Here is a 70,605-nt window from a genome sequence, read left to right on the forward strand (position 1 = left end):
AAAGGTGGCTCAACTCATTGATGAACTCACTCACTCATGAAACAGGTATAGTTTACAGCAGTGGTGGCCACCAAACATTGTAAAATAGATACTTGCAATTTTGTTACCAATTTCAACACAACAAAAAAGATTTATTTGGTATTGGACGTCATTAGGGAAGTTTTCAGTTCGTTCATCGTACAGGCTGGCTCTGATGAACACCAATCAGTCTACCTCGCCCACTACAGTGTGGAAAAGATTGTGTAAAGTTCCAGTCCAAATGTGGGCCAGCTATTTTTTTTGGAAGGTAATCCATTAAAAACTGCCCACTACTTCTTTGTTGATACCTAGAGGATGTTCATGTTCTAATATATGCCTTCAGTGGGGAGTTGCAAACTTCCCTGGATCACATCTTTGTGCAATGCTCACTTGCAAAGACAATATGGGATGAGTATTGTTGCCAGTAATGACTACGAATGGGACATTAGTGGAGAAAGTCATACAACTAGTGACTTAATGGCATGCCAGGGTAGCTGCTGAGGTGACGATTGCTAACTTGGCAGCTTTATGGCTTATGTGGAAAGCTTATATAAGACAATTTGATTAGAATGTTATCCCTTCTCCCTCACAGGTAAAATTTCAAAATTGAAAAGGTCTTCAATTTTATAGCTAGGACCTAAGAAAGTGCAGGTACATAGTGCTAGAAGAAATTTGTTGATTAAATGGTGGCCTCAAAACCTTCATTCTTCAAGTTGAATGTTGATGGATCATTTTTTATAGAAAGAAGGGTAGCTGGATATCGAGGAATTGCAAGGGACCACTAGGGTCGTATGCTGTTCTATTTTGGTCATGGAACTAACGCTCAGAACATACTCATTGTTGAAGCTCTAGCGATGAGGCAAGCTTTTTTGTGGGCCATTGACTTTAAACTTCCTATGTTGAAGTGAGATTGATAACCATGCTCTCATTTGCATCCTGAAGAACCATCCAAATGAAGCACCTTGGAAGGTATTCCCAATCATAGCAAATATATTACAATTAACTGCTTCATTTGAATCTATCTCTTTCAAGCATTTACTCTGGGAGGTTAATATGGTTGTGGATGTCTTGGCGAAAGAAGGCTCTCTTACCCAAGATGTCTTCTTAACAAAATCCCCCCCCCCACTTATTTTTTCTGGTTTTTATTGTTTGATATTTTTGGTCTAGGTTGTAATCGGGGTTCTCCCTATAAATAAATAAAAGTCTATTTCCTAGAGCAGTTAAAACAAAGGTACGGGTAGAAAGAAAGTCGCAAATGGATGGGAGTTTGCCCATTTTCACTTGATAACATCACTTGAACACTTCCTCTATTTTAAAACACATAATAGCTAGTAGCCTCCTCTCTTCTTCTTCTTTTCTTTCTTTCTTTTCTTTCTTTTCTTTCTTTTCTTTCTTTTCTTTTCTTTTCTTTTCTTTTCTTTTCTTTTCTTTTTTTTTTTTTTTTTCAAATCTACTATGTGGGACCCATCTTTGATGAATTCCCACTAGAGGCTTATTTCACATGTTTCACGCATGGGAATGTCTCATACAATACTCAACCCTAGTCACCTTATTGACTTGTTAGAGTTCCACTTCCACCAAAAACCAGTAACAGTGGTTCTTTCTTTTTAATCTGAGGTGGGTGTGAGACAATGAGTTGCAATCATATCCTTTCCTCTAGTGACAGTAAGAATAATATTTTATAGAACTGAACCTTATGCAACAAACATGAATTCATACATTCCAAAAAAAAAAAAAAAAACAAAAATCCATATTTATTCTCTTCCACACAAATAATAAAGGCTGAACCACACATGAGACATGCAGTTGTTTGGTTCTCTTGATGAATGGGCTAGCTAGCAATGGACAGGATATTTGCGAATACAATCTTCCCAGGGATTGTTTGGAGAAGGTTTGACATGCCTAACAGCTTTCCAAACCATACTGTTACACTTGAACCCACTTCCAAACGCAATCTGCCAAACCCTACTGTCCTTTCTCATCTTTCCCTTGGCTTCTATGTAAGCCAACTCATACCATATAGAACTAGAAGAAGTGTTTCCAAATCGATGCAGTGTCATTCTAGATGCTTCTATATCCTCCGCCAGAAGCTGCAACTTCTCCTCCATCTCATCAATCACTCCTCTCCCTCCTGCATGAATACAGAAATGCTCAAATGCCAGTTTGAAGTTAGGAATGTATGGCTTCGCCTTCTCTTTGGAAAGTTTATTTGAAACCAGATTGAAGAAGAAGAGGAGTTGTTCGCTGATGGGAAGAACAAGTGGACCCAGAACACTGATGTTGGCTTTGAGTGCTTTTCCGGCGATGGATTTCAGATCTTTGTTCAGTGAAACTCCTTTCTTTCCCGCAGCGTCGTCCACCTGGTATGCACAGTGGTAAGCGTTGTCGTCGGCACCATAGTGGGTCCTCACCAGGTGAAGCAGCTTGTACTTTGGCGGCCGCCGTCCGTAGCCGGAGTTGTTGGATAACAAGACGGCGGAACAACCCATACGAAAGAGACAATTGGGAACCAGCATGGATTTATTGTTTCCCAAGTACCAGTTCTGGGTAACATTCTCGGTGCTGACAACCACGGCATAGGTGCTCCTGTGTAGAAAAAGCAGTATCACTTAGACTGGTTCAATTCACTTGTTTTTGGACGGGAAAAAAAAAATTTATTTGCAAAACAGAAGCCAAAATCAAAACAACAAACAATAATAATAATAAACCTTTAATTATTTTCTAATGTTATTTTCTACTCATAATCTAGGTTTCTTAGGGTTTATAGAGCCATGTATGATGTATCCCTTCCGTTCCCTTTTTTTTAGGTTAAAAAAATAGTTTTTTTTTTTTTTTTTTTTTTTTCTTTCTATACATTTTCATTGTCTCTCATTATTTTTGGGAGCTGAAATCTTATATGGTTACACAAGAAAAAAGACATTTATATAACAAAAAAAAATGATGAACAAATCAGGGAATACAAATTGAGTTTTTAAGGTTTCAAAATAAGAGGTTAGGGTGCCCATAAGCTGGCCCGGATTAACGTCTAATCCAAAAAAATTAGGAGGTTAGGTTTTGATTTAGATAGACAATATGCCATTACTTTTAATAAAAATATTTTCTTTAGTGAGGTGTTTCTTCATCTAGGGCTAAAAATTGTGCCATAGTGTCTATTCATTTAAAAAAAGGAGACAAGAAAAAAACCCTCAATCATTTTCCATGACTGCATAATGATAAGACCAGACCAGACCAAGGAGCAACTTTTAGTTATTTGCTTGAAATCTTTGACCTAGAAACATCAATTACGGAGTTTGATTCTTCAGTGATTCAATCACTAGGCTCATATCAAACCCAAACAGATCACTACAGGACTAGATCTATGCCAATAAGCTATGTGTATAGTAACGGTTCTAATTCCCTTAGGGCCTTTTTGGAGATTCAAATATCTAGAGATTTTAAATCTATTAAATTTCAAATCTATGGAGTCATAATTTATAAAATTAATTGTTCGGTTAACTTGAATTGTGGAGTGAAATTTGTGAGTTCATTTGTGGTTTTTGTGAATGCACAAATGTTTCGCACTTTAGTTACAGAGATTTCATTCCATACCCATAAATCTACATATTCACGATTTTTAATGCAAAAAAATGAATCTCTAGATTTCATGAATCCAAGAATTTTCACAATCAAACAGGTTTAAATATCGATTCATGAATCTAGAACCAAACAGGCCAGGTTTTACCCAAAAAATAATAAATTCCCATACCCATTTGGTTTGTTCTAGAAAACCGGTTTTGATTTCCCTGATAAAACCTTACCTGTGAATCTGTAGCAAGTCTCTGGCAACATCAAGAGCGATCACTTCAGCACTGCAACCCATGCCCCCAAGATTGAAGCTCTTAATATTACTCCTCAACCTGTACTTATTGACAACCATGGCAGAAAGCGATGGAGTAGGATTAAAAAGGCTACAATTCACAACAAGGATTCCAATGTCCATCGGATTGAAGCTGTTATTCTTGAAGAGAATATCAAGAGCACCAAATATAACCTCCTCAGCCTCTTCACGAGCAGCAGCCATGGTTGAGGCGTGGAGGAATATCATGCATTGCTTTAGGGAAATAAGTCTCTTCTCCCAACCCAGATCGTTCCAAGATCTTACGTTGGAATTCCAAGGAAGACTCGTCAAAGTAACCTGTAAGCTTTGAATGCTTCAAGAACTTGTGAAATGGAACTTTGAGTTCAGGTGGTGGAAGGTAACAGGCGAAGTCAATCAAATAAATGGGTCGTGGGCGAGTCATGAAGTGAAGGGTTACCAAGAAAACAAACAAGGCAGAGAAGGTTATCACACTCACCATGTTGCATTGAAGCTGTAGAAAGAGTTGATGAATGTCTTCATGGCTTAGCAATGAACCTTCCACCAGTGCCACAGCCATTATCAGAGAAATGAGGCTGAGGATGAAGGGAAGGGTCATCAGGTAATGGTAACCCAAGTTCAATATTTCATGGCTACTAAGCTTGATCAAAGAGAAATATATATAGCATAACGGAAGATTGGATCAAAGTTCTTGTGCGGAAATAGGGTCATAGTGAAATTTCAACAAATTGCAAAGGGGGATGAGAAATTTTTAAAATTGAAGGGGGAGACAAGTGTGATATTTCACACATAGAAAGAGACCTGACTAAAATTTTCAAAAAATTGAGAAGAAAAGAAAGAAATTTTCATAAAATTGGGGTCCTGGCCCTAGGGTAGCTTCTCCTTTGCATAAGCTCATCTCTTACACAGTCACGTGTTGAATTATAATCTCGAAAAAAGAAAAATATCTACTCGTACTTTTATTTTCATTAAAAAAAAAACTACATTTAAGCAACCACAATGTAGTTGAATTCTTTCCATTTACGGCACAACAATGTAGTTGAATTCTTGCAAGTAATCAATGATGATGGAAACAATATACCATCGCCACTTGCAAAGAAACTTTAGAATAGATAATTAAATGATACGAGAAGTATGAAATCAACCATGGTTACATCTAGCAAGAGGAGTACTTCGTCAAATTTTATGGAGATGTGATTGTTCATGGAAAAATATTTATTGATCTTGTTAGTGTTGAATAGTGTCTGTTGTGCATTTTTCATGCTTTGGTTACTATTATACCTAACGTGCATTTACTCTACCCATTACATGCTTGTAAATTAATGTTCAACTAACATTAGGACAATCAAGAAATCCAGAAACCATTTATTTAAAACTCACAATATTTGGTGGAGTCAATTATTCGATCATGAAAATATGGTTTTTCGCAAATATAGTTCTCATAAGCATTGAGGAGCAAGGTTTAAAATATCCCACGATACCGTACGATACTAGCCGATACGTATCTATATTTCACACAACCGATACGATACATGTCAACACGTCTCTCTATTGAATTGCACTAAAATACAGAACGATACAATACTCGATACAGAACGATACGTCTCTTAAAATCACATGACCGATACGATACTCGATACCAATACTTTAAACCTTGTTGAGGAGTATCATTCGTGTAATGTCTCTATTAGCATTGAGGAGTAAAATGTCATTTATTTATTTATTTTGGTACGAGGAAGGAATTTAGTTGAAAGCAAAATACTATATATCTTGCTTATTTATTGCAGAAGTTGGTAGGGATACTGAGCAACTAAAAACTACCCCCAACCGTCCAATAACTCAAATGGGGATCTGTCCATCAAGTAGCCACCCAATAAATCAACTAACTGGTTGATTTTGATAGTTCATAAATACGTACTATTTGGTCATTTTAATTTTTAGGTGCATGCATGAAATATAATGTTTCATTTTTGTCTTTTTCTTTCTCGCTTCTTGAAATATATAACCTTCTCTTCCAACCCAACCCAAAAAAAAAAAAAAAAGAGAGAAAGAGAGAGAAAGAAACTATAGCACGGTGAAGCGTACGGTCGAGATCGAAATCTCAACCATCCATCTCGGTGTCGAGATCGAAATTTCGGTCGAGATTTCGATCTCGGCCGTGCGCTGCACATGCTGCGCATTTAATGCGCAACATACAAGTCATAGCGATATAACCTTCCATGCATCGTGGCATTGATAAAACCAACAAAAATAAGAATACGTATTGAGATTGATGTGTAAGAAAATAGGATACATAATTCTGAAAAATAAAGGATATCATGCTTGGAGCACGATTGCGAGAATTAACCCCTCTTTTAAACCTTTCATTAAGAAAAGTTGGGAAGGGACGGCTATGTCAAATTATGTTGCATCTCACTTTTTACTTTCCAATTCCATTCATGATACTATAAAGAAGGGTCTTAGTATTTTCTTCTAAAGACAAAAAGAGGAGGAACATAAGGTCCATTGGATTTACTGGACAAGACTTTGCAGATCTAGGAAAGAGAGTGCTTGGATTTAGAGATCCCATTCTACAAAATCGGGCTCTCTTGGTGAAGGTGGCATGGAGACATTTTCAAGATCTTAACTCGAGGCTTCTTTCATGAAAGCTATTTAAAATCCCCTCTACTGATTTTCTTAAAGCAAGAAAATGTAACAAGCCATCTTGGGCATTGAGGAGTGCACTAGCAGGGAGAGAAGTATTGTATGATGGTCTTCTGTGGAAGATTGGCTCGAAAGAAGAGGTTATGATTTGAGATGACAATTGGGTGAGTCCGACTGGATATTTCGAGGTTTTAACGGAAAAACCAGTCAATTGCCTATCTTACCGGTGGCGGAATTGTTGAACCCCACCACAAGGGAGTGGAGAAATGATTTGCTAGATCATTATTTCATGGAGGAAGATAGGAGGAGAATCTAGAGCATCATACTTAATTTATTTCCATCACAAGATAGATTAGTTTGGGGGCCTCCAAAAATGGGATTTTCTCTTCCAAGTCATCATATCATCTCTTGAATAACAAGAGGAATCAGAGAATGAGCGTTCAACATACCTTCATCTTTTAGAGAGTACAAGGGGGAGCAAGTGCCTACTAGAATATGGAATCTCATATGGAAGAGTAAGGCCATGCCAAATGTGAAAAGTTTCCTTTGCAGGGCATGTGTGTAAGGTTTAGCTACTGATGAAGCAATGAGAACTAGACAGTCGAAGTCAAATAACTCATATAGAATGTGTGGAAGTATAATGGAGTCTATAGACCATGTGCTATTGGAGTGCCATTTCGCTAAAGTATTGTGGTTCGGCAGTACTTTCTCATATTCCCCCCCCCCCCAACAAATGAGAACTCTTAACTTAGCAAATAGTGGGATAAATGGAATGATATTAAATTCAGTAGCTAAAATGAGGGAAGAATGACTTTTGTCCATTGTAGCTTCATTTGATGGTATTTGTGGATTGCTAGGAATGAAGGGTGCTTTAACAAGAAGATTTGGCTCCCTAAAGAACAAAAGAAGTGATCGACATGGCACACAAGGCTGCGGTGGAGTTTTTAGAATCTATTGGTATGAAGCCATCTAGAAGGAATGGTGCTAGTATGGTGCAAGAATGTGTTGAAGTACAGGCTAGAGGGCAACAACTGTGTTTTAATCCAATGTGATGCTTCTAAAGTTCTTGGGAAATTTGAAGGGGGTGTGGGGTATGTCCTCTTCAATGAAAATGGAGATGTAACGAATGCAGTCTCAGAATCTATGATGGTTAAATAGATCCTTGTTGGAGAGACTCTAGCTTTAAGAGCGGCTATAGTGTTTGCTCTTCATATCATGTGACTCAAGTGCATCTCCAATTAGATTTTAAAGGAACTCATTCGGCTCGTCAAACAAACGAGATTCGCCAAGCAAGAAAAGAGATTGAATATAGAGCCGCCAACGGCTGTAATCATTTTTTGGGCGGAAGGACGAACTTCTTTGTTGCAAGGCCCCAATGACAAACCTATGGGTGGGGCATTTTCGGGTCATAGCTTGAAAGAGGCAAAAGCTATGATTCCATGGGCAGGCACTAGTTTCGAAACATAAATTCTCGTTTGAGCAAGTGAGTCAAGAAGTGATGGTGGTAGAAGGAATCTCCACTTCTTTTGTCTGCCTTAGGGAAGATCTGTTGACTTATCGACCAGAAAGCTTTTGCTATTATATAGTCCTCGGCTCTATTTCATAAGAAAAGTCTAGTCCACCCCATAAAGAGCTCCACTTTTTGTAGGAAGTCACTCATTTTTAAACGAGAAGGAGATTGATTTACCCTCTCTCTGTAGCCCTAGTGGTTGAAGATATCTTCCAACTCTCAAGCGACTTCTCTTCATGTTCTTTTTTTCTTTTTTTTTGGTAGTGAATTGATCATTCAAAAGAGCGAGAGAAGCTCAAGGATGCTGAACGGACCTCAGACATCCAGGGAAAGGAGGTAGTCCACCCAATCCTACTCGTATCGGTGAGTGCTCTTCGGGCTAGGGAGTCAACCATGCTGTTAAGCTCCCTAGGAATGTAGCCAAAGCTAACCGGGCCAACATAAGAGGAAAGGGTTACAATGTCTTTGATCATGCCCATGTTCTTTTGATGTATTTCTAGGCAGTTTAACGGGTATGCCCACTCCTTAGCTCAGAAGCCTCTCACTTTAGCAATAATGATTGAGTGGCTAGTTTCTACTATGGGCCTCTGTCCTTGTGGAGGCCCATCCTTGTCTTGCTATTTTGAATGAAATTTCCTTTTACCCAAAAAAGAAAAAAGTTGAGAAGGAAAGTATCAACTATGATCTTGTATGATCCTTGGACAAATTCAAATGGATTTTGCTATATTTTGTTTAAAAAGCACAGGAAACAATTTGGCACATGTTCCTAAGTAGTGAAGTTTCTAAATATGAAATCCCCCGAATTTCTAACCTTTTAACCCATGGTTAAAAGACCGCAAATCCAAACCTCGAGTCGACGACAACTGTAGGCCATTTGAGTTGAGTCCGAAGGTTCGAAAATGGACCCAATGATTGTGGATGACCCTTGTGATGACTCAACAATTCTCCTAGAATTTAAGAGAAGAGGGAGGTTTAGTCACGATGGTATAAAAATGGTGATTTTGGAACGTCTGTAGATCAACGATGGAGAATCCGATTGATGCGAATAACGTATCAAATCGAAGATCATCGAAAGACCTTTCCAGCAAGCCAAAAATCACTAAAATTGGACTTTGTTTGGCCCCTCAACCAGGGGCGGGTTGAACGGCCGGTCGACCGCCCCCCTGTGCAATTCGGGGCAGAATCGGGTTTTTCCTTTTTAAAACCCTATTTTGAGTTCCTATCCTCTCATACTCGCACAGAAGGCTAGTATGAAGCTGAGACTAAAGGAGGAGGAGAAACAAACGGAAGGAAGGGATTCTAACCATTCGGAAGCATGCTGGCACCCGAATTATAGCGAAATCGTTAGAAAAGGTAAGAATCCTCAAACCCTCTTCTTTGAGCTTGGTTTTATGAGGCGTTCTTCGCAATAAATGATGGATTTTGATAGTTGAATCATGATAGGTGTATTGAATGCTTGCAAATAGCCTTAATTATGTTTCTCTTTAGTTTGTGAGTGGTTTGTGCAAATCATTGCAAACGATTTTGCGTTTTGACTCTCTGAGACGCCCGCAGGCACTCGCGAGAGTCAAATTTGGGGCTTTTTGATCCAGAACGAATTGGATCAAATTAAAGGTACCCTTAGGACCCTATTGCTGTCAATTAGACATCCCCAAGGTTTCGTTTCGATTCAACTTCGAATCGATGGCAAAATATTGATTTTCGCCAAAACTAGATTGAGAACGGCGGGTTCGAACCTAGTTGGCAGATTAGGCTTTTGTTGGGTGAATTTGGGAACTCTATTAAAACCCAATTGACTTCTAATTTATGTCTATTGATCTTCTTATATTATTAGGTTTATTTTGATTATGATCACCAACTTGTGAGTGTGACTTTGTGGAACTTTGGAGAGCTTATACTAACTAAAAAGGTCAGGAATATACATAACATTATATTGCATGTTTAATTATGTTAATTAAATTTCATTATTGATATCTTGTCTTGCTTTAGTATTTATTATCTTGTGATTATGTGTGGGACTTTGCACAAATAAAAGGTAAGAAAGTATGTTTGCTTCCATTTTCATTACTCTTCGAATGATGAAATGAAAATGTGTGTGGAATTGGTTTTGAGACTTAGATTCCCTTATATCTATTTACCAATTAGGGTTGTGGGTTCACCCATTGCCCTAGTGATATTATGTGATTGCCTAGATTTTGATTGGGGAATGGAGAATGCCCTTTTGCCTTTTTGTCATTGGACACCAATGAATGTGGTATGAGACTCATTCCTATGATGCCCTTGGCGTTTTCTTTGATTTCTAATTGACATACCAAGGGCATGTCTAGAAACGTTTGGCTAGGTGACCTCATGAGTACTACTACCCTTCCGACAGGGGTATTGAAGCCGGTTAACCCATGATATTAATGGTTGGGTCATGAGTGTCAAGCAAGCCCATTATCATTATAGAGAGGTAGGGTTGCATATAATAGATAATGGCTCATGGGCGCTCAAGACCAGTAACCAACCCACGAGAGGACATGGAGAGAATCCTATCCATTATATGTGGATGACCGCTGGGTTAAGAAATGGGGTCCAACAGATGCCTCCTAGTGAAGATTTCATTCATAGGTGGGAAGGTATTGAACCAAAAGGGCACTAGGCATGAGGGGAGATATTCGGACCATATGTAGTACAAGACCGTATGACTTTGCACTGGGTTAGAATTATCCTTGACACACGCCAAATGTTGGAAATCATTATATGGGCAGCAAGTATAAGACTATAGAATACATGAAATAGAACTTATCTGATATCCTTGCTTTGTTGAAGTTGAAGAAGAAATCGGAACATCACATGCATCCGATGCACGGAATACAAACAAAACAACAAGAAGAACCGAACACGGTGAGTTGAGGCGACATATCGACTTTTCCTTAAGGTATTTGAACGCCCCTATAGTGCAGACGGGTTTGACCATGGCGTCCTCACCTCCAAGATACAACAACTCCTTAGTTCCAATGGCATGCACTCCAATGGAATCTACTTGCAAAGAACGTCCGAAGGTAATACCACAAACCGTAAAAACACTCACACCTGATAGAAAACCAAGAGACTAATATTGGCGTTAAAACCGTAGAGTTCCTAGGGATCAACTCCTCTCTTTATATAGAAGAGGAAGAGACACCTATAAAGGGTATCTCTAAAAGATACCTCCCAATCATGCCTTTTCCCTTAAGTCTTGTTTGTTAGCCATTCAAACAAGACTTTCCATAGACTACCCATTGGCTATTTAGGTATCTAACAGGGAATAACATTACCTCTAACCCTTCATTGTAAAACACAAAATATATTTTGAATCTTATAATTTAAACATAAATTTAAAATTCCAACAATCCCCCACGATCAAAATATTAACAAAACAAAACACCGAGTTCATGAGTAAATTTAGACTTAGCGGGACACGTCGTTGGAGGTGTCTTCGGACTTGAACCTACACTAGGTCTAATGAACTACGCACGAGACAGGTGAAGTCAAACTTCTTGAACCTTTCCTCTTCAGTGTAGCTGGCTAGCTCACTATCCATATCCCACTAGTCGACGTCCAGACATTCTGAATAATTACTTGGGACATTCTAGGCCCTATCCCCTATCTTGGTCTCATGAGTGTTTAAAGAGCTCGCCTTAAGACTCTTATCGAGGGCGGCCACACCCTCTACACTCACTTAGGTTAGCCCAATGTGCACCACGGTAACACACCCCCACATTTCGTAGGATTTGGCAATTAAGAGCCCCGCTCAACCTCTTTCATTGTGGTGATACTACTTTACCATCTAACCGGAATGAGCAACACAATAGTAGTACTAAACAGGTCCCCCCGTGACTTCGTTTTACCCTTTGAACCTAATTCAGGATTAAAACCTCTTCACATAGGTAGGGTTTCCATCACAAGACCTACAACACAGGCCTTATAAGCTCATTCCTTCAGAGGATATCACGATAGTGATCTAAGGCTTTACATAACCTTTAGTCAAATTATTTCTTTGACTAAACATTAATAGCCATACTTTGTGAACCTCTGGACATATGTATTTAAAACATAGTGTCCACTCCTTTGGAAGATATATGCATCCACGACATAACGTCTTTATGCTTCTACGATTATGTCATTTAACATCCATGTAAATGCTAATGCTAATTTAGATATGATCATATTATTATATATCCTTCATTACTTCCTTGCCATGTGGCTTTGGATTCGACTTTCTTATAAAGCCATACACTAAGTAAGGATTTACATAAACAATTCATAAGAATAATCTTACCAATACTTGTTTTGCATGTTACCTCTTCGGGATTTCCAAAGCTGAAGTGTATAATTCAGTCTTGAATTGAATTTTCCAAACCGATCAATGCCATACACTCTCTTTTTCAAGAGTGATACTTGAGTCATATGAAAGACTTGATATATAGCCATATAAGTTTTTAAAATGACTATGCATACCTTCATTGACCTAGTTATATTTGCATTTTGGAAAAATGCTTACATACTACTAATATGTTCGTCGTGGATAAGCCATAATAACCACACACACAAAGGTAACAAGCATATTACAAACCTCAAAGCATGTTAATGTAACATGTAAACCATTCATATTTTAATATTAAACTTATGCCAGGTTCTCATGTAAGTCATTCCAAACCAAGATCATTAATAATTATCAATCAAGATAAATGGGATAAACCCATCACATGTCTCAATTTAAACTATTGAACCAACTTGGAACCATTTCAATCAATCAGGATCAAACCCACAATTACTTTGGTTTTCAAAGAGTCAAAATACTATTTTAAACCAGATTTTGTATAACGAACATACATAATGACACAAGTCAAGCCTTATGACTAGTATGAACCTTAGATCATCTTCATTTGACTCATAGTTCTCGTTCCCATCTTGGGAGAGTACTGCTATATAGGGAAAAAGAGCCACGGAATCTTGTTCACTGAGAGTTCTCAAAGGATACTAATAATGTATTTTAGAATTATATCTCTTGATTCTGTTCTTTATGTAACCTGCATCTTATATCCTTATGTTATAAAGGAAACCTTCTATAAAACTGATTCATCCAAACACCATCTAGGACCAGCAATAAAGGCTTTTCTTTTCATCTAATAAAACTCAAGAGTATGGCTAATGAACACCATTTTCCTTTGAGAACATGGCATGGCTTTATACCGACTTTAAAAAGGCAGTGATTGATAAGATCACCAATCCCAACACAACCGTTGATCCATCAGTTTCTAGTAACAATCCAAGTTTCCGATATTATAAAAAAACCCAGCAATACCTCAACGCAAAAACGTTAACTCTGTCTTCTAATACTTCCAGAGTGAATACACGATTCCCATGAACAGGTTCAATCACGAATTACCAGGAGTCATACCCGAAGCCCACCTAAGAAGTAGGATGTAGGGCTAATAAACCTTGAATCGACTCCTCTTTCAATTGTGTATCTTTTATTCATTGGACATCCATAGAAACAATGCAGCAAACAATTGAAGTTTAATAGATTGAAAGGGGATCTACATTAGCGCATGCGCGTATTCCCCTAACAACGAACTATTCATGATTCAAGAGGTATAAACAATTATCCAAAAGTAATCAGATCAACTGAACAACGGAAAAGAACTCAAGAATAATCATCAAATCCATGAGAGTGATGTATCCTAATTAACTACCATATATCCACTGAAGGCAAACAGTGCCGTGTGACTGGTTGGGCATGATATGGAGCTTTTTTAGGATGTTCTACCTGTTGCATCTCGCGACTTAAAAAACCCATATCAGAAGAAAATAAGTAGCAGCATAAACATGGCACCTTCCCTATGTTCATCAATCAACTAGAAAAAATCAAAACCTCTACTGATCACTTGATCGCATCAGACAAGAATCATTAATTGATAGCCCCAAAAAACCTTTTCGCCAAGCATTACATCCACCCCAAAAGACTTGCTACAAACCCCAAAACAGTTGAAGTTCAACGACTCTATACCATTTTCTGTTACCTTTTACTTCAAACCCGGTGTGGGAAATGAATACAACGTTATCAGCAATAGAAACGGGAACGTCATGAAGTAAGCAACAATATCTTGGGCGTTGATTTATCTTGGTTTTTTAAGAATAAAATATTGTTTGTCAAGATGCAATTCTTTGAAATTTCCATGATTTGCAAAACACCGATTATTCTTATACCCGATAAACCAGTCTGTTGAAACCAATCATGATATGAGAATTTGGGAAAACCTACCAGAAACTCCTAAACAATCTACGATTCAACAAAGTTCTTAAACAAACTATCCGAAGAAATCATTGGATCATCTCAAATAATAACATAAAATTCAAGAAATTATCGAGTCCAACACACAGACGATATGCTTCAATTCGTTCGTCAGTCTTATACTATAATTCAAATACCTTAAGCTGTTGGAAATCATTATATGGGCAGCAAGTATAAGACTATAGAATACATGAAATAGAACTTATCTGATATCCTTGTCTTTGTTGAAGTTGAAGAAGAAATCAGGAACATCACTATGCATCCGTATGTCATCGAGAATACAATACAATAACAACAAGAAGAACTCGAACACGGTGAGTTGAGGCGTACATATCAGTACTTTTCCTTAAGGTATTTGAACGCCCCCTATAGTGCAGACTGGGTTTGACCATGGCGTCCTCACCTCCAAGATACAACAACTCCTTAGTTCCAATGGCATGCACTCCAATGGAATCTACTTGCAAAGAATGTCCGAAGGTAATACTCACAAACTCGTTAAAAAACACTCACACCTTGATAGAAAACCAAGAGACTAATATTGGCGTTAAAACTGTTAGAGTTCCTAGGGATCAACTCCTCTCTTTATATAGAAGAGGAAGAGACACCTATAAAGGGTATCTCTAAAAGATACCTCCCAATCATGCCTTTTCCCTTAAGTCTTGTTTGTTAGCCATTCAAACAAGACTTTCCATAGACTACCCATTGGCTATTTAGGTATCTAACAGGGAATAACATTACCTCTAACCCTTCATTGTAAAACACAAAATATATTTTGAATCTTATAATTTAAACATAAATTTAAAATTCTCAGGTTATGAAGACTCATTCCAAGTGGAGGATTCTTCGCCGACAGACTTTCTTGAAGGAGTAACTGAAGAAGATGTAGATCCGCATGGAGCTTCATGCTCGTACAAGTAATGTTCTTATGGTATTGGATTCCAGTAGGGAATCAATTTAATTTAAATTCCGCTGCAACATGCTATTCTTCCTTTAAACTCTGATGTCCATTTTGATTAATTTAGATAATGGATGATTGTAATCCTTTGATAATTCAGATTTGATAACTTTATAGTTGAACTTGATTTATTCTTGTCCTTTTAATTATGCTATATCATGTGTTGTATGGAATTGTCACTGAACCTAGGTCTTGCAGTGTACTACCCCCATAGGTATTCGGGTATGATCGAATCCGGCTGAGTGGGGTGTGACACTAAACATATCCTGGCTGTTGAAACCCAAGATCTGAGATACTAAGTGTTCCTTCTATGTTAGAGTAATAGAGTTATGCTTGAAAATCAGTTATCAGTTTAAATAGAACATAGAAAAGCTACATTCGATCCTTCAAGTTTTGAGTATTAATTTTTATTACATTTGAAAGGCCAAGAATGAATTTTATTTCTATGAGTCCTGATCCTCTACTTAGGGATTTATTCAATAAGAGGGTGCCAACGTATCCTCCCACAATTGAGTAAAGAGCTTCCAAAAATTTAGTTATAAATGATGTAGTATCAGTATTGGTCCACTATTATTGTACCATAACAAATTACCCATTTGGCTCACAAATTACAAAGCTTCCTAATTTTTTGTATGGGTTTTGAGTTTACTGATTGGAGCTTCATCTAGGTTAACTTACACATGTGATTACATCTTCAGGGTAGCTTTTATATATAGTTTACATATACGATAGGGTTTTGTCCCGAACTCCAAGGAGATTTGAACTCATACTATGAAGCATTATTTTTTTGCCAACTAAGCCACAACCCCTTGAAGTTGAAGCATTCTAATTCTTTTAAAGACAGCTTTGTTACTATATTAAAACTCAATGAGTGTTGGAATCTATACTTTCTTCTTTGTCAAAAGAAAACTAATAGAGCAAATTACATGGCACGCACTATATTTGGGGCAAAACTCTTGACCACCCACCATTGCCTCATAAATTACATGGCACCCGCATGTAAATTACTAGTTATCCATAGTTAACTTTGTTGTTGAAATGGATTATGGAATTATCCAAATGCCCTTATTTTTATTTAAATTTTAAATTACCGAAATACTCTTTGGGTAGGACAATGACGATACCCCCATTTTGATTCAACAAATGACACTAATACCCTCACCATAAATGACAAAAAACCCCATTTAACTCATTCAGAGGGTGACTCATCTTCTTCCTACACTTGCCGCCTTGCCAGAAATCACCGTCTCTCCCTTTCTCCTGAGAGGCATTTTGTTCCCTCAATATTTGAAATTTAAATATACTTAACGACAACTAATGTGTTTAGTCTGGTTAGGACCCACATATAATATATTACATTAAGGGGACCTCAACATTAGTTCGTGGTCCACTAAAGGGAACCAGACATAAAAAACTTTTTTTTTTTTTCTTTTCTAAAGGCAGGGGGAATTTGTAGCTTTATATTAGTGGGTGAGGGCCGTTACATACACTACAAAGAATCAACGATCATTGAATCCATTACCTTTTCGCTAAGAGGATCATTGAATCCGTTACCTTTTTGCTAAGAAATGCTGGTTATTAGCGACCGAGCAACCTTTCCAAAAAATCCTCCGACGTTCCTATAGAGACAAGGCCCAAGCCCAAGAAAGGAATCGGTACAGCACCGATTCCATGAGAGTAGAAGTGAATCGGTATCTTCTTTTTCTTTTCTTTTTTTGGTAAACAAATCGGTATCTTCTCACCGTTGGGAGCGGGAACTCTAGGAATGCCTAAAAGCCAAAATAATGCACAAACGATACAGATAAAGATAAATGATTGGAAGGCATAGCCAATTTTGCGACAAATATCTGAATGCAGAGATGAATCATGCAAATACTCATGGCTAGCAAGACTCACGCCATCGCCAAATATTTGATAAAAAGATTGGGTTCTGCTTCGATTCATACTTAAAGAATTCCAAACCAAAATCCCAAACTCTCTGGTTTCCTCCTGCAAAAACATGGCTTCTGCGGTAGTGGTGAAAAGAAAGGCAATTGAAGCAACTCCGGAGAGTTTCAAAGAATTTGGTCAAATCATTGAGGTTTCCCAGGATGGTGAGGAGTTTGGGCCTAAGGATGCTCAGTTAGACCTCAGTCGAGGCATTCCGAGGTATACTATTTTTCCTCTTTAACTTAATCATTTCTATCTTCTCTTCTGTTTGTTTGGGTTTTTGAATTTTCAGTAACTGTAGTTTCTGTCGCGTTACCCAGTTGTTGTTTGGAATTTTTAGGGTTTCAGATTGGTATCTCTCACACACTAACCTAGGGCTGAATTGTAAGGGGTTCATGGGATAGATATGCCAATGACCACTCTTCTTCTAACGACTCACTGACGAGTTAGTTGTCTAGTAAGTACAGTATATTCCTCAAAGGTGCTATGACTGCTATCTTTTAAAGATTCACCCATCTAATTAATGGAAACCTGATTATTGGTCTTCTATGGTGGGATTAACAGTGAGGGGAAGTGGGGACAATAGGAAGAAGAAGGGAAAAAATGGGGAGAAATCTCACGAGCTAATTCACAAATAACAGTCACCTTCTATATCAATTGCTCTAATAATGACTGGGTTATAAGCAATTAAGAGGACTCCTATCATGACTGCTCTAACTCTCTCTAACGTTGTAAACCAAAATATAATGCTGTAAGTAATTTAATTATTAGAGTCCAACCCTTGATGGACCAGAACCCGTTGGACCAATTCGCCTTGGGATTGGGCCTCCAAGCCTTGCATGTCGGTCAAAACAGATTTTGCATCACTAGTTGTCCAGTGGGAATGATGTATTACTTCATAGATGCTATGTTTTGGGACCGTAATAAGATGGAGCATGAAACTTCATATGCCATGATGTCCTCAAACCTCCCTGATGTGCTATAATAGTCTAAAGGATTAGTTGGCTGCTGTGGAAGTGCATCTGATCTGTTGCACTATTGTATAGTAGACATTCTTCTTCAAGGCAAATCACGACATGCGTTACACCCGTTCCCTTAGAAGTCCAGTCCAGTCAATCAAGTCAAGCAATAGAGCAGTAGCCTTCTTTTATAAGAATCAATCTGAATGACTTAAAAGAAACATTAAGATGACACTTTTGGTCTGTCAGAAGAAAGACCTAAATATAGTTCAAAAGTTCCCCTGCTTGGTTGGAGCATCCATCCCTCTCTGCTAGTGAAACTCCCTTTGCTCAAAGCTAGAATTGACATTATGAAGTTACTTTCTGTCAATCACCATCAGTAGAAAGCCTTGGCCTTGTTGGCCTCACTTGCTATCACAATTTAATGGAACAGACATATCTCCCCCCTTATTCTCTTGTTACAGGAATTGAAGAATAATAATAGCTCACTATTGTGTTTTTGCAGGTTCTATCTTATGCGTCTTGCTAGTCGGCCACTTAAGTTTCGCTCGATCACCCATCATTCAAATGTTACTCAATGCCTTGGTTCTGTTGGTGGCCATGTTTGGTATCTTGGTATCGCTAAAGGTTCTATTGTGGATCCGGAAAAAACTGGCCCCCATGCAGACCAGGAAGTTGTGCAGTCAGAATGTGGCCATTATTTTGTGCCCCCTCATCCTGATGATGTCCTTGTTTTCCGAATTACGGGTCCCAAATTTCTGAAGCTTAACATTGGAACGTGGCATGCGGGTCCTTTATTCAAATCAGAGACAATGGAATTCTACAACTTGGAGCTTAGCAATACTAATGTGAGTTCTTTCTTTCCCCATGTCAAGCACTGGTTTCCTTTCATACGTTGGGTACATTTGGGTGGCATCTTAAATTTTTGTTCCCTGCTTCTTCCTCCCTTCAACCCTTCGAGTTATAAACTGTCAGTTAGAGGATTTGTTTTGTTGATAACTTTGACTGGCTAGATTAGGATTGATCGGCTTATGAGCAAAGTTAGAGTTGAGAGCACTTGTGAGTCACGTCAAAGATTGCAAGAGGGAAGTTTAATTGTGACGGTTCAGATATGTTAAACAATTGAAGTGAGGAGGAAGGACACGAGTGAATCTGAGTTAACACTGCTATGGCTGGAGCAGGGTGGAATGGTGCAGCAGGTTCTTATGGCCAGCAGCAGTTGATTTGGATGACACTTACTTGAGTTCAACATGCTCTTTTGTTGATCAATTTGAAATTGAATCCTTCAAACTGCAAGTAACATGGGTTCCACTAGGTGAGCCAACTGAGAGATTATGCTTCAAGGAGATGATTAAAGGGTGCAAAGAATGTGAGTGGATGGTTGAAACCACCCCATATAAAACACTTCCCAGAAATGGATAAGTTGAACTGAAGACTGGATGATTGTATCTGTTCTTTTTCATTCCTTTGATGTGGATGAACTAAGCATCATTCAGCGTCAGTCCATGAGGATGTGTTGCCCTAGTTTTTTTTATAGCTAAATTATTTTAATTAGAAGATCTCCTTCTTGATTGGTCCCAAAAGATCGGTGGACCTAAGACATTTTGTAAGAAGAGGTTACACTAGCCATTTCTATAGCCTAAAATTTTCATTAGGAGAGCCCCTTCTTAGGTTTTTATCAATTGGTCCCAATCATGGTATTGTACTGGGAAGTGAAATTAGACATGGTTCAACACTTGGGAGTATGAAACTCATACAACCATAACAGAATGGCTCTGAGAAGAGAATGAGAGGAGAGAATGAGAAGCAATGGCTTTACACAACGTACTAAGCTTTCCGACAACTATGGTTCCCAAATTATCATTATGCATGCCTTATTCAGTTAGATAGGTACCGTAGATTTTCAGGTTTGGGAAAATAGATGTTTAGAGAAATTCTTCATTGTCTCTTGGGTTTCAGACTGACGAAAGAAACCAGTATAATGTCTAAAGAGTTTACTCATAAAGCTGTTCAAACGCAAGTTTATGCTATATCTACAGTGATATACATAGCATGGATGGTCTTATTGCAACCATCTAGATTGATCAATTTACATTGATTTTATTGGCCTTATATCTTGGTTGCTCCAATTCTGGGCAACAAATGCTCTTTGATCTGGTTCTTTTCTTGTAGATAACCCAAACCAAGATCATAGAAATTAGGGGAAATGTAGATCTACGAGATGAGCAAATTAACAACTTGTCAATTCCAATTCCAGTCGTTTCTAGTTTTTGTCTGCATGTGTATTAGTTTGACTCTTACTTTGATTGTCTTCCAGGGTACCTTTTTTCACATCTTCTCAACATCTCCTCCCCCCCCCCCTTTTCTTATGTCATGTACCCATTTCATTGCAAATCATATTCCTTGAGGGACTTTTGACAAGTAATTATTCCATTCATAACTAGAAGAAAAAGAACCATAATAGAACAGGGCAAAAAGATAGGAAAAATGCTGCATAAGCCTCACAACTATGCACCTTGGTACATGGCACCAAGCAACTTGTTATTTGGATTATATACCTGTTAATGTCAGATGTGTCTACTTCATTTTTGGCTCTATAGCTTCTGATCTCGGGAACTTTGGAACCTCAATTGGGTCACAGGATCCATGGTGGAACAACACAAAGAGAGCTGACTTCTTGTCCCTGCCCCCTTAGCATCGTTTGTTTATGGATTTTTGGTACTCACTGACAATTTTGTTTTGAAACCTTTTGGTGTTTTACGTGGAAGGGAATCACTCTGTTAAAGATAGTAGACTGAAACTTCTATTTTTTCTTCTAGATTAATCTAAGAAGTGAAGTTAGTTTGTATTTTTCAGAGGCCAAGAGCTGGGCTGACTCATACATCTTTCTGTAGTTTAGAGGCTGGAACTCTTGGTGATATTTTTGGGTTCAGTATGAGCTTCTCTCAAAGCGGCTTATGATTCTCTGAAACTTTCAATTGTTATGATTCTCATTTTGGCTCAAAAAAGGAAGTGAGGGTTCTTTTTGTAGTTCATATGCTCGGTTTCTCCTCTAGGTAGCAATAGATTTCTATTTCTCCTTTCAATTCAGAACTTGGTCTCTGATTTGGTGATCAGATTGGTCTCAGCATGTCCTGAGCCAGGTTGGTGAGCCTAATCCACTGGTTCTACTGGCTGATCTAGTCCCATTTCCATACTAAATTTGTTCACATTGGTTGATCCTAAACCTCATGAAATTTTGGCTTAATTTTTATGTACAATCACATGAGTATGGTTCGGCAGGTGGGGAGCGTAGGATTGACATGGATGAGAGAACCATGTTACAGTTAGCAGAATGAGTGTGGAGAAAACAATTTATCTTCATTTGGTGAGAAGATCTTACATAAAGATTTGGTAGCCCTCTTTGGGAGACTACTAAGAATTTATGTTTCAGCAAAATCACACAAAGATCAAAGCAGCATGGTGTGTTACTGATCCTTGTGGGGCAATTATGCACACAAACATAAAACATGCAGATGAAGGAAGTCAGTCATCCACAATTTTCTAACACCATCTCCTCTTCTGTGTAGGTGGTTGATCACACAAAGTATTACTTCAAGGACGGACTCACCTTTGAGATTGAGGACTAGTTGCAGGAGAATGAATGCTCTGTACTGTTTGGTCTCAATGTACGATCTATGTAATACAGAATCCCATTGCAGTTTGATGCTAATAATTGTAATAAGACAGAGCTAAAATGAAAGGGTCATTTACCTTCTGAGCCAACATATTTGCTAATTTTAAATCCTTTATTAGAGTACCTGAGGCCAATCTGTATGGGCACATCAACATGATGATAGAAAGTTTGAAACATTTGAGTGTTAAACGATAAAGACGAATCAAGATGGTTGAAAACAATCCCATTGAAGAACAGCCACGCTTAGATTTGAAAGTATGATATGAAGAGGTTTAGATATTGATTTTTCTTTACTGATTGTTTTATCATATTGTCATTAAAGGAATTGAAGAACAACCACCCTTAAGAATTGAGGTTGCTAAATGCAATTTTTTTTTTTTTTTGGGGAATTGAGGTTCATTCAAGTCAGCTTGGTCAGATTGCATGTACCTCGACTACGTCTTCAAGGAACATCCATCGATAAGAGTTAAACGCACAACCTCTTTACTAAAAGACGTGGGTCTTATCACTAGAGTAACTCTGCGTTGCCATTTGTTTAAAGCAAATTGATGTCACATGTAATTCTAAGTTAGGTTAAAAATTTATATTAAAATGTTAATTGAGATTGTCTATAGATATTTCTAAAAAATTTGAATGACTTCATGATCAATAATCAATGACAATTTTCATCTTTCAACTTGGGATCTTTGATTAACTTATATCATCTTTTGTACCAAACAGCTAAATAATTAAATTATAGTAAAAGACCAAAACCATTATAATCTTACTTAGAAATCAGAATACATCCGTAAGAGATTCTTGGTACCAAAGAACTTGTACAAACGTTACTCCTTACACCAAATCAATCGGCCATTGAAGAATTTTTGGACATATAAACTTAATATTAAGGGAGATTTAAGGGATTATTAATTAAATTCAATTAATCTATAAATATATATATATAAGGTAATTATATACATGATGTCCTTAAAAGAGAGAATTAATTAATATTAATTAATTTCAAGTCTATTAAATGATGAAATTATAATTTTGGATATAATTTAGTTACATCCATTCATTAAATTGATGAATAAAGGCTTTGAAGGAAGATAAATATAATGTACATAGGAAGGTAATTATGACATCTTTAAAAAGAGATGTAACTATTATTAATTAATTTCATATCTATTAAATGATAAATTTACAATTTTAGATATACTTTAGTCACATCTACTGAGTCATAAATAAAGGCTTTCATTGGGTCTTTTGACCCGTCTATGTACCAAAATAAATAAATAAAATAAAGGCTTTCAAGTTTTACCCCAAAAAAAACAGTATGTACTTGTTTAACCAAGATATTGTGACCCTCTAATAGTCCAGGTAGATATTGTGTGATGAAAAATGTAGGCTAGGCTAACCAAGAGATTCTGATTTCGAACCAACCCGATATTTGGTCTAACCGATACCATTATGTATCACCGATAACACCAATACGATACCAAGATTTGAAATTGTGCAACAAGAGAAGCATTGGGGGCTCAAACAAAAACTTAAGACCTGATTATTAAGAAAAGACCGATTTACCAAAAAAAAAAAAAAAAAAAAAAAAATGATTAAGAAAAGACCCACGAAACCCGAAACCTGAAATTTCCCATTCCCCACGCATATGGTTGTGGGACCGGAGACAAAGCTCCTCCTTCCAAGGAAGCATGCAAGCATTGATGGGATAACCACATGACATAGACTACTTTCTTCAGTTCCTGGTTCCTCTTTTTTCGATAATTAATTAATTAATATTACACATATTTAAAAAAAAAAACAAAAAAACAAAAGAAAGAAAGGTTTCTTTTTGGACAGAAATTTGAAATTCCTCAAAAGTGGAGCGTACTGGGTTGGGCCTTTGTCATCCGGGCTGACCCGTAAGGCTCATCATTATCCATCCTCTTGTTGTTCTTGTAAGCAGCATAAGCAATCACATAGACGATGACAAGAAGGATTAGAACCACTATGTTGATCACCGAAACCTTCCTCCAGCTCTTCTTCAGGCTCGCCAAAACCCCTGCTTTGCATGAATCGCAGTAGTAACAGAGCTGGGTCTGGTCGTTGCTCCATTTTAAACAATCCGGGTCGCTACTCACCAACCCGCCTCCCTGGTTCCACACCGTCTCGTTCACGTACACGTACCCACACTCCGTTGGAGGCTTGCAACAACCGGACTACAAAAAACCAACACATACACAAACGACAATTCAAAAAGACTCATAACCCCCTTTCTACTAACTTGTCATTCTGATAATCATTGAGGGCACTTTGTCATTTCAACAAGTTCATAGATAATTACAAAATAAAATGACTCTAATCTTGCCGTGCTTCCCTCATATTTTTCACCAATGGAAATCATCACATATCTAAATATCATGTCTCCATCAGAAAAGATATATGTATTCTCTGATACATCTTGGCACCTAGTTGATATCACTAACAAAATAAATCAGAGGTGAACTCGAACGTGTATCCATAGAGCCCAAATCTAATATATGGTGGAACGGTGTCACGCTAGCATTGACCTCTACGGTGACGAGCAGTGGATCGAAACTCATACAACTTCTCTGATTTATCTACTAATCTACTTAATTTACATGAAAGTAAGAGAAAGTTTAGATCGATGATTAACACGAAAACAGAAAGAAAAAGGCATTTAATCAAGAATTTAAATGATCTTAGCTCTTAATTCTTTTTAAACTACTTTAAAGTTAGATCGATTTTGAAAACGAAACTAAAAGTTGGAGGAGATGGAGGCGGTGGTGACTGGTTATGGCCATGGAAGTGGTGATTGAGAGAGAGAGAAGAAAAAAAAACGAGTTGTTAAAGCAACATGAGTGAGGTAATACTTACTTGGATGGAAGTGAGCTTTCTGTAATAGAACATATCAACAGTTTCAGGAACTCCATTAATCTCCACGCCCATGTTAGCACAGACATGGGAATCTCTAATACAGGAGCTGATCTTGTACCAGTAACTGTCTTGGGAGACACGATCTTTGAGCCAACCAGAGTAGTCGGAAAGGTAGTAGTCAAGATAAGATCGATTCATGACTGATCGGCCGGAACCTTTATCGGTGACGCCGTAGGCGAAGATGATGAAACCGATGAGAGCGGCAACGATGAAGAACATGGCGAAAAGGTAGAACTGCAGAAGGGCAGTATTACGGTAACAAGCGCCGGCGAAGCCAGCCAGAGACACCACCATGAGTGAGATGCCGATGATGATGAGAGGCCATTGAAGGAATCTCATGCAATCTGTGGTGTTGGCTTTGCTGCTCAGCCATATCCCTCCTCCAAGTATTGGAATCGACAGCACAAAGGTCAAGAAGTTTATCAGTCCGATCAAGCCATTGCTGAACCTCATCTCTCTCTTTTTCTTTGCTTCACTCTCTAGCTTTTCCCTCTCTCTCTCTTCTCTTTGAGATATTTGTTTTCTCCTTTCTTTTTTGGGGGTGGTGGAGGAGACTCTATAATTATTATATGACCTGAGCACATGATGGGTTCCATTTATTATCATTTTTTTGAATGTTTCGGTGGACTGAGTCATTGTTCAGTCTTAGTAACCGGTATCCGATACGATATCAAATGTCCATGCGTCATTTTGTACCCGATTTATCCTTAATTTCGTGATGTTCGTGCACAATGATATCGATCAACACGTTTTAAGTCAGTCCGAGTAGGGCCCGGTTCATTTTTGGCTAGCCCTAGTCTGGGTATCTCTGAGTGGACCATTGGGCTAACCAGCATACATATCCCTAATCAGTCATGAAGGCCCCGAACAAATTAAGCACAAGAACCTTCATTCATGCGTTGACAACCATGGCACCGATTGACAAGTTTGAGTCAGGAAATATGGATGTACACTAAGAAAATGCATACTTGTGTTGTTCTTCTTCATTCGTAGTTGTGCATCCATATACCAATAAATTTAACGACAGCACCACAAAAATTAATATAACATTAAATAGTGATATCAATGAAGTCGGAAACCGCTACATATCATCCGAGTTTATCGGTGGTTTTCTTTATTAATAATGGTGGGGAAAGGCCATGGGTGAAGTGTTTCGAGTTTACAAGTAAGAAATTACCAACGTATCTTTCTCCGAAAGCATGGAGCGCACGTGCTTCACTTTTTATTGGATGAATGTGGAAGGCATCTAATTTTGTATTATGACCGTTGGATCCGGATCTGTAGTGGAATAAAAGGCAAGAAAGAACATGCGAATCGGTGGCGTGTCGGGAAAACAGAGGACTGGCCCCACCAATCCCAGCCTCATGAGGTACAGAAAATTAAGGGTCAACAGGGATGAAGTAGTCTGATTTGTACACGTGGCTTATGGTTAGTGGTCCATAGCCTCTGACGTAGAGGAAAACCAAACCGGACCGGCGGTCTTCGATGCGTAACCGACCAAATGTCACGTGGGTCAGTGCATGCTGACCGTTAACGGCGGTCTCTGATACGTAACCGACCAAACGGTAACTTCTGGATATTTGTGAAACAGAAAAGAAAACAAAACCACCTGGAGAAAATGGGTAGGAGAGAATCGATAGATGAATATCATCTACTCTACCCATCGTTTTTCTAAGCTATAAGTAAGGGAGCGGGGGTGGAATTTAAATATACTATGCCACGTGTCCAACATTTATGAAACAGATAAGGACTGCCAAGTGTCAAATCACTACTGATAACCTCTTTGACTGGGTTACATATTTACCTGAGAAGTGAGAACATTTTAGTGGAAAACAACACGTACACGATCCCCGTGAAATCGGGAAATTCGCAACTGCTCTGATCGATTGAGGATAACAAGATATATTTGAGAGGTGGGACCCAGGTGCACTAGACATTCTTGATTCTTCATTATCTGCTCGTTCTTACTTTGGACTGTCGGTTGCAAAAGCTAATAGGAAAGCGAGCAGAAGAAGAATCAACACAAGGGAATGCAAGGAAATTCGAAAAAGAAAATTGGAAAGATTTGATGGATTCGTCTTTCTAAAAATGAATTTTAAAAGGTATCCAACTATTCATGGATCGGAGTGTTTCAAGATTTGGATTTGGATTGGTCTGAACTTCTAATTTGTTCTTATTGATTCTCACTGCACTTTTTAGGGGTGTAGAATATCCTGGTCCACGGGTTCCTGGTCTTGGGGAATCGACTGTTTTTTTTTCTCTCCCCTTCTAATGAAGGATAGAGGTTAGGCTTGTTTTACAATACATCTAGGAGGGAACCATCTCTATTCTCTAGTACTAGTAAAGAAAAATCTTTGTTTATACCAGTTATGTGCAAGGCATTGAGTCTGGGTCCAACTAGAAATCAAGCTGGCTAAAGCAAGCCAAATTGGGGGCTCAATCTTGAGAAGCATCATCTAAGACTTACGCCAAGGCTCTCGTCTAGACCATGGCTGGGGAAACCCAATGGTTCAACCTCGATCCATGCCCGTCAATGATGGAGGTTTGACCCTAGTCTCCAAAGAGAGCATAATAATTATCTGCACGAGGGGGCTCGACCCTTGGATTCGAGATAGGAGAAGGTTGGAAACATTTCATACCTCGAGGACTAACTTCCGTACCTGCTTGGAGATACTTTGACCATACCCACATCTATCTAGGACATTGTCCTTGTAGAATTGTTAGTGAATAGATCAATAGATGTAATGTTAGCCTCCACTGCCATTCCAATGCCAAGGGTGGACTTGCTAGAATGGTCATATCTCTACTAGCCACATATCAACTTTGGTGGAGATTAGTTTGCTACGAAGAGTTAAGTTCAACAATAAGTACACCTCACCTATTACTGTTTATGGTAATACTCAGTCACTCACACTCTAATCATTAAGCTTTTTGGCTCGAATATACTAAGCACTAAAGCACCTGACTTTGAGATAATATTGTTCACAAATCTAACTTGACTTTCAAGGACAGCTGATCAACCACAGAATCAAACCACCTTCACTTTTCCCTTGTGAATAGATAGCATAATCAATTTAGTAGGAATGTAGGATTGACAACGATTGTATCGAAGGAGTTAAATTTAGGCGCAACACCCTCTAAATATAGACTAGTAAGATTATTTTGGGAATATTAATTTGCAAATTGAAAATTTTGAAGAAAGAGTTGTCCCAATTGCAAGGTCTTAGCTCGTGAGCTTGAATGCCTTCTTAGTTGTGAGGAAACCCTTTGGAGTAGAGGTGTCAATTTGTAACTCGAACCGTTAAAATCGAACCGCACTGACCCGTTATAGCCTTAACTGGCCCAAACCGAACCTTAATGAGTTGTGTTTGGGCTAAGGGTGGTGGAGCCCTCACCAACCCCTCCGAAATCGAACCGTAACCCGTTATAGCCAGTTTTACAACCCGTTTTGTAATTTTACATTAAATAATATTTGAATATTATATTACCACTAAGTAGTTGATATAGACAATTAAAAAAATTATGCATGAATTCAAAGATCAAATAGACATTCAACTACTTAATATCTAGGTTCTTGATTTCTATAGGATGGGTGGATTATTTTAATAGAAATTGACGAATAGTGACTTTGCTTTTTATATAATTTTGACTTTTGTTGTAAGATGTTCAATTATTTCTTTTTCTTTTTTTATTGCACACCATAACCCGTTAGTCAACCCGAATCTAAACCGTTAGCTAGCCCGAACCAAAACCACACAAAATCGAAACTGGCCCGAAACCGTTATTTTGCTAATGGGCCGTGTTTGGGCTAGCTGTTTTTCAGCCTAAAACCGCCCCAAACCACACCGTTGACACCCCTACTTTGGAGACATGAATCTTGAGTTGACTGGCTTCAAGAGGGCGAGAGAAATACTTCATTCTTTCATGCTAACACGGTGGGTAGGAGAAGGCACAATAAGGTCTTTATAATCAAGAATGAAGAAGGTGGGTGGTGTTCTAAGGAGGGGGAGATTTATGACCTATTTGAAGCATACTACCAAACCTCATTCATTTTTAGAGAAAGTGGAGGATACAAATTTGAAGCTAGTGATTCAAGGAATTCAACAAAAAATTACAACAGAGCAAAATGCTATGCTCTTGGCTCCCCCATCTCTAGAAGAGGTTGAAGAAGCATTATTTTTCACGGCAACCACTAAAAAGCCCTGAAGTTGATGGTTCTTCCCCCCCCCCCCCCCCTCCCTCATAATTTTTTTCCAGAAGTTTTGGAGTCTAACCTAGGAGGAATTATTTCAATTTGTTTGCAAATTTTTCTCATCAGGTTTCCTCCCTAAAGGCACAAATGACAATCTAATTTGCCTAATCCTCAAAATGGATAGTCCATAACTAGTTGAAGATTTCAAACCAATCAATGACTCCATACATGGCTTCCTGACATTGTCCCTCCACCTCAATCGGCCTTTATGAAAGGTCCTCTTATTTCAAACAACATTTTTATGGCACATGAAGATTTACACTTTCAAGAGTAAGAAAGAAAAGAAATCATTTTTTTTTTTTGGAAAGGCAAGAAATCATTATTGACACTCAAACTTGACATAAAGAGGAATTATGGCAAAGTTGAATGGAGGTAAGACATTACCAAAAATAAAAAAATTTCATGTGGAGGGCATACGATAAATGTTTAGCCACATGAACTAACTTAAAAACTCAGAGAAGATTGTTATGGAAGCCCTATGTGGTGAGTATGGTCAGGAAGCGGAAACATTTCCACATGTGCTTCTCCATTGTCAGTTCACAAAAAGAGTTGGTTTGGATCCTCTTTATCAGGGAGAGTTTCTAATGACTGTTGCAACTCTTTGACGAAATGGATTACAATGTGGAAGGAATTTGGTAAATTGGGAATCCAAAGAAGTAGAAAATTTAAAATGCTTAAGTTCCTTTGTGGCGTGATGTTTATTGAAAGCCCGAAATGATTGGATTGTGGGAGAAGGAAGGTGGGAACCACTACAGGTTATTAATATGGTTGTTAGTGCTGCTGCAGAATTTTTGGAAAGTCAGAAGGTATGCAGATCGTCCTTATTGCTGACAAAGGGAAGAAATGAAGAAGTGCAGCAAGTCTAGGTACCCCCTTCCACACAAGTTTGTGAAGATTAACACAGATGCTTCATGGATTGCAAAAACCAAAAAGGGTGGCATTGTGATCATTATCAGAGATGCAAATAGTAATCCTTTGGGAGCTTCATTGTCACCTGGGCATTATAACTTAGTAGAAGAGGGCGAAATTTTGTCTTTCAAATCAAAATTATTAGAGGCGATTGTGAGTGGCTATGATTAAATCTATCCTCACTAAAACTGATTGTAGGTAATTAATCAAGTATGTAAAGGGGGAAATGCAACGTCAAGGAGTATAGAGCCACTGATCTAGAATTTCCTTTAATTATCTTTTTAATAATTTTTGGCTTTGCTTTCCTTCTTATATTCTTAGGAGTTCTAGTGTAATAACAAATCTCTTAGCCAGGAAGACCATTTTGGTTTCGAGCTAAAAGAATTATTGCTTTATTGTAAATCTATTTAAAATTTAATTAATATTATTTTATATTTTTATATAAATATATGTTTTAATCGTGTCTTTTATTCTATGGTTTTTATAACGGAAACTTTAGTCTTACATCGGGCTTAGAGGAGATGATTATCTTGTTTATATATAGTAATTACCTATGTAATATTACATTGGGGTTAAGGATCGAACCATGCGAACCAAGCCTATACCCTATTGTGACCCAGCCATGGTTATATTGATATATATATTAATATTAATAATTTTATATGACTTGGGACTTGGGTAATAGACCTTGATTCGGAAGACACATTTTGTCATGGGCCCTAATCCGAAAAGCCCACTAGGGTGAAAACATGGAGATACCATTAGAGAGTCACTTTCCTTTAAGAAGGTCAGTTGGATAGGTACCTTCTTATAAGGAGTTGAGCTGAATATGTACCCTCACAAAGAGAGGTGACCTTATCCTTTTAAGTGTTCGTGGAGAATCCTTAACAAGTTTTCAACAAGTGTTGGAAAATAATGATATCATGGGCAATCATATAAGGCAAATGAAGACATACAATTATAAGAATGAAAACTTATCTTATTTTGAATAGCATGAATAATCTTCTTGTTGAAAGCATCGTTGTATACATCCATCTAATGATGCACGAAAAGTAATGGAGTTGAAACATGCCAATAGTGATCGGCACTTTCTTTAAGGTATTTAAATGCCCTAAATAGAGCACACGGGTCAAGAATGCGTTTTCACCCCCAAGATCAGTCAACCCCATCATCACAAACGGTGCACTCTGTAATTGATGGACTAAGGGATCCGTAAAGCTATATTCACCAATTCGTTTTCTATGAAACAATTTATAGAAACCAATGCTTTTAAAAAGTTGTTCGCACCACCGAAAAACAAACCCCTCTCACCTTTATATAGGAGAGTAAGAGATACTATCAAAGGTTGTCTCTAAAGGATGCATCTCTTCCCTTAAAGCATTTCTCTTACCCATCAAAGTAGCTTTCCAAAAGAGACACCTATTGGTCATTTAAGTATCTTTTAAAAAAAAAACCCAAACTTTAAAAAATTACATTTTTTGAAATTTCCAATAAAATTATGAAAATTTTCAGTCCGTGGTTGGTAGAACTTTGTTCACCCTTTTTTTCACCTTCTCCTCCCGCTTGCTATGAATAGAAGTAATGAGGTTGTTGAGGATGTGGACATAGGTGGTGAAGTATATATAGAGAGAGAGAGAATTGGGACAACCAACAGTCATGATCAAAAGTGTTTATAATCCATTAAGCCCAAATTAACCCGACCGGGCATTTGGCGACATCTTTGCATGCCACTACTTCTATAAGAAGAATGGCATACACGTGTCGGCAACGTGGCATAAAGATTCTCAACAAGTGACATGTGTCCCTTACTTCGCTCAATTCCACTTAACCGTTTCTTCTAGTAAACTTCCTAACTATCCGTCGTTGAGGCCCATTTGCTTCACTCTCCTTCGCGTCGTCCTTGATCATCATCAACTGTCTCTAATTTCATCAGAAGAAGACGAAGAACGAAGAACGAAGGAAGAAAGAAGAAAGAAGAAAGAAGAAGAAAGAAGAAAGAATCGTATCTATCAAATCATTCGTAATGGGTTCAGAGACATTTCTTGAAGTGGTACTCGCCATTCTCCTTCCGCCTGTTGGGGTTTTCCTTCGATATGGTTGTGGGGTAAGTAATAAGTCAATCAAAATTCCAGTTTGATTTTCTTTCTTCTTTCTTTCTCTCTTTCAATTTGGATTTGAATTAGAATAAATGGTGGGGTTTTTCATGCATGGTTGTTGAAGATGAAGAAAAGAATTTGAAAGTGGAAAATTTGATTTGAGTTGCAGGTTGAATTCTGGATCGATTTGTTGCTGACGGTATTGGGTTACATCCCTGGAATTATATATGCCATCTACGTACTGGTTGGATAGGATTGGGTGGGTCTTCATGCATGCATGCATGTTAAGATCGATGGCCCAGAAATCCATTTTTCTTTAATTCATATCTCTCTCTCTGTTGCAGTTGTTCTCCCTATCTCTTAGAAGTTAATTATCACATGTTCTGTTTCTGTTTTTCAATAACTGGTTAGAAGAAGAAGAAGAAGAAGAAGAAGAAGAAAAGGAACTATTGGAATTGTGATAGATTTTTAAAGCATTTGCAGGAATTAACATGGATCAGCATTAGTCTGAACTAAAAATCGATCGATCGATCGATTTATTAGTCAAATCTGCTTGTTTATTATTTATTAAGGTGCGTGAATGGATCGACATTAATGGAAATCAAGGATTCCTGATTTTCCTTTGAATTTCATTTTGATTTATGGGATTATGTCCCTAGGGATCGAGAAATAGTGAATCGAAACAATTGAATTTCCAAACTCAAATTTGATTTGATTTGATTTATTTCTGATTCCTGATGAACATAACGGGCAAAGGTTTGTCACGGGAGTGTATATAATTGGATGGATGTGTGCATGGTTTGATTTCATAATAAAACCAAGTAAAGATCTTCGATCGGTCTCCATCCATTCGAAACTGACAAATCCCAAAGCAAGTGGGCTTCGGGGCTTAATTTCCACTGGAAGGCCCACCACACCAAGCAACTCATAAATGCAAATGTCTCCCATGTGCACAAGAGAGAGATAAACGAAACGAACAGCACTTGCACTCTTACTTGGATAACATCAATTATCTCCCCTTTAGTTAAATTCAGTTTCTTTAGGGGTATTTTGGGATTTTAATAATAAAATTAATTGAACTTGAATTTGATTTTAATTGAGGGTAATTTAGGGTTTAAACTAAGCATGTGTTTTGAGTTAAAACAAAGTGTAGCTGAGGGGATTTTAGAAAAATATTTAATGGTAAATGTTGAATTAATTAAAAAAATTAACAAAGGGAGGTGTTTGATACATTGTGAAGGGAGATACGTGTGCACGAGGGGATAAGTGCATGTCAAATAAGCGAGGGGTACAAATATTTTTTTCTAAAAAAGTAATGAAAATAAAAAGAATCCAAATGAAGAGTAAAAGAACCTAAGATTTAGGAGTGAAGAAAAAGAAAACAGAGAAACAATAAAGCATTGAAAGATAGGTAGTTTACTTTTCTATCAATTTGCATTTGAATCTCAAAAAGGATGCAATAGTGGCCCCCTTGGGCAGCTAGGGCTAGGCAATGTTTGGATTTTTGAGTTCGACTTATGCAAGCATTAATTTTGTGAACTATCAACACAAGCATTGATCCCATTAGCGTAGTCTCACTGGAGGCCTATTATAATCTATAGAAGTTGGTAGTGGCCCCATGCCCAAGTCGAACCGAGGCCTACTTAACCAGAAGGGAGTCCCATGCTTAGGTCGAAGAGCAAACTGTCCAATATGAGAAACAGAGCAGAAGAAATTCAAACCTGAGACATGTGGGCTACCAAACCACTTGGGAGTGAGCTTGTGATCACTAAATCACCGCCTTCGGTTGTGCATTTGAATTTTAAATGATTTGTGTAAAAATGCAAAGAATGAGTTGTATACCTAACATCCATAGTAGACAAAAGTCTATCATGGATTTTGACAGTTTTTCTCCTTTTAAAAATAAAATTATAATTTAAAATAGATACCAAACATATTTAAAAAATGAGAATGAAAATTGATGCCAAGAAAGCCTTGAGTAACCAAACAATTAACTTTAATCAATTATGACTCAACGGATTCTAGTTCCACGAATTTGAAATCAACGCAAGTACGGATAGCATTAAGTAATCAAACCCAGTATGAAGTTTTCTTGTCACGTAGGATTATATGAAATGACAAAGGATCCATCAAAATTCAACTGATAGATGATATGAACGAATTCAAAACTTTTATCTTTGATTCTCCTTCCACCATATTTGGAGAAGATTCACCTCTAAATGCTAACAAGATGAACTTCCTTTGGACATAAGATGTCAAGATTAGAAAAAACCAATCCTAGTAAAAACTAGCTCTTTTCTTTTCTTTCTCTTTTTTTTTTTCCCAATAAGAGATTTTCCCCCTACAAGTTAGTTATGGTTGGAATGGAAGGTTGGAGTATAGTGAATGGTAGCTCCAGTTGCAGAAGGTACATACATGTTAGTTGTCTTCAGTAGTTATGGTTGAGGATCTGGTCCCCATTGTATTGACATGATTCCCATGATATTTATTCATTCTCATAAGGAACTCCTCATAAGGAACTCCTCTGCAACAAGCATTTAATGCAGGAACAAACCCCACCTTATTCAAATCTCGATTCCTTGTTCTAAAATCCTGAATTCTGTATTGAATTTTCTTCAAAGTTTCTTACATGGGAGCAACTGAAGCATCACAACTCGGCCGATCCATAGATGCTCCAAAAAGAGGTGTTAGATCTTATCCGATTTTTAATTACGTGGAGAGTGGGAAACAACGGATCAAATATCGATGGCTTATTATTCTTCGACTGATTTCATCTCGACCGTTGGTTTGAAAATTTTCAATTTTTGAAGCCTTGAGATTGGACAAAACTAGTTTGAGACATTTCATTGGTTCTCTGACTCTGACTAGATAAAAACGACAAACTCATAAGTCACACACTCACGTTATAGAGTGGAGTCTTAGAGGAGTAGGAAACCACTTCGGGAACTGAACCAGACTAGGAGGAGCAGATGAAGAAGACGATGTGAAAGAAATGCTACTTTTGAATCGCATCAAATGCCATTGTTTGTATCCGAGAAATTAGGGTTTTAACTCTCATAAACAACGGGGAGGTGTTAGCTAGCTCCTTCTCCAACATCTCAGATCTCTTGCTGGTAATTCTTGGACTGTAGCATTGTAGTCATTGATGGTCCTTTTGATCTAATACTGTTTGAAGAAGTTGTCTTATATGGGTTCTTTCTGGTTTTTAGTGCTGCGTATGTTTTTTCATGGTTTCTTTGTTCTGAGTTGAATGCTGCTCTTTCCTTCATCTGTTACACTTTTCTCCCTCATTCTTCTTTCGTTTTTTGTTGTTCCTGGGTTCTGAGTTTAGTGCTTCTCTTTCCTTTTGGTTGTGTGGATAGTTTAGGGCCTTTATACTTTTTCCTTTTGAAAACATGGGTTTTGTACAGAAAGTTATCCATGATAATGTGGTGCTTTATTTGAGTCTGAACTTTGAGCTGCAGGTTTTGAAGCTCTACCATGGGATGATGAGAAGGGTTAAGTCTCTAGTTTCTTTTCTGAAGTTTCTCCCATTTGATGGGTGCCTCTGCTGTACCTCATACTTTGCTTTTCTTATTCTTCGAGCTGCTTTCTTGCCGCGCTTCTGCCCTCATTTTATTCTGTACATTCTCTGTTGTCTGCTGTTTTTTCGCTTGTGGATTATCCTCTGTTCTTCAGTCTCCCCCTTTTTTCAATCTTTCGTTGTCTTCATCTTTCTTTTACCATCCCCCCAAGTGGGTGGGTGATTGTGGTAAAAGCGCCTGAGCTTGCCTTCAAAGTTTTTCATCAGTGGGTAGGTAAGCCCTCATGTCACGGCGTAAGGGGTGGATTGCAGACATGTCTCCATTACTTTTTTCGTCCAACTAGTCTATTTACGGAGATGCCCCAGTTATCCTGTTTACATCATGGGCTTGCTTTGATTTCTATGGTTCCATTCATGATATTCTTTGAGGGCCAGAGGCCTTCTTGGTTAATAATTATGGAGTGCAGCAGAAGAACTCAGTGGGTCAGAAAGGGTAAATATATATATATTTTTTCCTTCTGTCATGAAAGACAAATCATTCGAACTGAAATTTTTAACCAATACAAATTTGTATACATTTTAATTTCTGTTTTGGGTGTTCTTTGGATTGTAATTTGGTAGAAGTGGAGATAGTTTTAATGGAGTTTGTTGTGGTCTTCACATCGTCTTACGGAGTTACGGTGTAGGGTCATTGTCCTTCACCATTTGTTTTATTTTTATTTTATTTTTATGTGCATTGCTCCGGTTGCCCATCCTTAGCTCGTGACATATCTGTACTATTTGCAGGAACTGGTGGGTCAGAGAGCTACTGGGGAATAAATTTTCACTTCTCCCTTTTTCTCTTTCGCCAGAACGAGTGGTAAAATATGCAGACACCAAAAGCAAGGTAATTCACAGCAGCTGCCTCTGGTTTTTTCATTGTGACATCCTTATTAAACCCTTTCTGATCATTGGGTCACTTACTTTGCATCGTATGAGAAGTTCTTTATTGGAGGTAATTGGTGATTTTGCATGATTTAATGTGGATAATCATCTAGATGTTCATTAATGCCACAGCCGTCTTCTACTAGCTTTGGATTCTTCATCATTATCATAACTTTCCTCCAACCATCCTGAGTATGGTTGGATTCTTCTTCTTCCTCTTGTAGTCCAGAGGTTGGAAACCGTTTGTTGAACTGTAACTTGTTTTAAAGGGTTGATTTCTTGTCTTTCTTTCTTTTTTATTTTATTTATTTTTCCTTTATCTATTTCATAGCCTTTTGGTCTTTTTTTTTTTTTGGAGGGGGGGGGGAATTCAAGCTACATTACAAACCTGCTGACAATCAATGGCTGGCACTCTCAGTTATTCTAAGGCAGATGTTTTTTTTTTTGCTTATGTTTATGTATTTGCTTTGTGCTGTCCATTTCCTCTTAGAATGCAATTCTAAGATTCTTTTATAAATTTAGAATCTATTGGTGCCAGAAAAATAGATTGAGCATGGCATTTTCTGTGTTTTTTTTTTTCTGGTATTTGAATAAAGGATGTGTCTGTTTGCTGGAGTAAAGCAGTTGCCCTTAACTTAGATGTGTAATCCACTGTATGTCAATATTTATAGTTTTATGCAAAGTGCTAGTGGCACAATATTGTTGCTCAGTCATCTATACCAGAAGAGCATGAAAAGAAACAGAAGAAAGGAGGGGGGGGGTTGAGGAGATGAAATAAGTCATTGCTAGTCCTTCTAGCTGTTGTCCCCATACATGTAGTCAAACAAGAAGCATGGATAGGCTTCTATTTTTTGGTAAACAAGGATGGTAGGTTTCATCAAAGAATCAAGCTGCTGTAAGTTTGTACGTATTCATCCAAGATATCTTGTCAGAGGAAGCAACCTTCTTCTATGATGGAGTAAATATTCCCATATATTTATTCATGGATGAATCTATGCTCAACCTCGATATTGCCATTGCTGAATCAACAACTGAATGTGTTACACTGTATTACAAAAAACCCTACAGAGTAAGAAAAGAAGAAAACAATAGATGCTTGTATTTGAAGATTGATGTAGACACATAAATCAGTGGTTGCATCATCATGTTTTTGTCCTGCTATGTGTTTTCTTTTCTTTTCTTTTCTTTTCTTGGTATCCTAACATAGTCTTTTGCTTTGCTGCTAATGTATTGTGTTACATCTTTGAATTCTGGATTCTTTTGCACCTTTTAATGGTTATGAAAATTTCCTGGACAATGGTTGCAGAAGTTCATCTTCAGAAGTGCCACAAAGAACATCTCCAGGGACACCACGAGCTGCTCGTCAGCTCAAAACACCTGGATCAGAATCTGACTCAACTTCTACAAATCCTGTGATTAGGACACCAAAGGATAAAAGCCCAAGAGTCATTGATCGCAGGTCACCTAGAAGTCCAATATCAGGAGAGGTATTTATACTAAAGCTACAAATCCACATCCTTGTGAACTTGTATCTGGAGGAGGGTGAAAACTTAACTCTTGGTGTTATTGGAAGTGTTTGATCTGGTTCATCTCTCCACACCCCAAATTCTTGTGCTAAATTGTTAAGCTATGGTGGTTTAGATTGGCTGGGTTCTTTGTTACATGTTCTGAGCTATCTATGTGCCTGGCTATTCAACTTATCAGTCATCCATTTTCAACTATTTGTTCTTGACAAATACCAGGAAGATCTGGAATCAAAATTAAGTTCCTTATAATTGTTGAAGATTACATAGTCAATCAAGGTCTCAGCTTCTTGCAATTGTCTTTTCCTGTCATTTTAGTTAGAGTTATCTGAACTCATTAGGTCTCACATTTAGAGTTTCATATCAATTTTCTAATTTGTGTCATGTTTAGGTTTGATTTGATTTTTCATGTCATATCCTCTAATTGGGCTGTTTTAACTAGTTTAGCTTTCGCACTTCAGAGTTTGGAATGCTGACATTCAAGAGCTGTTTTTTCTCTGAAATCTCCAGAAGAAGCGACCCAGCAGAATCTCTGAGTTGGAGTCTCAAGTTGCTCAACTTCAGGAGGATCTAAAGAAAACAAAAGAACAGTTAACGGCATCTGAGTCATGCAAGGGACTTGCACAGCAGGAGGCTGAAGAGGCTAAGAAGCAACTCTTATCTGAGTCTGCAAAGCTCGAAGAGTCCCAGAAGCAGCTAGTGGAGCTCTCTGCTTCTGAGGAAGTGCGGGTCCAAGAGCTCCGTAAGGTCTCTCAAGACCGGGATCGGGCATGGCAGTCCGAACTCGAGGCTGTCCAAAAGCAGCAGTCGATGGACTCAGCTGCTGTGCTGTCTTCCATGAATGAAATCCATAGGCTGAAGGTCCAGCTGGAAATGGTTGCAGAGTCTGAGGCTACAAAGAATAAACAAGCCGAAACTGCAGAATACGAGTTTCAGAGATTAAAAGCAGAACTGGACAAAACCCTTTCCATTGTTGAGAACATGAAAATTCAGCTCAAGGATTCCAAAGATTCTGAAGCTGAGGCAAAGGCAATGGTCAGTGAGACTCTACTGCAATTGGAAACTGCCAAGACAACCATGGAGATGCTCCGATCAGATGCCTTTAAAGCCAAGGAGGCGTACAACAATGTTGTTTTGGAGTTGGAACAATCTAAAGCTCAGGTGAATTCACTTGAAGGGCTTGTGAGCAGACTTCAGGCAGATTTGATTAAAGCTAGCAGCAACCACACTGGAGATTCGCCAGGTGGTGTCAATTCTGCAGGCGAAACTCTGGAGCTTTCTGACTCAAATCAGCTCAGGTTAGAGCTAGGTTCTCTGAATGTTGAGATGGAACAACTAAAGGCTGCACTAGAAACAGCTGAGGCCAAGTACCAGGAAGGACAAATTCAGTGGACAATGCAGATTCAAAGTGCCAATGAACTAGTGGCAGAAATTAAGTCTCAGTCATGCCATAGAGAAGCTGAATTGGAGGCAGAACTAAAGAAAATCAAGGGTGATGTTGAAGACTTAAAGGCAAACCTGATGGACAAGGAAACTGAGTTACAGAGTATATTAGAGGAAAATGAGGGGCTGAATATGAGGATAAAACAGACAAAGCCAAGTCAGAGGGAGGATGAACTGGAAATGGAGTTATGGAACTTGAAGGCAGGTGTTTCTGATTTAAGGGCGAATTTGATGGACAAGGAAACAGAATTTCAGAGTATCATGGAGGAGAATGAGTTGCTTAAGTTAGAAATCAACAGAAGGGAAACAGAGAGGAGCAAAGTGAATGATGAAATTGTTGCTGAGGTGGAGACGGCAAGGGCTGCTGAACGAGAAGCTCTAATGAAACTTGGCTACATAACAGAGGAAGCAGATAAGAGTAGCAGAAGGGCTTCACGTGTGACTGAACAGCTGGAGGCATCACAAGTAGCAAACTCAGAGATGGAAGCGGAGCTGAGGAAGTTGAAGGTGCAATCAGACCAGTGGAGGAAGGCAGCTGAGGCTGCAGCTGCTGTTCTTTCGACGGGAAACAACGGGAAATTTATGGAGAGATCAGGGTCATTGGATGGTTATGTTACTGGGGGCATTGGTTCTCCCTATGCAGAAGACCCAGATGATATCTCACCAAAAAGGAAGAGCAATATGCTGAAGAAGATTGGAGTGTTGTGGAAGAAAGGCCAGAAATAAGCATATCATGTGAGAACTGTTAAAATTTTCTTCTATTGCTCTGGTTTTTCAATCCTTTGTTTGATGGTGTCTCTGTTATTTGACAGGCATTGAGCTGATGGGGGCTAAAACCTGTTCAGGGAGGTGAGGGGGCGCTTGTTAGGAAATCTTGGGGAAAATCTTTTGGGTCTTTGTATAGGATACAAGGAAATAGGACTTCTATTTCTCTTTTCCTGCTTGCTGCTTTAGGCAGTTGGATGGATGGATGACGTAAATACTGGATTTCTTTCTGTATGTCTGTCTGCAATCACTTGGAACAATTTGTTAACAGTACTTTCAAGGTAATGCATTGTAAGAGGATAGTGAATGCAGAATTTGCCTGAAACTTGAGCTGATCACCTAATTAACAAGCAGGGGAAGAATTCAACAATTTTGAAATGTGTTTATATAGGCATGCTTCTCTCTAATGCTGCTTTCAAGGTCTTGTGGTAGTCTGGTGATTTTTGATGTACATGGCTGTATCCTAAATTGAATTCACCATATGTGACCTTTTGGTGAACTGGAACTGGATCTTCTATACATCAAGGTAGAAGTCTGTGTTCTTTTCACATTTTCCATCTTATAATAAGGTTAGAATTCACGTATGAGGGTTGACAAGAAGAAATTAGAGGTGGGATCCATAGTAGATCTTACAAGTTTCCTTGTGAACACTTGGTGGAGAAGTATGAAGGGAGTATAGACTTTATAACTTAAAGAAAGCAAACCTCTACCTGATAAAAGATCCAGGCCCCAACTCTTATCTGGATACCTTAGATGCATTCAGGAGCATCCATTCTTGTGAAGCACTAGTTTGGGCCCGTCTAGTTATGGTGTTAACTTGCCAACCCATATTAAAAAAAAAAGAAAAAAAAAAAAGGATAATTACTGTTGTCCCTCAATACTATAGCTTAATTATTACTTTATTTCTTACATTTTTTGAAATTACTAATCTAACTTTAAACTTTATATGTAATTTCTGTTAACCCCTTACCGTTAAACTTCGTTAGTTAAGTGATTTTTTTTTTCGGTAGATTTTTTTTTTCTTTTCCGATTAGAGGTTTGTTAAGTGATGACATTGCAATTTTATTTATCTAACAATTTCAAAATAACCCTAAAGTTTTATTATATTTATTTATATTTTATTTTAAGTTGTTCTTTATGGAATATAACAATGCCGAGCTCCAGCTTTGCTTGCCTTCTTCACCGGCGCTCCTGGGTCTGGAACACAGGGGGTTGCTCCGAGAAATCCTTTCTCTCTCGTCCACTCAGGGGGTGCGGACACACTTGTGCGGATTATAGGTGACGGTTACAAGAATGGCGGGGTGCTTGAAGGGCATAGGAGTAGACCCCAACTTGAAGATACCTATCATGTGCCTTGGTCCCTGAACCATTGGGCCCTTGATGTTGGGAGGAAGAAAGCCCATGAAACTCTGATGGAAAGGGAAGGCCTGTCAGGATGTAGTATGCCTATGGGTGCAGGATTCTTCGAAAAAGCGTAGGCTGATTCGAAGACCTAGGACCTTGGGGCAAAGGATGAAGCGCTTTGACTTTGTCCCCCGGGATCCACCACAGGTTGGGTTTGAGAGCCGTGTGATGGGTGACTATCCAGCACGGTTCGGAGAGCACTTTTAGTTTGCGCTAGTTATTACCTTAGTAATTAAAAAAAACTTAACTGTAATTTGATAGCTCTTTATTTTTTAATTTGGTGTTATTTTTTAATTTTTGTTATATACTTTTCAATTTGATGTAATTAATTTTAAAAAGTTCTTACTTCCATTAGGTTTTTATTTATTTACTATCTAATTTGGGTTATCAATTTTAGGAATTTCCTTTTCTTAGCGGAAAAAAACAATTTAGGTAATTTTTTTTAATTTAAAATAATAAAGATACAACTCTAAAATTGGTATTTGATATGATTTTTTTTAAATGATGACGGATGTGTTTTGACTTCTTAATTTTAGAAGGACAAAATAGACATTAAACATGCAACTGTAATTGCCTCTTAATATTATTAGAATTGAGGGAATTAATTATAATTATTCAAAAGAAAAAATAAAAATTGGGTGTGATGTGTCCAAAATCTACTCAGTCTATAGATCTCTGGGAATGACCTGCAAAACAATATTAGACATGGCCCGACCTTAGGGTCAGGAGGCCACCTTCGAAAGCTAAGTCAATTGTGGAACTGATCACAAATCTCTGGCTAGTTGTAGAGCAAAAATTGAATACAATAGTAAGGAAAACGATTCAGATATTTCGTCTAAGCATAGGCTATTTGTTTATATAGGTTTTACCTCTGATTCTCGATCGTTGGATGCATTCGTGATCCTTCTTGGTGGCCGTCCGATTGTAGAGTTTTGCCCCATTTTTTTCGGGGGTGGAAGTAGTTTCCATGTTTAATAAGATTATCCACTCTTTAGAGTAACGCAGTAACCGTTTATAATTCAATCACGTATCCCGAATTTCTTGGGGTCTTGCTTATCTTTGGAACCGCAAGGTTCCTTCCTCATCATGCTATAATGATTCGACCGGATGTCCGAACCCGACAGTGGGGTCGGATCATCTTTGACCGAGGTCAAAGACTAAATCGAAGGTAGACCCGGTTTGATAATATTTAATCCGCAACAGGGTGTCAACCAACTGGGTCCCATTCAAGCTAATTGCTCCAACCAATATTAAAGCTTGGCATCGTTTCTCATCCATCTACCCGTCTAAGCCCCATCAACGTTTGAGATATTGGTATCAGGATTGGAACGGCAGATAAAGATTTGAAAGATCGTCGACTTTTGGACCACATTTGACATTTTTACCCTTATTTTGCACTTTATGTTATATACGTTTTTACCCTTTTACCCCTAGTCCGTTTTTGGAATAGAATTTTGCAGTTGATACCTTATTACCGATCGAGCCGAAATCGATCAACTAAAATTGGTTCATGTGCATTTGAAACCGGTTCAGATTCATTCCACTTAAACTGAATTCATTAGACACGTGCTTAAAATCAACGATAAATTTGTTTAGGGTTTTCGTCCACCAGATTTGTTTGTGTGAGGTTTTTCTAGGCGGCTTGGCTTGTTCTTCTGCTTGCTCACGAAGCCTCTGTTTCAGTCGAAGAACCTCTCTACTTTCAGCAGCCATGGGGTAAGAACTCTTGGCTTCCATGAATATTCATCTGTTTTCTTACTTCAAACATTTAAATCATGTTGTTTCTGTTTGTTCTTGTCAATTTGAATGTGATGCCCATTGCTTTGACGAACAAATAGATTTTAACTGGGATATGGTATTTCGCCGGAGTTTGTTTTATTAAGATAGAGATTTAGAATCCATGTGTTATTTCTCCATCTGCGGTGTTATTTGCTTCTTCATGCTTTAGCTTCGAATCTCTTTTTAGTTGTTTTCATGATGGTGTATAGGAGTAGAGATTAATCTGAAAATTTATCTTATGATGGAAATATGAATAGAAAATGTGTCCTCCCTTTGGTTAGAATTCATTTGGATCTCCTTCCAGTTTCCAAAATTCATAGATTGGATTTTATTTCTTGTCATTCCGTTTTTTTCTTTTTCTTTTTTTTTTTTTTGGGGGGGGGTGTTGTGGTCCTTGTGGAAAGATAAAACCTAAGGCATCCATGAAAGACCAATGCTTAACCTGAGCTTACGGTTGTTGCTGCAAACCTTGACGCCATTTGAAAACCTATACCTTCTATTTGTTGTTGTTGATCTGCATCTCCTGATTGTTTGGGTTTCTTTTTTATTTATTTATTTATTTATTTTTGGTGGGAGGAGGATATTGAGTGTTAGGATATTAGGTTTGATTAAGTCCCAGTTAGTATTTTACAGTTTGGGTTGTATTAGGACCTTTTCCTCTATTTAGCTTGTTTCTCTTTTTCCCTTATACTGTTGGGAGATCCGGGTAAGGCATGATAATCTTGGGGGTTTACTGAAGACACTTGGAAGCACATTAACATCACTTTAGTCATGGGGTTTTTGTAACTACCGCTGTGATTCTTCCCTTGTACCTTTTGTCTTAGCAGCAAAGTATAGAGACTTGTTGATCACACAGTGTCACTAGTGATAGTGTTTCTTCCATCTAATTACATCCCAGGAGATCCTGCTATTGATAGCATAGATGTTCCTTTTATGTACATGGTAATGTTGTTGTAAAACATTCCACTGTCATTACAGCCATTCTTGCCCTTTGTAGTGATTTGTATAGGAGCATTGTAATTAGTGTAATATTTTTATAGGAACTGAGGAATTAGTGATAAAGTTGTTAGATGAAGGTCATGATAACTGATGTGTCAATGATCACTGGAAAGAAATTAGTTTTTGCATTTTTTGAGCGGTTTGCTGAATTAAGGAAAGAAATTGGCTTTTGGACTTATTGTGTTGTTACCTGAACTGATCCTTTATGCTGAGAATATTTCATATTCTTATAAAACTTATGCTTGTTATGAATGAATTTGGTTATGCTATGCCTTAAAATTTTCCATAACATTTGTATTGGTTGGTTGATGCAAATTTATTCTAGGAAGACACGTGGTATGGGAGCTGGTCGCAAATTGAAGTCCCACCGTAGAAGACAGAGGTGGGCAGACAAATCATATAAAAAATCTCATCTTGGTAATGAGTGGAAGAAGCCATTTGCTGGTTCTTCCCACGCCAAGGGCATTGTTCTTGAAAAGATGTAAGACACAGCAAAACACCCTTTTTTCATATTTACCATCATAAAACTTAAGACTTACGTGAGGTTTGCTTTCACAGTGGTATTGAGGCCAAACAACCTAACTCTGCCATCCGAAAATGTGCTCGGGTTCAATTGATTAAGAATGGAAAGAAGATAGCAGCTTTCGTGCCTAATGATGGTTGCTTAAACTACATTGAAGAAAATGTTAGTTATCTTAATGACTGGCAGGCCTAAAATCCTCTGCAGTAATTGCAAGCTTTTCACCTTATCTTGTTGAAATTGAATTATTTTAATGCTACTATTGCAGGATGAGGTGCTGATTGCAGGATTCGGACGTAAAGGCCATGCTGTCGGAGATATTCCTGGAGTCAGGTTCAAGGTGGTGAAGGTATCTGGTGTTTCTCTTCTGGCTCTGTTCAAGGAGAAAAAGGAGAAGCCTAGGTCATAATTATGCCGTGGACTTGCAATACCACCTCTCTAGTGTTTGCTCCAACGATAATGCTGGAAGAACTCTTCGTATGAGGAATGAATTTGTGAACGGTTTAGCCATCAATTTTGTAGTATTCAACAATCTCATTTTGGTGTTGACTTGACAATTTTTTGTTTTACCTAAAGAATTCTCAATCTCAATAGCTAGAGCTGTACTCTGAAGCCACAGCGATTCAGAAATCAACTGAAAATCATTACGTTCTGTTGTGTTGGAGGCTGGGACTTTGATTCATATTCTAATGTTCCGTTTGGATGGCCAACAAAAAGTTGAGATGACCCAAAAAATTCTCAGTGGTCTGAGGTTGCCATTTGAGAATGGTTTCCTGAGATTTGGATCATAAGGTGTGATTATTATCCACAAAATAAGGTGTGTTCATATGGAGAATGGTTAAAAGGTTCAAATACGATCCTCAATTTCTCTTTCTATATTATCCATAAGATAATCTTTCACTGAAACTTCCATGACCTCTCGCTGTGGTTGGGTAGACAGTTTTCCACAATAAAGGGACTTTAGAAAACAGGGAAGAAATGGCGAATGCATAGAAAGCCATTTGGGGATTCAAACGTTCCCACAAGTAGATACTGATTTAGCAGCAGATTCTCATTATGAGTTTCTCACAGATTTTGTTGGAGAGTAAGAAATGAAAATTTTCAATGATATTTTAGAGGGATTGGATGTAAGAGTTATAGGAAGTGATGGAAAATTTTCCAATACAGGATGATTTTATGAATAAATTCTAACAGCTGCTACTGTCCTGAGCTCGCTCTTCCATCTGCCATGGAGGGAGAACTTACGTTTTTGCTATGTTCTTGTGTGTCTCTCTCTTCTAAACTTGCGATGGCTCACTTACCCCTCTTAAGGGAGCAGGAGAGACAGACATATAGGGTGCTATAACCCAGTAAACTGATTAATATTTGCAAATGATAGAGACATTAAAAGTTTTGAATCAAGCATTCCACAAGTTTATCATCCAAGTTACATCCAATTCACATGCCTACAGGAAAAACCATTTCCCCACATGCTAATGGCTAATGGTTATATGCAAGAAGTGACTTATTTTCTAGCAGGTTGTCTTCTGAAAAAGGATATCTTGATGCCTTCAACCAGTACCTATGTGGCTGAATCTTTCCAGAGAAAGGAATCCTTGAGCTAGAAGATTCCCAGGACTAGAAAGAAGATAAAACTAGAACAATTGCTGATGAAGAAAGGACTTTGTAATTCAATTCGGCACACCCGAATTGAGATCTATAAGTCTTAACATCAGTTACAAGACTACCAACCTGATCTTCAATTAATTCAATTCAGCACACCCGGATTGAGATCTATAAGTCTAACACTTGTTATAAGACTACCAACCTGATCTTCAATCCCAAAAAAGTTTTCCTTGTCACCAGGATTACATGTCCCTACTTCTTCAGAGGGACTGATCTTCGCGGCTCTTAAAGAGACTTGACTCCCATTGTTTGGCACTATGTTTTTCTTTGATGGATCTATCCCACCTTTGACTTTTGCATTCAGACCAGTACCACAGTTCAATGCATCAGTAAGTACCTTTGGGGAAGCATTTGCTTGTTCATGGAGATCTGCAGAATTAGGTTTTATACTTGCTGAAGGACGCAGCACTCTACCGTGCTCAGATTCAGATATCATTTTCCCTGTTTTGGTCAGCACTCTTGGAGGCTGTACTTTACCAGGTTTGACTTTAGTGGCACTAACATTAAGGCAACTGGTTCCAGGTCCATCCTTTGGCAAACCATTTCTTGCTGCTCCCAGAACTCTCTTAGGAGTGGGAAGTGCAGTTTTCTCCTGATAATCAGTTCATTCTAGTGTAAATATCTGAAATGGAAAAAAAAATGAAATATATATACACACCAGACCAAACTCACCGCATCAAAGAATCCAATCTTCGGTGATGGCATTCGAAGGCCAGAAGGTTTGATACTCCTAGAAACATTTGAGGAAGCCAAATGGGAGAGAGCATTGGTGTCTACTGGCAATTCCATTTCACATTCACTCATCAACTCTGCTCCAACACCTACATTTTTGGAACTTTTCTGACAATGCGTTTGCGCATCCAATGCCTGAGAAGTTTCAATGTCCAAATGGAACCCACTGTGAAGAAACTTACTAGTTTTTGAATTACTAGACCTCTGGTTGGGAGCTGAAGATGATTCTGAGGACCAACGACCAATAGGACTAGCTGATGAAACACTTGAATGCTGCTTAGACGGAGACATTATGTGTGCAGAGAAACGAGAGTTCCCAGAATCAGCTTTACTTCTTGATGATATTCTTTTGGGTTTCATTGGAGTTGAACCAAATGGAACCGGATTAATGTTTCTAGTACTGGTCTTGTTACTCCAGAAGTTTGAAGGAGATTCACCCCTTGAATCAGATGAAATGCTTCCACATCTGCTTACTGTGGAAACAGGAGAACCTGAAAAGGAGGATCTTGTGGATGGTGAAGACCTGGGAGTAACACTGCCACAATCACCTGATTTATGTCTTTTGGGTCGCACATCCGGGGTCCGCTTACCTGTGTGTGTCAAACAAAACTGAATGATGCAGTTAAGAATCCAAATAAAGAGCTTCTGATCACGAAAGAGATATCAGTCTCAATTACCAGAAGCAGCTTTTGTGGTGTTACGTTCTGCTTGGATACGACCGGTACACAAGGAACTCCTTTTTGCAGGAGCAGCTGAGATGGGGACAGCCCTGCTTAGCATCTTGGGTGGCTTAGAAGATGATGAATTTGGGGTTCCACTTTTAGAAGCAGGCTTTATTAAATCAGAAGGCTAAAAGGAAATCAGACAGAAAGCATGGAGTCAAAAGTTATTTTCATGATTCAATGCCACATAATTTTACACTTCTAAGGGTCAAAGGAAGGCCACGACCGATGGTATTCTGAGCACACAGGGTCCTGGTATAGGAGGGTTTGAAGATAATCCTAACCTGAACCATTAAACCACTGCTCTAAGCAGGGTCTTGGAAAGCACAAAGAAAATAATAAAATAAAAATTCTAAAGCCAACTGGAAAAAGCATGGAGGACTTTGGGAGTGCATGGTAGACTAAAAAGAAGCAAAGAACTCCATTACTTGCCTGCACAACATGTTGACGTACAGAAGCTTTCTTTGCAGTATTCGCTGAACTTTGAATGCCAACAGTTTGCCTCTTCGAAGCAGCTATGGACTTCATCTGTGATTTTGATAGTAGCTTCAGATTCCTTTCTAGAAGCTTAAAAATACTAAACATGGCTTCCATCTTTTGAACTTACCTTTTCTGGGGAAGGAAGCCCAAACCTTTTGGAAGCTGAAAAGAAGAATCACTGTTATTTTGGGAGTTATTGTACGAGGAAACTGCTGCAAAAGCAAAAGTGTAATACATGTTCTACTTGATAAACCCCAACCAGCATACAATATTTCAGGCAACATTAGTATGTAAAAGGAACTTCCTGCATTCCTACAAACAGAATTGACACACATGATACGAATGTTGACCCCACTTTAAATTTTGATCTTTGAATTTGTTTTTGGCAGCCACAAGATACAGGGTTCAGTATCCCCAGTGTTTGCTCACATGCCTCTAAATCATCAAGTGGCCATGCAGGGTAGCTTTGAACATTGAAAACATCTCCTTGTGACCTTTTCTTCACCAGAAACACAAATTGAGGACGAAGTCTTTGTTCTGTTGTTTATCTTACACAATTATCAAAGTAGAACTAACAAAATTAATGGAGTAGAAATCTTACAGGAAAGACTTGGGGGTCCTCGTTCTACTGTTCCTGGGTTGATACTAGAAGATGTCACATTGGAACATTTACTGAACTTTTGAATTGAAGCTCGTAAATCCTCAAACAAATCAATCTCAATGCTTTCCAATGTCAAAGAATCACTGTCAAGTGTAGAGTCAGATAAAGTTGATCTTCGTACGTCTTCTTGAATCCTAGGCAATAGAGGTAATGCAGCTTTACTGAATCCTTTATTTATGATAGAGAGCTCTTCAGGATTAAGAACACCTGAGCAAGAAGATGTCTTCATCAGTCATGACAGTGAACAAGAAGTTTGTATCATATCATCAAGGAAATCAGATTGGACTAGAAGAAGTAAGAAATGCTACCGGCACTTGTGAAGAAAGCACTATCCCAGGCTATACTTTTGCGTATGTTACACTTGTTAACTTCTCTTGATCTTTCAGATTCGAAGGATTCAGATGACACAGGTGTCTGTTTCTTTTGCCTACTCAAATCTGCTGCATCTTCCCAATTCTGGGCATTCCAAACCTCAAATAACCCAAAACCATCATTCTCTTGTTTTTCTGTGAGAAAATTCAAATTTGGCACTTGTAAAGTTTTTTATTTCAAGGCAACTTAATAAAGTAGGTAGCAAAGGAAAATTGTGTTGACTATGGCAAAGAAATATGAAAAGCGAACACCCAAAGTAAAATTTGTCACTTTAGATCCTTGGAACTATGGAACCTTTCAATTAGACAGCATACAACCTCAAACAGTGATATAATAAAAAAAGGAAGTGGCATTCACCTTCTATCAAAATTCAACTCTTTGATTACTACAATAACCCATAGATGGTAAAAACTAAAAACACTGCAGCTGTTATTTGCATCAGTCTAGATTTTTACAGCTAAAAATTTAAAGATCCTGCTAAATGAGGGAGCCTTGTGCACTAGGTATGGCATTTTTTCCTTGTCTAGGTTTTACACCCGTATACAACTGAAATGTATGTTCTGTCACTGTAATCTTTATAGAAACAAACAGGATTTCAACATTGAGCAATGACACAATATTTACCTCATCCAACTAATACGCAAACCTTTCAGACCAGCCACATGTACACAGCCATCACAGTTTTCAGTCTACAGAAGTCCTCAAACTTTCTATACTAAAGAATATTCATCACACGTTTTGCCAGTTGGCAGAAATCTCTGCTTTGACATTTGTCACATAACAACTAACAAGGCAAAACCACTGAACTCAATTGTCAGCATGGCATTCAGTATGAGATTCAAGGTGGATTTACTGAAAGTAGCTTTACCTCCAAGAGAGAAACATAACAAATCCTAAATAAATCCACTCATGAGTTGAATCAGAATTTTCATTGCTTGGATAGGCAAGATGAAATGTCAAAGAAAAAAGAAAGAAATGGCATCATGACTAAAATTTACAAAAATGAACCCACCCTTTGGTGAAATGAATTTACAGAAAGCCTAATTACACAATACGAAAATACCAACTCCACTATCTACCAAAATGCAATTGCAGTGTTCTTCATTGCAAGCAAGTAAACTAGCAATTCCAAAACTTTTGTAGCTTCCACATTTGTGAAGGAAGTTGAAATGAAAAAAGAAGAATCATATGTCATCATTATCAGAAAGAAATTTGATTTTAAAGTAAACTAGCAAGTGCAAAATTTTTGTAGCCTCCACATTTGTGAAGAAAGTTGAATAAAAAAAGAAGAATCATATATCATCATCAAAAGAAAGAAATTTGATTTTAAAGAACCAATTTATCTAGTCCATACTTCGAGCCTAAAAAATTATGTAAAAGAACATCATTCACAACAAATAGGCAATTTCAAGTGAATCAACAAAAAAGCAACCCAAATAGATTCTGCCTGAGACCTCCACTTCAGAGCGGAAGACTCTTGAACCAAAACATTAGGTTTAGAGCTTTGACTATGAGTGATCTTTCAGCAACAGTAAGATCTCGGCCTCAGACTATCATCCAGTCAGATAAGTAAGACAATTTTATGAAAGTTAACGAATACATACAAAATTAGCAACATATTTCACACAAATTCACACCCGAAAGAGCCTTTTACCATTTATATTGTCTGAAGTAGCCAAGAGAACCATTGAATTATTGAATCCAAGAATACTGACAAAATGAAGGGCAGGAGCCACACAAGAAAACAAACAAACAGAAAAAGACCTCCAACTACACAGTCGCCGGAATCATTATAATGTCTAAAAGATCTTTGAAACGGCAAATGATTGAATCAAAATAATACAAGAAAAGACAGATATAAATATACAGCTACAAAGAAAAGGAACAAAACCCATGAATTAGTCAGATTGTCGGTGTTTCTAGCCAATCTAGAGCGAACAATAGAAGATAAAGAGACGTACCAGAACTTCCAAATTCTACTGTCCTGCCCGAAGGAGAAGCTATCAGGCAATCATCGTCAAATGAAATATCGAAGATTTGACACCTCTCCATCTCTTGATTTCTCTTCTCACAATCATCCATCACTACGCAAAACAAATGGAAACCGAAATCTCTCAGAAGTGAAGAAAAGAAACGTTGGGCAAAAAATAAAAAAACCAGAAACGGTAATCCGACAAGAAACCTCTACAACTGGGCTGCAAATTTCAAGCTTCGAAGTTTATTCGATTGTCTAATCGAGTTATAGTTGGAAGTTGTAACTTGTAACTTGTAACCCACCAGAAAAAGGAGAATGATCATAAATGAGAAATAAAATTAAAAAAATTCAAAATAAAATAACGGTTTGATAATTAATGATGAGCGGGAAGTTTTGACCTTCTACATAAAAGGCTTTCAACATGGGCCGAATGAAACCCAGGCCCACGTCATCTGAGCCGAGTATAGCCTTTAGCCTAGGTTGTAAAATGGTATTTTAGTCCTGCAAATTTGCAAACCCTAATCAGGTTAGTGTAGGAGAGGGGTCGTGCTTCAGTGCGCATTAACAATTAATGCGCAGTACTGAGCTGCCTACGGTCGCAATTTAAAGTAGTGGTCACCTGTTGTATTTATTTATTTATTGGTTTCAATCGGTGTAGTTCAAAAAGTTATTAAAAAAAATTAACGAGCCACATGGGAAAGTCATCTTTGCTTCAGCTGGTGCCTTCCCAGAAAATCGCATCCTCTTGATGGAGTTATCGGCTATTCGACTGGGCTTGCAGCGTGCTATCCACATGGGTATTCGGTGTGTTCAAATCAGATCTGATTCTAGAGAAGCCATCTTGATGATTCGTAGAACTCATCGTTCCCCTTGGTTCGTTGCAGATCTCATTCATGAGATCACTTCCTTGCAGCGATAGTTCACGGAGTGTGTGTTCATGCATCATGTCCGGGAGTTAAACTATGGTGCAGATTTTTTGGCTAGCCTCCTTCTTGAGGCGTCGTTGATCCATTTTGATCCAGGGGGAATACCTTTTGCCCTCACGGATATTGTCCGTGATGATGTAGAGGGAAAGATTTATTATCGAATGTAATTTTTGTACATTATTTTTCTAATATTATCAGCTACCTATTCCAAAAAAAATAAAAATAAACGAGCCACCAAAATTGATCCCTAGGCAGTTCAGCGTTGGCAAACGCGTAGGCATGGTAAAACTTGTCGCTGAATGTCGGCTGATTCGGTGACTATCGAAATTGTTTCCCAAGTGAAACCGAGATAAGTAAGAAATCACTGAAATATCGGCAATTTCTCGTTCGAAATTGCCAATATCTTGATTTTTTGAGATATTTTTGGAGATTTCTCACGATTTTTAGGCAATTTCTCTTGCGATTCTATAGTAAAATCTTTAAGGTCAATGGACAATCTTACCAATTATGTCCTACTGATTCAAGCCTCAAAAGGAAATGTGTCAATTGTGGTTAGGGAGGATAATCTACATAGAATAATTTATAGAAACAATTCAAATTAGGAAGACATTTTTAGGGTTGAAACAGGGGTCGGGATAGATCGGGCTTTTGCAAGCCCAAGTCCAGCTCTATATATTATAATCTAAGTCTATTCCCACCCTGACCCTAATTCAAAGCTAATGATTATTGTCCCAAATCCTAAGCCCTACAACGCCAAGCCGAGCCCATTGCCGCCCTGATTGGCCCTATACTTAGCCGTGTTCCTAGCCTTGGCCCTATCCTTTTCCATGTTCCTAATTCATTGAGATCAAGCTTTAGGGGCAAAATTAAGGCTAGAATCAGGACAAAAAATCAGGGATGGGTCGGGACAGGCCCGACGGGCCCAAAAAGTAATCTCAGCCTGTCCTTGGCCCTAACTCGCCCTCAGGACTAACCAAGCCCCATTCAGGCTCAGGGCGGGCTTAGGGCGAGTGGTGAGTTAGGGCCATCAAGGCTAAACTTGCACCCTTAGACATTTTGTAGCAAAATCTTGAACATTAATTAGCAATATTATCAATTATATCTCAGTGATTTAGGCCTCAAAAGGCAACGTGCAAAATGTGGTTAGGAAAGAATATATACATGAAAAAATTTATGGAAACTATTCAAATTATGAATAGATTCTGTAATGGAATCTTCAAGGTCAATGAGTAATCCTTCCAATTATGTCACAATGATTTAGGCCTCATAAGGTAACATGTTAAATGGGGTTAGGAAAGAAAATTTGCACAGAAGAATTTATGGGAAATAATTCAAATTTATCAAGTATTGGCATCAAATTAGAGCATCAAATTTGGGCCCAAAAAGACTAAAAATACCTCTCGAAATTAGGGGGTTGAAATCTGCCGAAACCGAGGCAAAATTTTCCACCTTGCGCATAGGAGAGAGAGAGTTCTACCTGAAAAAAAAAATAAAAGGGAGAAAAGACAGAGATTAGAGAGTCATAACCCTTCGTAGTTCCCGAGAAGGAATTAGAATCCCTTCACCAATGGTGGAGTGACTTCATGATTGGACTACTACATGATCTTCATTAGGTCTAGAAAAAAAAAATTTCCCTCCCATTAAGGGTTAGATGGTCATGGATGGAGAAAAAATCAACATAAAATATACAAAATAATCTGAAAAAGAGAAAAAAAACAAAGAACACAAGATTGATATATCACACTTGAGTAAGGGAGTCTCTTCATATCTTGTAGTATTCACTGAAATTAAAATCATATCATACCATTCCTGATCCTACTTAATGGTAACGATCCCCCTTCGTTATTTCATTCATCCTCTTCACATGAAATGATGCAACGAAACCATGCCTATTGAATGAAATACTGGGTCATTGTCCTTCAACTCATATGATAGAATGATTAGTTAAAGTATAGAGAGAAAGAGAAGAGTTTTTTTAGGTGAAAAAAGAAAAGAAAAGAGTTTATTGCACCCAAATATAGATTTAGGTCTTCAATGCTTTAACTTTCTCCACCATTTAACACTGTCTTAATGGAGGTTCTTAAATTGAATTTGACCACCCCTACATCTTACCGGTTAAATTTGACTACCCACCCAATTTGAGCAACTATGTTCACTCTTCAAAATTGAAACAACTTGTTTTATTTGAATAACATTGAAGGATGGTGGCCTGTCCTTCTACCTGGGTTTTGATCCAGGGGGAATACCTTCTGCCCTTACGGATATTGTCCGTGATGATGTAGAGGGAAAGATTTATTATCGAATGTAATTTTTGTACATTATTTTTCTAATATTATCAGTTACCTATTCCAAAAAAAAAAAACTACTAATTTAAATAACTTTGTCGCAATGCACTCAGTTTCATATTTTGGGAAGTTTGATTAATCCAGTAAGATATAAAAACTAATAAGCATTTAGGAAGTACTATAAGTTTGAGAACAAAATCATAAGATGAAAAAATATGCATTATTTGTGTGAAATGTTTGTTTTCACATCTATTAGTTTGTTTTAGAGCTTTTAAAATTTAATTTTAATAATTTATTGAACTTTAAAAAAATCCAAAACAAACATGCACCAAAGAATCCAATTCTACAGAAGAAAAATCGGCTACCAGTGCTGGCCATTTGTAGTGCTTAGCCTAAACAGCACATGCCACCATATGTACAAAAAAAAAAGATTAAAAGAACACACTTCAAGCCTTTGAAGTTTGAAATATATTGTATAGTTCTGGTGATCACATATTATATTTATATAGTCACTCAAATCTAGCATAGATCTATGTGGTCACGCCAGGGTATATATGCTTCACTGACATTCTTCTCATGGGAGATAGTAAACAAACGACCTGGGCAGATCTATATCAAGCCATCATCTTTAAATTATTGAGCCTATATAATTATATTAATCATTTTATCCTTCATTGCAAATCTTTCTCAAAATAAGAGACAATCATGAAAAGAACAATCTTGGAAACCCTACAAGCAAGCCCATTCTTGAACTACTTCTTAGGTGCACCAGAAGCTCACACTTTGAGAGTTGTGATCCATAAAATATCAATGTTTCAGTCTCTCTCATTTTTACCCCCCACCCCCCCAGGAAAAGAGAAAGAAAAAAAAAGGTCTCATTTCCTCCCACACAGTACTCTGAGAGACTCTCAGTTTCTCTGAAATATTCCTTACTTTGGTTACTTGGTTAGAAGACAAATCAGAGAATCCATTAGTATATCAGTCATTACAACAGACAAAGAACAGAAAAGAACAAAAGAAGACTAAGCCAAAAAGAGGAAAAAGAGAAAAGAAAGAAGCAAGAGACACAAGAAGCTTAACAGTTGATAAAACTTTTAGAGGAGATGAAATATTCATGGACTTAACAGAAGCCATCATCTTCCGGCTGGTTGGGGTTGTAGAGGAGGCTTCTTTAATTCAGGAGACCATGAAGAAGAACTAAAAACTACATCAGAGGAGTACTGTTAACAAGTCCATGCCAAGAGGACCCAAATCCACCCCAGCTCTCTCTTCCTGACTCCACAGCACCCATGTTTCCATCTCCACCAACTTGCCATGGAAACCCAAACAGAATTCTATTCTCTCCATCTTTTCCTCTGCGTAAATCTTGTTTGATCGTCGTTACTGTGGCATTTGTTGCTGTTGCACCACCAATTTCCTCGTAAGGAAATACCATCTCACCACCACCGCCACCGCCGCCAACACCGACACCACAGTTGGTGGAAACACCACCTTCTAACTCTCCCAGATTTCCATTCCCATACCCATAGTAGTAGTTATGAAACCCATTAGAGGAAGCGCCAATATACCCACTTCTAATTGCATCAAGAAAACCAGTACCTGAATTGGAAATGGTGGTATCAGAGTTTCCAAGGATATCACAGTGGGTGGCATTATTAGGGTTTCCTGGAATAGAATTCTCAAGGTCATCAAGACCTAACTGCCTAGTGGGTTGTTTATGGAGCCGAGCAAAGGCTAGGGTGAGGTCACTGGAGTCATAAGCAAAGGGTGGGAGGGTATGATGAATTGGGTTGGAAGAGTTGGTTTCAGTACTGAGGGGTTGATCATGTGGCATCCGTTTTGATGATGACGATGATGAAGATCGCTTGTTCTTCCTGCAACCTCCACCAACTGGAACATTTCTCAGTGATCCTCCTTTCGTCCAGTACCTTCTGCAAGCCTTGCAGAAGTACCTGGGTTGTGACAGACTGTAGTTGTTGTAGTAACAGAACTTGGTATTGGTAGAATCACATCTAGGGCACTTCAGAGCTTGTTCCGGTTGTGGCCTTAGTCTCCTCTCCTGCTGTGGTTTTGGACAAGTTAACACGTCTTCTAGTGATTGGCTTGACATGGCCGCCTGTGACCCAAACTAAAAAGCAATTGGTAAATATAAGGGTTTCTTAGAAGAAGAGAGGAAACAAATTAGAGAACAAAGCCTTAAACAAGGGAAAGGAATTACAAGTAAAAATCAAATGATGAGCCACAACTTTAAGTATTTTATTGCTAAATCATGCAGAAGACTCCAGGTGAAGGAGAACACAACACAATTGCAAAGAGCAATTATTCAATAGTAATTGGTTTAGCAGAGATGTTTTTAGAGGGAAGAAACTGGATTCAGTTCAGGATGGTTAAGAGATTAAAAACCCAATCAAATTGAGGAGAAAAAAGAAAGAGAAAATTAAAGATTGAGTGAAATATATAGATCGTCTTGAACCAAACTAAAGTTTTCTTGGGAACTGCGAACTACTAGTTTAACTTCACTATCTAAGAATTCTCTGGATGAAAGTAACCAAACCTGCAGACTATTCTTTTTCTAGAAATAGTGTAGAACAGAAAGAGAAGTATCCATTACTCATATTTGCACTTAGTAAACTTAAGCTACCCTTAAGAGAGACTCAAAAGAGGAGACATTGAGAGAAATAATTACCCAGAACCCAAAAAAGACTGAATACCAGGTCACTTCATAAAATCGATTCATGACCTTCTTCCTTTATAACTTTTTATTATAACCCAAAAGCAGCTAAGAGGTCTAGTGCTCATTGATTATTTGTTTTGATAGCTTTAAATCAATTAAAGCGATGGAAGAAGAAGAAGAGTTGAAATTGAAGAAAAGAAAAGAAAAGAAACAAAAAAAGAAAAAGCCCCCAGGAAGCTGAGAGACCAAGGGAACAATTTGTGTTAATTGGAGCTCTATGTCCTTACCTGCTGTGGGGCGTTTGAAGGATCCATCCATGCAAGAGTGAAAAACCTGCTCTGAATCCCTGATTGATAGACACAGGAGGACGGAGAGACTGAGAGCGAGGTTTACACTGGACACGAGAGAGAGAGAGAGAGAGGAGTGTCTGTGGGTGATGCAAATAGCAAGGGAGATAAATAAAGCCACGAAGCCACAGACACACATGTATAGGTTCAGGGAAAGATGAGAGAGAGCGGAGGAGGAGGTAAATGATTACTTCTTGTACGGGGATGATCGATGTGTTTGGCTTGCACGCAGAGAAAGCATGGAAATTTCAAGTGGATCTGCAACGGATTTCATGAAGAAGGGTGGGCCCTTAACAGGATGGAAAACCATAGCTGGACCCCACTCCACTCCTATGTCCACCCAATTCATCGCCCAAAAACTCGGCGAGTACTCGCTGCACAAATATCATAGCCCTCCTCTTCCGTGAGAGAATGACTACTGTATGCTTTCCGGTATCAGTTACTGTCCTTGTTCCAGATACCGCATCGTATCGGGGAAACGATGCTAAAATAGTCTAATCATTTAAGAGAAGTATTATTCTTTAAGACAACTGACCTTAAAATGGCCGATACTGTGTCGGTTTGTAAGTAACAAACTATCAGTTACATGGTTTGTTGGGTTTATATCAATCCATAAATATTTGTAGGGTTTGGATCTCTCCATTGAGGATATCTCTCAGGAAGTGCCCAGTAAACTCTAAGAATGTGTCACATGGATTATACCAATCCGATTGAAAATCCATCTTTCCTCTTATTTTTGTCCTCTTTACTGTGATTTCTCCCCCGCCACACCCCAAAACGGGATGGGAATGAGAATATTAATGCTGCCAAATGAGTGCGAACCCAAGACCTCCCCGTGAGAAGTTGGGCCTTTAACCGCTTTACTAAACCATCATTGGGAACTATTTATTTTCCCATTCAGTCCATCTTACCTATGATGGACTTCACAACTAGTCAACATAGCAACCATCTTTCCAACGATGTTCTAGATTCGGAAGGGTGTTGCTATGGATGAAAGGTTGAAAAAAAAAAATTCAAGTTAAATCATAATAGAAAAAACCAATTAATGCAAGTCTTCGATAAATTTGATGCTCTTTTTATTTTTTTTTTAAAATTATAACATGTATGACATAGGTGGCTGTACTCTCACCTTAATCAACGGCTCAAATGTTGAATGGGTGTACAGCTGTACCACACTGCAGGTGCAACCATTGCACCCAAGCAAAGCTATATATACCATTTGTAGTGTTGAACCCACGACTTCTTCACTAAGAAATGCAAATCATTAGCGACTGAGTAATCCTTCAATGATCATCGTATGGTGTTCTTCTTACCAAATGTTATAATCCGACACGATATGATACAGCAGCTCTATAAATCGGTGTAGACTTTGACGGCTACCGATTCCGGCACGAATACTGTGAACAAATCCTTCATTCGAAGATCGCACGTCACCATCAACTGCTCCATCCTAAAACCGTGGTCCTATAAGGCCACTTGTCTGTTTTCACATCTCATCTCTTTCTCTTCTCCCCACTCTCAAAGAAGCCTACGATATAGTTTTATCTTCTGGTCCTTTCAATATCTGGGCCCACCACCCTCTTCAACCCTAGCAGTCCCTTTTAAGCCGTTCGATTAAGATAATAAGCTAATTGGCGATGAAAATCTACACTAGCCTTAATAAAGATCTTGGAAATTGACACGAAAACCGAGTACTGACGATACAGGAAATCAACAGGCAATAATTGATCGCACTCGAACGGTCGGTTGGTCGGGAAGGAATTTTGAAATCCCAAACAGGAGCGGCGGCTCATTCTTTACTTTCGCTAACCCTAGTTTTTAAATCCAATTAAATAATTGCAACTATACAAATACCATGGTGACCAATTAGAAAACGAGAATCAGCATCAACTCTCGGTGCGCCTTACCTTTCTGTGGGCCACACCCTATGTTAAAACAATAGGACCCATCAATACTGTTATCATTGGGATTAGTCATGATCATTGACCAGTCAAAGTTACCAGTCAAAGATTACCCCGCTCCCCTAGGCAAACATAGCCAACATGTGCCTGACACAACACAACACCGTATCAATAAGCCCACACAAAAGGTATTTAGGCGTTCTGCGAGAATTCCAAGACCACCAGAAATCTAGGTGTATCACGGATCGTGCTCCGACCCATTTTAATCGGGTTTTGTTAAAATTGTGTAAGCTTTTAGGTGAAAGGATATGTTTTTTACCCGACCCGGATTCTGACGCGGCCTACCCATAGCATCTTCTTGTTGGACATCACGGTCATGTAAGTTTTCTTGGCTGTGGTTTTTTTGTTTGTCTGGGTTTAGAATTGCTAAAAGCACGCATGGCTTCATCAGTCTATTCCAATCTTCAACTACAAAACAACACAACCCCGCAAAATGGAAAAGGGTACAGCATACTGGAATCTCTCATTACCTTGCATGTCACTAATGTGGTGGTGCCTTTAGTGTCGAGCATTGAATGAACGCCACATAGATTTCATTAAATCCCAATTATTCAATGATTTGTTCATTGAAGCTGGTTATATGTGTATATGATGTTTTGAAGTTTGAACAGCTAAGATTTAATAAAATTCACCTAGTATTCATCTAACATTATACTCCACATGTGTTGCTACTTCAACAGCACTAACCTAGCAATTTTATTTTTTTTTTGGGGTTAAAAAAGAGGGATGCAATAGTAGAGACCTTACGCCCGTTACACAATGTTCGTACATTCGAATTTGACCTATGCAAGCATTAGCCCTATGAATTATTAATGCAAACATTGGCTCTATCAGCATAGCCCCACCAGAGGCTTAGTATTGTTTACAGAAATCAGTAATGATCCATATCCAGACCAAAGAGTATACAACTATCCAATCCAAAAACAGAAGAATATTGAAGATTCAAAGTTAAGAAATGAGGGTTATCAAACTACATAAGAATAAGCTTGAAACAACTTGACGACCACCCCGGTGATGCCTAGCAAAACTCTTAGGGGGGAGAGAGAGGAGAGGCGGTGTTGAAGTCATGAGGACCCCACTAAAATGAGATCATCAACAACTAATTAAGAAGGCCATCAAGTGGTTAGGTCCACTCTTTGGATGACTCGGAATTGGTTGAATCATCCTGTGATTGTAGATTCTTTTCTCGTAGTTTACTGTGCCCTATGGTTGGACCACAAGCTGAACCGGCAAATTTTCCATCTTGCATGGGTAGCCTGCCCTACAACCACTTTTCCCATTAGTGATGGACCTCGAATAAATAAAATGAAAATCAAGGCAGGAAAAACATTATTGCTGATTAAATCGTCTGATCTTTTAATAAACTATTAGCCACGTGTTTAAAAAGAGACAAACTGGTAACAAGACGGTCTAATGTAGTTGCTGCGAGTCTGCGACACCGTAAAAAACGCTGGGAAATTCTGAAATAGCAAAAGCGGGCCGAGTAGAGGAGAGGAGATTGGCGAGGAGAGAAGCAAAGTGGGGCCGGAACTCGCGGGAAGGTGAGAGGGAGGAAAGGTCGGTGGGCGATGGGTCCATGTCTGATGCCTGTGGCCCACCCAACACGTGGCCTCCAATTACAGCCGTCCCGAATATCTTTGATTCAACTCGACATTAACCACATCGTGAGGTGGATAGAGGACAGTGAAGTGTGAATTGATGGAACGCGTAGGGTAGGGACTAGGGAGGGTGGGGCCTACCTGATAAAACTGGAGGAAGAAGTGGAGATTGGGGCCCACAGTTTTCCTCTCTTCTGAAGTAAAGGATAAACATAAACTTCGACCGAGGGGACTCCCTCGGAGGACAGTAGATCTTCATAGGACACGTGGCACGTTGCTGAGGCCGTTCCACGGGATCCACGTTGGATGACTATTAGTAACGGAGAAAGAGAGAAGCAGACAGAAACGGTGGATTTCCGGTTTCACATTCTATCTGCAGAAGACGACAAGAAATGTGGACTCTCAGACGTACGAGGTGTTCGTGAGGGATGCCGTGATTCCCTTCCTCTGTCTCACTCTTTCTCTCTCCACCGACTTTCCCACCCATTTTTGTCGGCGTTGAGACGTGAACGCCCCATGTGTGTAGTATTTCGTTACGTTTTTTTTAATGGATGTGATGTGGTTCCACGTGGCACACATCTTGGAACCGTCAATCGGCCCAGTGCAAGCCCATGCCCAAGCCCAAGCCCAAGCCTAAGTCCAGCTCCTATGATTATGTAGCTCCTATCATTTTTGGCGCACGTTGCACCTTGTCGCATTCCTGGTTTGGTCCTACCCTGATCCACCTGGGTCTAGGTTGTCTCATCACACCATAAGGTTCGCTCAGTCCTGTCCTTTACACACCAGGGGGTAAAAAAAAAATAAGAGGAAACATTAATATCGGTTGGGATCTTGAGATGAAGGCTTACATATGCACTATGTTTTTTATTTCCTTTTAAGAAAAAAACCCAGAGGGTTTGGATCACGATCACCACGTGGTCGTTCTTTGAGATAGTCATACAGAAGAAAGGTCTAGTAGAATCCTTATAACCAAGCACGAAGAAGTAAACCAAATATGATTCATCACTAGATAGCATGAGATAGCTGAAAAAAATATATCACACCAATTGAAAAGGGGCTCTTGAATCTCAAGGAAATAATTAAAACCTTAAATATTTAGAGTTTCAAGTCTTGCATGAGAGAAAAATTCAGCAGGCAACAAGTAGGCAACACATCATGATTATCCAAGATAGAAGTTTCAGATTTTCACATCTGTTTGATGATATAGTTCATGAACTGATGTTAAAGTTCTGACTCTAGCTGCAACTGGCCTTCTAAATCTTGGTTCAACTGGAGTACATGGCTAGCCCAATGGGACTAGGGACTTGCTATCTCAAGGCTCAAGGTCTAGTTGTTTCTTCTTCTCATGAATGTACTCAGTCAATTTACATCACAAACCATACAAGTGGTCTTTTTTGGTGGGGGAGAAAACTTCGAAACATACATGAAGCAATGACCAAGTTTAGAAGCCTCAGGTAATGTTCCTCTTTTTAGGAACAAGGTCATTTGATTGATTAGAGGAAAAAAGTAGAAGTACCACACAAAGAGGACTTGGCACAAAACTGAAACAAGTTTTCAGGAAATACCATAAAGAATATAGTCTACTAAACAGGACTCACCCTTCCATTTGGATCAAATCTAAATCTAATCGGGGTTTCCCTGTTGCATTAAACTCCAACTCAGCCATTATCATTGCTGGCCAGCTTTCCAAAGGACATGAGAACTGCTGTCTTGCTGAGTAAAAGCATTGACACAATAAAAGAATTTAGAAAAAAAAACACCATAATCCGAAGTCTTAATAGTAACACAAATGAATTTAAAGCATCTTGGACAACATTTACTGCATAGAAGCAAGGCATAGTGGAATTAACCCATACAGCCCTTTGTTCACAGAATGAGGGGGTTTACTTAATCACAATGTGATCACAGAGGTATCGTCTTAGATTGGCTAAAATCAAGTGAATATCTTGCACCAAGAAACAGCTAAACTAAGTTATGCAACCATATGGGGAGTTTCTTCATGTGCAACAACATTTGATCCCATTCTAAAGCATTACAGAAAACTAGGTTCAGCAATGGAAAAAACGTGAAGTTTCATGAGGATTTGAAGCCTAATAAGCACTGTAAACTTGTCTTCAAAAAAATGATATTGCATAAAGTAAATATGCACATCAATATCCCTCACTTGGGGATTTCATTTGAAGACAAAGCATGTGCTGAAGTATCTTCGATCTCACCATTGATATCTACTTTGCCATTTCTATGGAGGTATCCTTATATACTCATCTTCAAATTAACCATCTCATAAGCAAAAAAAAATCAAGGCAAAGAAGGAAGTAACACCTATATAACACTATAATGTGAATGAGCTTGAGAAGTCCTGTCCAATAATAAGGTGCAACAAGTAATCAAAGGAAGAAGTAATAGAACAGGGGGTAACACTAGAATGTGATTCTCTATTTCACACTGTAGATGTTCACCACAGGTCAATAAGCAGAAATATATTCCTACTAGAAAAACATTACATTAATGAAATGCTAATAGCCTCAATTATAGTTGGAAAACCAAATTTATTTGAAGTTGTTCGAGACCCCCAGCTCCTTTCCTTCTCTTCCATTTTCTTTCAAAAAAAATTAAGGGAAAAAAAGAAAAAACAGATGAGGTTATGAACTTGACACGGATGATTGAAGAATGGTATAGTGAAGAGTTTGAGGCCCCATGTGACCTACTACCAAAACCCCCACCCCAACCTGCCCCCGCACCCCCCCCCCCCCCAACCCCAATCCCATGACAAGTGGATCTGTAATCTCTCCTCATCTGGAGCTTTATCTACAAAAAGAAAGACTTTGTTAGAATTTCTTCCTCTAGCCCTTCCGTTCTTGGACCTACTAACTGGCAGTCTTTCTTTTGGAAACTTTCATATTTTCCTAGGTACAAGGCATTTTCTTTGGAGGCTTCTCCATAATGGCCTCCCTTTTGGTAATGCCATTTCTAATTGGCATTTTCAACCTCCCTTATGCCCTTTTCTGTTTGTCATCTTTGCCCTGAATCTGTAAGGCATCTATATTCTCTCCTGTTTCCTGGGCCAAGCGTATTTGTGTTGCAGGTCCCCTTGTGGTTCTTGCTCCCTCTTTCTTTGACTTCTGTCTCTCTTTCTAATCTCTTTAAAATGACAAAACCTCTAAATGTGAGAAAACCTCTCTGAATGGTTCTTCTCTGTTCTATCATAAAGTGCTTCTACATTTAGGATTCTAGAAACAAAACTAGAAATAATCATAAAACTCCAAGGCAATTCCTCACACCATCTATTATTGGCCAAATTTCTGAAGCCCCTCTTTTGAATATGTTTCCTGCTGGGCCCTGAAAATTCAAAACCATTTGCAGCTTGGTCTCAGTCTTTGCAATATTGGCCTAACGATTCAAAATTTATTGCTGGATTGCAAGGTCTGAACTCTGAGGTAGAAAGGCGCATTGGAGGTGGATGGTGTTTTTGTTATGTATATAAAGGTCATTTACCTTTCCAGGGGAAGTGGTCATTCAAGTGGGATTATTCTTGAGAGGTTCTCACAAATACAAAGACCTGTAAAATTGAACAAATTACATAAGTACCTTAGAATTTGTATCTACTTTATAGCTGTAAGTCTGCAACTAAGATTAGGGACTGAAACATTAAATGATAAAAAGAACCACACTTGTCCTTCATTAATGGTTGGTGCTATTATTATCCCATGCAAATCCCTAATAATTTATTTTCAAGTGCTAAAATCTTGGCACAGTCAAAACCTTGACTCTAGTTTAGAATGACTGGCGACATGCCAACATCTCAAGCTATAACAATTTGGCAAATAAACAATGATTTTGACCCAATTAGGAAATTGGGGAGGGTAGAAAAGATGAAAATGAAAGATACAGTAAAGAGTCACTTAATGGCAAGTTCACATAATTGAATCACTTTTCTTCAAGCCAAATGACACACAACAAAAGATCATGTAACGGCGTTTGGATGCGGGTTAGTGACAAAGCATTGGATTACAGCAAATGGGCTGAAATGCAACGTCTGAGATAGAACCCTCAGAGTCTTACCATCTATACCCACAAGTAACATGAACGAAGTAATTACTACTAGACATCCACCATTTCAGAATAGTAAGAACAGCAATAAGATAGCAGCTGATTTCATTGAGCAGACCTTAATGGTTATCACAGATAAATACAACCCTGGTTCTACTGAATGATAATCAATTCTTCAATCAAGAAAAACAAACAAAAACTCTAAAAAGCAATAACTCAGTCCCAAAACCATACCCGAGAGGTTCCCCTCTCCCAGAAAGCTCTGCTTGCTCCTTGCTTCTCTATTTTCCTTCCCCTCTCACCTGTCTCCCTTCCCCTACATAACCAAACATTCCTAACAAACTCTTACACCTCTTTCCAATCTTCTTTTGTCACCTGGACTGTCTCCTCTGCATCTCTGCTCACAGCAGAGTAGTGATTGCTGTCCAATAGAGATTGGCCATCTGTCCTCTCTTTAATTCGAGGTTGATCCCCTGCAACTGCTGAGAGTGATACTGTGTTCCTCCCCCTATTCTTGCGTTTGTACACCCAAGTTATGCAGGCTTTATCAACACTCCCTCCCTTAAGTTTCACCTTGTCCTCAAGGTGAAAATCAGGAAAATTGATTGTGCAATTCAAAAAAGTCCTCCCAAGTGTTCTCACAGCCAGGTAAATGCTTCCATTGAATCAGAACCTAGTGATCCACGAGGTGAGTAACGGATGTCTAATTCCCCAGGAGTGAGTTGGAGCTCCCCATCTTCTGGTAAAGAAGATGGCAGACGTTGAGTGATGATGTTGTTACCCACCACGTTCTTTAATTGCGAGACATGAAAAACCGGATGAACTTTGGAGTCAGGTGGGAGTGTAAGTTTGTAAGCAACAGGGCTGATTTGAGCTGCAATAGGATATGGACCATAGTAATGGTGGCTGAGCTTCTCATTGGGGCGTTTGGCTAGCTTCTTGAATCCGTATGGTTGAAGTTTGAGAAAAACTTCCTCCCCTACTTGGTAAGTGACATCTCTTGGTGCTGAATTGTAGAGGAGCTCATGCGGTCTTGAGCCACATGCAAGTTGGTCTTCAACTCATCTAGGATGTGATCCTGCTCACGTTGGAAGACATCGACTTCATCCACCTTGGAACAGTTCCCTTCCCACTTTAGCAAAGGTGGGGGCTCTCGGCCATAGACAGTTTAAAAGGGTGTCATCTTTGTGGCTTTATGGTAGGTGGTATTGTACCAATGTTCAGTCCAAGAGAGCCAAGTGGTTCAATATTTCGGCTGCCTAGCACAAAAACAGCTGATATAGATCTCTAACCCTCTGTTTACCACCTCCGTTTGGCCATCTGTTTGAGGGTGACAAGTGCTGCTGAACTTAAGGTTGGTTCCCGCTAATTTGAAGAGCTCCTTCCAAAAATTACTCATGAAAACCATGTCTCTTATCGGATACAATTGAGTGTGGAAACCCATGGAGTCGCACTATCTCCTTGCTGAAGATCATAGCCACATCTTTCGCTGAATACGGGTGTGTGATTGCAATGAAATGCCCATACTTGGAAAGTTTGTCCACCACCACAAGTTTGGTGTCCCCCCCTCGGGTTTTGGGTAAGCCACCAATGAAATCTAAGCTGATGTCTTCCCATACTTGGTCTAGTATGGGGAGAGGTTGAAGAAGCCCTGCTAGCTTCATGGATGGTGCTTGCCCCGTTGACATGTATCGCAGCTCGCCACAAAGTCCTTCACAGCCCTCTTCATGCCGACCCAATATACTACTGCTGCTAGTCTTTTGTAGGTGCGAAAGTACCTGGAATGACCTCCAAAAGGACTGGAGTGGAATTCAGCAAGCAATTTAGGGATCAGATTGGAATTTTTAGGGATGAACAGTTGCCCCCTACAGAAGAGTGTCCCATTTTGCAGTTTGAAATCTGGAAATTCAGTAAAGCCGCTGACTAGTGAGTGCATCACCTTTCTATAATGCTCAGATTTCTGAGTTTTATCCTCTAAACATTCTTCTTCTTCCCATGTTGCTGCCGATAGACTAAAGAATCGTATTGTGCCTTCCATCTGTCGAGACAAGGCATCTGCAGCTTTGTTCTCACATCCTGGCCTATAAATGATTTTGAAGTCAAACCCCAACAGCTTCATAATCCATTTTTGTTAATCCTCAACTACCAACTTTTGGTCCATCAAGTACTTTAAACTCCTTTGGTCCGTGCGGACTTTGAAATGCCTCCCCAATAGGTAATGGTGCCATTTTTGAATTGCTAACACCACTGCCATTTATTCTCTCATAGACTAATTTGGCTCAGGCTCTGTGGGAAAGAGCTTTACTCCAAAAGGCTATGGGATGCCCCTCTTGCATGAGGACAACTCCCAATCCTACCCCTGAAGCATGCATTTCCACTACAAATTCCTTCGAAAAATTAGGCATTGCAAGTACGGGTACTATGGTCATTGCTGCTCTGCTTAAAGGCTTTAGTAGTTGAATCGTCCCACCGAAAAGCATCTTTCTTTAGTAGATTTGTGAGAGGTGCTGCAATCTTCCCATAATCCTGAACGAATCGTTGGTAATACCCTGTGAGACTAAGGAACCTCTAAGAGCTCGAACATTCTTCAATAGGGGCCACTCAATCATCTAGCGTATCTTCTGTGGATCTGTTTCTACATCACCTGTAGAGATTATATGCCCTAAGTAGTCCAATGTGGCACTGCAAACAAGCATTTTTTTTTTGTTTACCACCATGTGATGCTGTGTTAGGAGGTTTAAGACCAGCCGCAGGTGATTCAGATGGTCCTTCATTGATCTGCTATATACCAAAATATCGTTAAAAAACACCAACACAAACTTTCTTAGGTGTTCTCGAAATACCTCGTTCATCAGCGCTTGAAAAGTGGTAGGTGCATCGAGAGCCCAAAGGGCATTACGAGAAACTCGTAATGTCCATCATGTGTTTGGAATGTTGTCTTCTCCTCGTCGCCTTCAGCAATCTTGATTTGGTGGTACCCTGATTTTAGGTCGAGCTTGCTAAACACCTCGGCGCCACCTAGCTCATCAAGCAACTCATCTATCGTTGGTATGGAGAATTTAGCGGGCACTGTCAACTTGTTAAGTGCTCGATAATCAACATAGAATCTCCAGCCTCCATCCTTCTTTCACACCAACAGCACCGGGCTCGAATAAGGACTTACACTCAGACGTATTAACCCAGCAGTTAGCATTTCACTGACTAACCTCTCTACTTCATTCTTCTATGATGAGGATAACAGTATGGTCTAAAATTTGGTGGGTTACTGCAGTCAACTAAATGTATCGAGTGGTCATAAGGTCTCCTCGAGGGTAATTCCCTGGGTTCTACAAATAGGGATGTGAATTCCTCTAGTAATTCTTGTACCTCTTCACTGTGATTAACACCCTCCTAAATATCTGCCGACATAGGCTTCAACCAGAATCCATCACCTTCCTTCTGAATCATCTTCCACAATTGTTGCAGGGTTGTCTCCAGCCTGAGTAATAGAGGATCTCCTTTCAATGGGCAATATTGTAACGTCCGCAACTATCACACCAGCCCATCATATGCAGTCTGAAATCACAACTAAAAAACTTTACTAAAGTTGTGTTTTATGCTGTCCAGTGATGTTCTAAATCAGAAAGAGGTTGTGAGAGAGAGACAGAGAACGAAGACGAGTGAAGGGAGAGTGAAGAAAAAGGGTTATCGAAGCTACCTTGTGGAGGAACCTCAGGAGTTGCAGAGAGGAACAAACGACCTCAGCTGTTGGAGTTGTAGAGATGTCGTTTGAGAGTCCCTCTTCGAGCGGGTTGGGGTTTTTTTTTTTTCTTTTTTCCTTTTTTTTAAGGGTAATTTTCATCTGGACCCTGAGGTTTGATCCATGTCCTTTTTAGTCCAAAAAAATGGATACTTTGCATCTGCCTCCCCTGAGGTATTCAATAAGATCAATTAAGGACAATTTGTGATTTTTATGACTAAAATACCCTCACATCTAAGATTTGCATATTTTCTTTACAATTAAATCAACGGTGAAAATCAAAAGAGTGTTTTTCCTCCTCAACTCCAGCTACAGTCTCTGTTCTTAGCTGCCGTAACGGACGCTTTGCAGCTCCCAACGGCAACATACATAATTTCCTTGACAAAAAAAAAATTCCTTGACCTGAAAGCCAAAGCCAGAGATAAACCCGTCGGAGGTGTTAAAGCTTCCGACAACGCCACCCGAAACCTCTGGTTTTGCACCTACTGAAACCGCCGGAGCCGTTCCCACCGTAACCCTCTCCGTCATCGTCTACTTCCACCGCAGAGGTTTTTCCCTTACAAGTATGAGGAAGATAACATTACATGAAGGTTTATGCTTAGTAAAACCCTATCACATGAAGATTAAGAAAGCTACTGGCAAAAGACAGGACCTTACTCAACTTTACAGTGGAACAATCTTAACAGATAGTTATTGGTTTTCCTATTCACCGCTCACTAGCTTCTGAAATAAGCGCTTACTGAGAATATTTTTCTAAGAAATTACTGTTGGGTACAGAGCCGATTAACTAGAATAAACACTTGAAGGTGCACTGCAATGCAAGCTCGAATTTGTCCACCATCAGCCCATTTTTGTAAAGGGAGGGAGTCAACAAACTCTGCAGCGCTCAGGAAACGGAGAGACGGAGAGGAACTAGTCTTGATTAATTACTTATAATTATCCAATGATGGAGGAACCAAAATCAAGAGGGAAAGAAAAACCCAAGGGTGTGTAGAGGAGAAACCTCCGCCGTCGAAGTAGACAATGACGGGGAGGGTTACGGCAGGAAAGGCTCCGGGCCGGTTACGGCTTCTAAGAACAGAAGCTCTCGTTGAAGAGGAAAAACATTCTTTTGATTTTCACCATTGGATTTAATTGTGAAGAAAATATGCAAATCTTACGGTAGAATAGATGTGAGGGTATTTTGGTCATAAAAATCACAAATTGTCCGTAACTGATCTTATTGAATACTTCAAGGGAGGCAGATGCAAAGTGTCTATTTTTTTGGACTAAAAATGACATGGACCAAACCTCAGGGGGTCCAGATGAAAATTACCCTTTTTTTTAATAGGAACACTTTTGGTTCAATTTGTATTTGGAACAGGAAAACAAGTCTGAGGTGTTTTGCAAAAACTGTTTTTTGAGTGAGGTTTACAGCCGGTTTGTATTTCGGGCACACAAAAGTGAACCAATATATCAAACACAAATTAGCTGTTTTTGTTC

The 70,605-nt window shown here is 38.7% G+C and overlaps 7 protein-coding genes and 1 pseudogene across 8 annotated transcripts; 4 read left to right on the forward strand and 4 right to left on the reverse strand.

Annotated features, from left to right (window-relative positions):
- Positions 1-1,853: 1,853 nt before the first annotated feature.
- LOC149023617 (3-ketoacyl-CoA synthase 4 pseudogene) lies at positions 1,854-6,972 on the reverse strand (annotated as a pseudogene).
- A 10,086-nt stretch (positions 6,973-17,058) lies between these two features.
- Positions 17,059-22,159, forward strand: LOC149023618 (uncharacterized). The gene is made up of 3 exons (XM_089144166.1): positions 17,059-17,449; positions 18,695-19,037; positions 21,759-22,159. The coding sequence occupies exons 1-3, from the start codon at positions 17,301-17,303 to the stop codon at positions 21,816-21,818; spliced, it is 552 nt and encodes a 183-aa protein (XP_089000292.1). The 5' UTR covers positions 17,059-17,300; the 3' UTR covers positions 21,819-22,159.
- A 1,446-nt stretch (positions 22,160-23,605) lies between these two features.
- On the reverse strand, positions 23,606-25,334 carry TET3 (tetraspanin3). The gene is made up of 2 exons (XM_089142820.1): positions 24,740-25,334; positions 23,606-24,060 (listed from the first exon to the last, which is right to left on the reverse strand). Exons 1-2 carry the CDS (start codon positions 25,250-25,252, stop codon positions 23,716-23,718), a joined length of 858 nt encoding a protein of 285 aa, XP_088998946.1. The 5' UTR covers positions 25,253-25,334; the 3' UTR covers positions 23,606-23,715.
- A 6,649-nt stretch (positions 25,335-31,983) lies between these two features.
- LOC149023620 (salt stress-induced hydrophobic peptide ESI3-like) lies at positions 31,984-32,319 on the forward strand. Its single transcript, XM_089142821.1, has 2 exons — positions 31,984-32,064; positions 32,226-32,319. The coding sequence occupies exons 1-2, from the start codon at positions 31,984-31,986 to the stop codon at positions 32,307-32,309; spliced, it is 165 nt and encodes a 54-aa protein (XP_088998947.1). The 3' UTR covers positions 32,310-32,319.
- A 2,605-nt stretch (positions 32,320-34,924) lies between these two features.
- LOC149023621 (interactor of constitutive active ROPs 3-like) lies at positions 34,925-40,657 on the forward strand. Its single transcript, XM_089144167.1, has 5 exons — positions 34,925-35,169; positions 36,366-36,465; positions 37,810-37,990; positions 38,537-40,204; positions 40,282-40,657. Exons 2-4 carry the CDS (start codon positions 36,446-36,448, stop codon positions 40,193-40,195), a joined length of 1,860 nt encoding a protein of 619 aa, XP_089000293.1. The 5' UTR covers positions 34,925-35,169; positions 36,366-36,445; the 3' UTR covers positions 40,196-40,204; positions 40,282-40,657.
- A 2,587-nt stretch (positions 40,658-43,244) lies between these two features.
- LOC149023622 (Ribosomal protein S12/S23 family protein) lies at positions 43,245-45,759 on the forward strand. The gene is made up of 4 exons (XM_089144170.1): positions 43,245-43,354; positions 44,742-44,897; positions 44,975-45,101; positions 45,205-45,759. The coding sequence occupies exons 1-4, from the start codon at positions 43,350-43,352 to the stop codon at positions 45,343-45,345; spliced, it is 429 nt and encodes a 142-aa protein (XP_089000296.1). The 5' UTR covers positions 43,245-43,349; the 3' UTR covers positions 45,346-45,759.
- Positions 45,760-46,210: 451 nt separating this feature from the next.
- LOC149023623 (uncharacterized) lies at positions 46,211-51,837 on the reverse strand. Of its 2 annotated transcripts, XM_089144168.1 has the most exons (9): positions 51,751-51,837; positions 51,530-51,652; positions 49,505-49,702; positions 49,137-49,403; positions 48,663-48,697; positions 48,488-48,583; positions 48,011-48,182; positions 47,274-47,923; positions 46,211-47,193 (listed from the first exon to the last, which is right to left on the reverse strand). In XM_089144168.1, the coding sequence occupies exons 2-9, from the start codon at positions 51,648-51,650 to the stop codon at positions 46,684-46,686; spliced, it is 2,049 nt and encodes a 682-aa protein (XP_089000294.1). In that variant the 5' UTR covers positions 51,651-51,652; positions 51,751-51,837; the 3' UTR covers positions 46,211-46,683. The 2 variants fall into 2 exon arrangements, with proteins under 2 accessions (XP_089000294.1, XP_089000295.1); XM_089144169.1 differs by lacking the exon at positions 51,751-51,837 and having other exon boundaries at positions 51,530-51,697.
- Positions 51,838-55,441: 3,604 nt separating this feature from the next.
- On the reverse strand, positions 55,442-58,011 carry LOC149023624 (dof zinc finger protein DOF3.2-like). The gene is made up of 2 exons (XM_089144171.1): positions 57,716-58,011; positions 55,442-56,870 (listed from the first exon to the last, which is right to left on the reverse strand). The coding sequence occupies exons 1-2, from the start codon at positions 57,740-57,742 to the stop codon at positions 55,959-55,961; spliced, it is 939 nt and encodes a 312-aa protein (XP_089000297.1). The 5' UTR covers positions 57,743-58,011; the 3' UTR covers positions 55,442-55,958.
- Positions 58,012-70,605: the final 12,594 nt, after the last annotated feature.

This window comes from Hakea prostrata, chromosome 2 (assembly GCF_041222555.1).
Source record: "Hakea prostrata isolate BN-2017 chromosome 2, UWA_Hpros_2, whole genome shotgun sequence".
Taxonomy (NCBI): Eukaryota; Viridiplantae; Streptophyta; class Magnoliopsida; order Proteales; family Proteaceae; genus Hakea; species Hakea prostrata.

Coding starts and splice junctions, on each gene's coding strand:
- LOC149023618 (XM_089144166.1), top strand. CDS start 17,301: ATGGCTTCTGCGGTAGTGGTGAAAAGAAAGGCAATTGAAGCAACTCCG. Junction 17,450..18,694: donor CTCAGTCGAGGCATTCCGAG/GTATACTATTTT, acceptor GTGTTTTTGCAG/GTTCTATCTTATGCGTCTTG. Junction 19,038..21,758: donor TGGAGCTTAGCAATACTAAT/GTGAGTTCTTTC, acceptor TCTTCTGTGTAG/GTGGTTGATCACACAAAGTA.
- TET3 (XM_089142820.1), bottom strand. CDS start 25,252: ATGAGGTTCAGCAATGGCTTGATCGGACTGATAAACTTCTTGACCTTT. Junction 24,061..24,739: donor GAAAGCTCACTTCCATCCAA/GTAAGTATTACC, acceptor GGTTTTTTGTAG/TCCGGTTGTTGCAAGCCTCC.
- LOC149023620 (XM_089142821.1), top strand. CDS start 31,984: ATGGGTTCAGAGACATTTCTTGAAGTGGTACTCGCCATTCTCCTTCCG. Junction 32,065..32,225: donor TCCTTCGATATGGTTGTGGG/GTAAGTAATAAG, acceptor TTTGAGTTGCAG/GTTGAATTCTGGATCGATTT.
- LOC149023621 (XM_089144167.1), top strand. CDS start 36,446: ATGCAGACACCAAAAGCAAG. Junction 36,466..37,809: donor ATGCAGACACCAAAAGCAAG/GTAATTCACAGC, acceptor CAATGGTTGCAG/AAGTTCATCTTCAGAAGTGC. Junction 37,991..38,536: donor GAAGTCCAATATCAGGAGAG/GTATTTATACTA, acceptor TGAAATCTCCAG/AAGAAGCGACCCAGCAGAAT.
- LOC149023622 (XM_089144170.1), top strand. Junction 44,898..44,974: donor GGCATTGTTCTTGAAAAGAT/GTAAGACACAGC, acceptor TTGCTTTCACAG/TGGTATTGAGGCCAAACAAC. Junction 45,102..45,204: donor TAAACTACATTGAAGAAAAT/GTTAGTTATCTT, acceptor CTACTATTGCAG/GATGAGGTGCTGATTGCAGG.
- LOC149023623 (XM_089144168.1), bottom strand. CDS start 51,650: ATGGATGATTGTGAGAAGAGAAATCAAGAGATGGAGAGGTGTCAAATC. Junction 48,698..49,136: donor AGGACCCCCAAGTCTTTCCT/GTAAGATTTCTA, acceptor TCTTCTTTTCAG/CTTCCAAAAGGTTTGGGCTT. Junction 48,584..48,662: donor GGCTTCCTTCCCCAGAAAAG/GTAAGTTCAAAA, acceptor TCAAAATCACAG/ATGAAGTCCATAGCTGCTTC.
- LOC149023624 (XM_089144171.1), bottom strand. CDS start 57,742: ATGGATCCTTCAAACGCCCCACAGCAG. Junction 56,871..57,715: donor CTTCAAACGCCCCACAGCAG/GTAAGGACATAG, acceptor TTTGGGTCACAG/GCGGCCATGTCAAGCCAATC.